The following is a 72,089-nucleotide window of genomic DNA, read 5'->3' on the forward strand; positions in this document are numbered from 1 at the left end:
GAATAACCTCCTGTATTTTATTGGACCACCATGGCTTAAAGTTAGACTTCAACAACAACAAAAGTTACAGAAAACCTACAACCACATGGAAACAGAATAATACTCAACTGAATCACCAATAGTTCAAGGAAGAAATAAAGAAAGAAATTAAAGACTTCCTAGAATTCAATGAAAATGGATGTACTACATACCCAAACCTATGGGACACTATGAAAGCAGTGCTAAGAGGAAAATTCATAGCACTGAATGCCCACATGAAGAAGTTGGAGAAATCTCACACTACTGACTTAACAGCATACCTGAATGCTCTAGAACAAAAAGAAGCAAACTCACTCAGGAAGAATAGACACCAGGAAATAATCAAATTGAGAGCTGGAATAGAAATAATAAAATAGAATAAAATAAAATAGAAACAATAAAATAGAAACAAAGAGAACAATACAAAGAATCAATGAAAAAAAGAGTTGACTCCTTGAGAAAATCAACAAGATAGACAAGCCCTTATCCAAACTAAACAAAAGGCAGAGAGAGAGAGAGAGAGAGAGAGAGAGAGAGAGAGAGAGAGAGAGGGGGGGGGGGGAGAGAATCCAAATTAACAAAATCAGAAATGAAAAGGGAGACATAACAGACAACAAAGAAATCCAGACAATCATCAGGTCATATTTCAAAAACCTGCACTCCACAAAATTGGAAAATATAAAAAAATGGAGAATTTTCTGGATAGGTACCACATGCCAAAGTTAAATCAAGACCAAACAAATAATTTAAATAGAACAATAACCCATAAGAAAATAGAAACAGTCATTAAAAGTCTCCCAACCAACAAAAGCCCAGGACCAGATGGTTTCAGCACAGAATTCTCCCAGATTTTCAAAGAAGAGCTAATACCAATAGTCTTCAAATTGTTCAGAAATGGAAGGAATATCACCAAACTCATTTTATGAGGCTACAGTTACTCTAATATCCAAACCACAAAAAGATGCAACAAAGAAAGAGAATTAGAGACCAATCTCCCTCATGAACATTGATGCAAAAATACTCAATAAAATATTGGCAAACTGAATCCAAGAACACATTAAAAAAATTATCCACCATGACCAAGTAGGCTTCATCCCAGAGATGCAAGACGGTTCAACATATGATAGTTTGTCAATGTAATATATCATGTAAACAAACTGAAGAAAAAAAAAACATGATTATCTCATTGGATGCTGAAAAACCCTTTGACAAAATCCAACACCCCTTCATGATAAAGTTCTTGGAGAGATGAGGAATACAAGGAACATACTAAAGGCAATTTACTGCAAGCTGACAGCCAACAACAAATTAAATGGAGAGAAATTCAAAGTGATTCTACTAAAATCAGGAACATGACAAGGCTGTCCACTCTTCCCATATTTATTCAATATAGTACTTGAAGTTCTAGCTAGAGCAATAAGACAACAAAAGGAGATCAAAGGGATACAGATTAGAAAGGAAGAAGTCAAACTTTCACTATTTGCAAATGATATTATAGTATACATAAGTGACCCCAAAAATTCTGTGAGGAAACTCCTACAGCTGATAAATGCATTCAGTAATGTGGCAGGATAAAAGATTAACTCAAAAAAAATCTGTAGCCTTCCTATATACAAATGATAAACAGGATGAGAAAGAAATCAGAGAAACATCACCCTTTACAATGACCACAAATAATATAAAATACCTTGGGTTCACTCTAAGTAAGTAAGTGAAAGACCTGTATGATAAGAACTTTAAGTCTCTGCAGAAATAAACTAAAGAAGATACCAGAAAATGGAAAGATCTTTCATGCTCATGGGTAGGTAGCATTAACATAGTAAAAATAGCAATCTTACCAAAAGCTATCTACAGATTCAATGCAATCCCCATCAAAATCTCAAGACAATTCTTCACAGACATGGAAAGAACAATAATCAACTTCATACGAAAAAAACAATAAACCCAGGATATCTAAAAACCATGTACAACAAAGCCACCCCTAGAGGCATCACCACACCTGACATCAAGCTCTACTATAGAGCTATAGTAATAAAACCAGCTTAGTATTGGCATAAAAACCAACATGTGGACCAATGGAATCAAATTGAAGACTCTGACATTAACCTACACACCTATGAACACCCGCTTTTTGACAAAGAAACCAAAATTGTACAATAGAAAAAAGAAAGAATCTTCAACAAATGGTGCTGGCATAATTGGATCTAACATGTGGAAGATTGCAAATAGATCCATATCTATCACCATGAACAAAACTCAAGTCCAAATGAATCAAAGACCTGAATATAAAAAAAGTTATACTGAATCTGATAGAGGAGAAAGTAGGAAGTAGTCTTGAATGCATTGGCACATGAGACTACTTCGTAAATATAACACCAGTTGCACAGACACTGAGAGCAAAAAATAATAAATGGGGCCTACTGAAACTGAGAAGCTTCTGTAAGGCAAAGGACACAGTCAACAAGACAAAGCTATAGCCTACAGAATGGGAAAAGATCTTCACCAACCTCATATGTGACAGAAGGCTGATCTCCAAAATATATAAAGAATTCAAGAAACTAGACATCAAAATAATGAACAATCCAATTAAAAAATGGGCTACAGAGCTAAACAGAATTATCAACAGAAGAAGCTCAAATGGCTGAAAGACATTTAAAGAATTGCTCAACATCTTTATTCATCAGGGAAACACAAATCAAAATGACTCTGGGATACCATCTTATACCTGTCAGAATGCCTAAGATCAAAAACACTGAAGGCAGCTTATGTTGGAGAGGATGTGGAGCAAGGGGAACACTCTTCCATTGTTGATGAGAGTGCAAACTTATACAGTCACTTTGGAAATCAGTATGGAGGTTTCTCAGAAAATTGGGAATCATCCTACCTTATACCCAGCTATACCACTCTTGGGCATATACCCAAGGAATGCTCAATCATACCACAAGGACACATGCTCAACTATGTTCATAGCAACATTATTTGTAATAGCCAGAATCTGGAAACAACCTAGATGCCCCTCAACCAAAGAATAGATTAAGAAAATGTGGTACATATACACATTGGACTACTACTCAGCAGTGAAAAAAATGACATTATGAAACTGGCAGGCAAATGGATGGAACTAGAAAATATCATCCTGAGTGAGGTAACCTAGACTCAGAAAGACAAACATAGTATGTACTCATTCGTAAGTGGATACTAAATGTAAAGCAAAGGATAACCAGACTACAACGCACAGATCCAGAGAAGCTAGATAACAAGGGGGACCCAAAAAGTGATGCATGGATCACCCTGGGAAGGGGAAATAGATGAGCTCTCCATGTGTAAACTGGGGATGAGGGGTGGGCAAGGGAGGGTAGGGGATGGGGGATGAGAACATAAGGGAATGGGATGGTTGAGCTGGAACAGGGTGGGAGTGGGAAAACAATGAAAGAGATACCATGATAGAGGGAGACATCATGGGGATAGAGAGAAATTGGCTGCTAGGGAAGTTCCCAGGAATCCACAAGGATGACCCCCACCTAAGACTACTAGAAATAGTAGAGAGGGTGCCTGAACTGAACTGGCTTACCCCAGTGATCAAGATTGATGAATACTCTAACTGTCATCATAGAGCCTTTCTACAGTAACTGATGGAAGCAGATGCAGAGATCCATAGTCAATCACCAGGCCAAGCTCCAGAAATATAGTGGAAGAGAGAGAAGAGGGTTTCTATGAGCAAGGGCTTCAAGATCATGATGGGGAACCCTACAGAGACAACCAAATGAAACTATTGGGAATTCATGAAGTTTAGATCAACAGCTGTGAAGTCTGAATGGGTCTGGACTAGGCCCTCTGCATAGGAAGACAGTTGTGTAGCTTGATCTGTTTAAGGGGCCCCCTGGCAGTATGATCAGAATCCATGGCTGGTGCATGAGCAGGCTTTTGGAGCCCACTACCTATGATGGAACACCTTGCACAGCCTTGAGGCAGTGGGGGGAGAGGGGGCTTGGACATGCCTCTACTAAATGTACCTACCTATGGGAGGCTGTAGATGTAACCAACCATCTTATTAAATAAGAAACACAGAACCAATGCAAAGAAGAAAGCCAAGAGATCAGAGCTAAGAGCCTTACCCACCTGCAGCAGCTAGCCTCTTAAGCCAAGAGACCTCTCCAAAAGAGACCTACTTCCTGTCTCTTTGTCTATATATAGACTTTCTGCTCTGCCTTCTCATTGGTTGTAAACCCAACCACATGACTGCCTCGTCACTGCCTGTATGTACAGCCCTCCAGGTCTTCTATGGTATTGAGATTAAAGGCGTGTGTCTCCAATGCTGGCTGTATCCTTGACCACACAGAGATCAACCTAGCTCTGCCTACCAAGTGCTGGGATTAAAGGCGTGCACCATGAACGCCCAGCTCTGCTACGGCTTGCTATTAGCCCTGACCCCCAGGCAACTTTATTTATTCACATACAAATAAAATCACATTTCAGTACAATTAAAATACCACCATAGGAGGCCTTACCTTCTTGTAGGAGGGAATGGAGGGTGGGTTGTGAGGGGGAGGCTGGAGGGGTAGGAGGAGGGATGAGGGGCATCTTTGATTAGTATGTAAAATTAATTAAAAAAATTCTTAAAAAATATTTATATCTGAAAATGGGATGGGAATAGGAAGTAGGAATGGGAAGACACTTTATGTTATGGATTTATCTTTCACATCTTAGTATGAAAACTGTAGTTAATAACAAAGGAATAGTCAACCATAAAATGCCATAATATATGGAACTTAAAAGACTGGAAATACAGGGTAATATAGTTACCAATTTCTCAGTCAGCCAGGCAAACAGAAAATTTAAAGAGTTTATTTAAAAAGGAAAGAAGTTGTTGAAATTCTAGAAGGGCCATGGGAGGCTGGCTACACCCACCAAGACTTTGCTGGTCACTGGGTAGATGTAGCAATCTCAGAAAATACTAGCACTTGCCACACAAAAGGAGAATGCCAGAACACCCCCGACGACTGGCCATCAGTGCTTTATTATGATCCCATATTTGTTTTCCAGAACATAAAGGGACATAGAAACTTCAGCTACTGTGAAAGGCTTTGCACTGGAGTGGAAACTGGCAAGGCTTCTAGGAAATTAGACACCTGGGCTCCCACTTCCTTTCATGTAAGAGAAAACATGCCGCCACCATTGCAATTATTTACTGTTAACACTTCCACTTTGAAATGTGTTTGGCTTGATACACTGCATGCTTTTCCCTCAGTTCTCTTTGCTCTGTGTTTATGGATTCTGTGTTGTTCATGATGCTGTTGTACAGCTTTTTGTACAATGCGTGGTTCTTCTTGAAGCACCACAGGCACCCAGAAGCTGTGTGAATGGAGAGGGTGTTTTCACCATGGGCCTCAGTTCTAGGAGGTCACTCAGCATGTACATTTAAGCAATATGAGCATATGCCCATCTCATCCTTTAAATTCGGTTTATCTGTACTGGAGTACTGAGGAATTCAAAACAAGAAAGGCAGCATGAAGAACAATGCAAAGGATGGAAGGAGAGGTACCTCTTCACTACATAGACACACATTAGAGTTTCAGTGTCTGAATCAGGCATCCTTCAAACCCTTATCCCTACTGATGTTGGAATCTTTCTGTCGAGCTGGCTTCATGCATTTACTTGCTTTGAAGTCACAAGAGCTGAGAGTCACAGACTTAGGGAGGCCTCAGATGTCATTTAATTCTCTGATGTAGCCATATTCATTGTTCAGTTTTCTTTCTAGAGTTTAGGTTTGTCTTTCTCCTTTGGCTTTTTGATGGTCCTGGAAATTAGATTTGGAGTGTCATAGGAATCTACAACTGAAATCTACAACATTTCAAGCCCTAGGTTTTACTTTTGAGAAAGCCTTTAAAAAAACCCTCTGAAAATGAGAAAGGCCTTCAACTTTGATCACCCTGCCTCAGACTCTGAAGTAGCTGGGACTACAGACCTGCACCAGTAGGGTTAAATTTCTGTTTCTTTTTAAGTTTACACAGGTTTTCACTTTTCACTACTCTGCCCCACAAATGATGCAGCTGTCCTTTGCTCTGCATAGTTTCTACAAAACCTGACTTCTGACCTCTATAGAACAGGAGGAAGGTGGCTACTGTTCTGCCTCAGAGATCATACATCAGAAGTAACGGTGGCAAGGCAGATGCTAACTATAACAAACAGAAGATATCCAAATAAGCAAATGTCTAAGACCTCTGTCTCTACACCAAGCATCTAGAATTCTAGTTTCCAATTCTACTCTCTAAAACCTGTCCGGTGGCCTTTCACTCAAATCCAAGTCTAACCTGTTCCATAAACCATAAACTTCCCTGGCTCACACACTATGTAGGTAGACTCAGACATCAAGAACACACACACACACACACACACACACACACATCACACATCACGCATCACACATGTGCATGCACACACATACACACAAATAAAAACTGAGTTTTTCTTCATTCTTTTTCATTGTCTTAGGGATGTTATTTGGATACAGAACAGAGTAGAAAATTCTTTCTGCATCCCAATTGAAACTACATACCCAAGTTTGTTTTTATAAACATAGATTGAAGAGGCTTCCTCAAGCTGATCCTCTCAAACTGAAACATATGGTTTGGAAATACAGAGCCAAAAAGGTGATGTCAATTATCATTTTATAAACATTTCAATTAAAAACATTCCTTGCTCAGTGTGTTGTCAGTATTACTTTCCAGACATCCTTACTTACTGATGTGAAACATATTTATGGAGAATTACTTCTCTGACTTCTTGATTATATCCTTATTTCAAAGCAATAGATTTAGTCATTAATGACATGTATTACTCTTTCCTAGATAGTCTACCTTATTAAAATAATTTAAATTAATCATGACAAACAAAAGTCAAATAATTTATTAAAAGTAAAATTTACAATCATGAGACTGTGATGTAGCAGACTTAATAACCATGGAAACTTATAGTTGCATGAAGATTTTGCAACAACATTTGCCCTTCCTGAGAATCATGGTCCTCACAAGTGTCAGTGACAGAAGATTGCTTGTTCCTTATTTAACAGACAACTCTACTTCTTTGATATCACACAGGCCCCAGATGTGAAGAACTACATGCACTCATGGAGGGTCATGCTCCTAGCACTATTACAAATCCTCCCAGCCAGGGGCAAGGCATTTTCAGTAGGAATTAGTCTAAACTTTAGTTTCTTTAATTTTTATTCCCTCCTCTCTCTTTCTCTCTATCTCTTCTCTCTCTCTCTCTCTCTCTCTCTCTCTCTCTCTCTCTCTCTCCAAATATATTTTTCACAGATTAAGTTATTTTATTAATTTCCTGTAACACTATAATAAATATTCATGAAGCATTATAACAATGGAGTTAACCTTACCAATAATTATCATCTTACCATGAAATCTAAAGCAACTTCTTCCAATTACACACCTACCTTGATTTTTTTACCTAAATCCTTTCATCTGTAATAACCTCTATTTTCTTTTAAGTTACTGAAATATTTCTCCTTAATATTATATTGAGAAGACTGATTCATATTATTTCATGAAATAGTAGTGTGTTTAGTTTTGATCATCATATAATATTCCACTGTGCAAATATTGTGGGAGCCCACAGTGACTCCAGCTTGTGGCTTGATCCCATCTTGACTTAAGATCAGAGAGTTCAAGCTTGTTTTTGCTCCTCAAGACTGAATAACAGGATGTTTGGCCAAAGGCCTGATTACTAGATGTTTTGTTTCTCAAGACCAAATAACAAGATGTTTGGCTAAAGGCGTGGTTACTAGATGTTTTGATAATTAAGGAAGTGTTTACACTTGTTTGATCCTTGAACCATGGTAAGGAAGTCTTTTGCCCGCCCCCTTGCTTTGGATATAAAAATGCTATGAGAAATAAATTTGGTGGTGCTGCAGCATTCATTGAGAGCCCTCCCAATTCTATCTTCTGTCTCTTGTTTCTGTCTTTTCTTAGTCCTCACTCCCCTACTCGGGTACTGTTCGACAGGTCAGCTGGTCCTGACAAAATAATTGCCCTGTGATTCATCCAGTCAATAGTAAGTATGCACATTCTATGTTCTCCAAAAACAATAGCAAAAAGAAATGCTTTTCCAGTATTGTAAATCTCAGTCATTTCACCAATGCTGTCATGCCTCTCATTTTTACTTATACTGAAATAAAATTGTCTACTGCACACTAACCAATTAGCATGTTCTAGTTCATGATTAAAAACCATTGATCCATCAAGAACAGAATGCTCATGCCTAGAACCAGGATGAAGGAAGGGCGACTGTGAAATAACTTTTACTGTCAACTTGATACAACCTGGAAACACCTGGTAAGGAAGTGTCAGTTGAGGAAGGGTCTGTGTCCAGTTGGCCTGTGGGCCTATTGATGAAGGTTGACTTGATTGCTGTAATTGATGTGGAAAACCTCAACCCAGTATTGTGGCCATTCTCCAGGCAGTGTCTGCACTATATAAGAACGAGGACAGCCAGTTAAGCAAAAGCAAGCAGGCAGTTAGAGTGCATTCGTTTCCCTCTGCTTCTGACTGTGGATGTGGTGTGACCAGCTGCTTCTGCGACACCCTACAATGACAACCTGCCACCTGGAACTGTGAGCTGAAATAAAGGCTTCTTCCTCTGGGTTGCCTTTTCTCTGGAGGTTTCATCACAGCCAGAGGAATGAAGCCAAGACAGTGTTGAAAGCAGGAGACTTGTTTCCCCAGTGTGTAACGTCTTATCTCTCATCTGACTGTCTACACGATGGGCTTCCTTTAATCCATGGTCCTATCCACAATAACACCTTTTCATTTATAAATAAACACCTCACATATGATTGTACATATGAGATACTGTAAATCATTGCAACTCAGTCAATGCTCAAAATGAACGAGACTTTGAATGCATCATCCTACTTACCAGAATCTTCTATGACACTTCAAGAATTCACATGGAATAAGAAAGTAGCACATTTCCTTGGGCTAAATGTGTCTTTGATTTTCACAGTGGTTGAGAACAACCTTCACCTCTGTTGTGGTGAACCCACAGAAGAACTGTAATTTCCCTAAAACCGGGCTTTCAACTATTTCACCAAACTGTCTCCATTTTCCTCTCCATCACTAACTGTGCCTTTACTTGTTTTCTGACTTGGACTTTCATATCTGTATGTTCAGGAATTCTCTCGTTCACCTACAGACATTATAACCCAGTGTCTCCTCACTCACTCCTGCCTCCACACAGCAGCACCTGCTACACTCTGAAAGTGCTCACAGCTACCTATCCCCCTTCCTCCATGATTGCAGCCAATGTTGGCTGTTCAACATATGTGTGTAGCAGGAATTTTAGAAGGTCTTATTAATAAAATCAAACCTGAGGCCAGTTTTTGGGGTGAATGCTGGAAGATCAGAGAAGCAGAATAAGCCACAGCTACCTCACCTCACCAGTTCCTCAGCTGGTCCTGTTTCCTCAGACTGGAAGCCTCTGAGTCCTCATCCAGAATGAATCTCAGCTGAACTGCTGCTCAAAAGCCTGAAAGTTTAACCAGCCAAATGCTGCTAGTTCCCGGTTTTCATGCCTTATATACCTTTCTGCTTTCTGCCATCACTTCCTGGGATTAAAGGCTCACTTCCTGGGATTAAAGGCGTGAGTCACCATGCTTGGCTGTTTCCAATGTGGCCTTAAACTCACAGAGATCCAGAACAGCCACTAGATACAAAGGCTAGAAAATGGTGGCACTCACACCTTTAATCCTAGCATTCCAGAGGTCACCATTTTCTAGCCTTTGTATCTAGTGGTTGTTCTGTCTCTGACCCCAGATAAGATTATTAGGGTGCACAATATTTTGGGGAACACAATACCACCACATATGTGCAAAGCCCTACCCAAAGAGAGAAAGCCTGCTAATTGCCAGAGTAAGAGTTAAAATGACACCAGACAAACCATGCCACACATTATCTCTCAGGCTTCTCTGTCCCTACAGTTTCTTTTCTTGCTGGCATTTCTTTACCAACACGTGCCAAGTCCTGATGTCTTCTATCAGGTTGTTTTGTTTCCTCCATCATTCAATTTTTATCTTCAATTGCTCTCATGCTTTTTCTTTCCTGAAAACAGCTATCTTCCTGTTGTTTCCTTTATCCAATATCTATGGTTGCCCCATTTACATAATACTGTTATATAAATATTATATATTTATCAAAATGTAAAACTACAGTGAATATATTCCTCTTAAGGAACACAAATCAACATAAAAATAAAAATAAAAACCATCAGAGAACTCTATCACATACTATATATGCCTCATTAAGGGACATCTTGAGTATTTCACTTAATGAAACCCTAATGGGGGGTTATTTTCTAATGAGAAAATAAAATGAAAATCACAGGTTTATCATTGTGTGTTTCAGGAACTGTGATTAAGACATGTATGTAGATGTAACCAACCGTCTTATTAAATTAGAAACACAGAACCAATGTAAAAGAGAAAGCCAAGAGGTCCAGAGCTCAGAGTTAAAATCTTACCCTTCCTCCTGCAGTGCTCCTAGCTTCCCGAAAGAGAGAGAGCTATTTCCTGTGTGTATGTCTTTAAATAGTCTTTCTGTTCTGCCTTCTCATTGGTTGTAAACCCAAATGACTGCCTTGTCACTGCCTGTAAGTACAGCTCTCTAGGTCTTAAAGGCATATGTCTCCAATGCTGGCTGTATCCCTGAACACACAGAGAGCTATGGGATTAAAGACACACTCTTTCTATGGCTCTAATAGCTCTGACCCCTGGGCAACTTTATTTATTAACATACAATTAAAATCACATTTCAGTACAAATAGAATACCACCATACATGTACACCATAGAAATTTGCAAATTATTTTAATATAACAACTTGAGCATACCAACAGAAACTGATTATCAAACATTTCTCACATTCAGGTAAGTATTGACCAGGCACAGTCCTGTTTAACAAGATAAGGTGTGTTTAGGGCATTGCAGCCTTAGAGCAACATCTGTAGCAGCTTTAATTAAAATAGCAAAAAGTACAATGTCCTTGTACTGATTTAGGTATGAGGTGTCCCCTGCATCCCACAAAGGACTCAGGAGTGAAAAGATTGGTGCCTAGCTGGTAGTGTTATTTCTGGATACTATCTAAGTGGAAGAGACAAATTACTGGAGCCCAGGTGTGTGTGGGGGCTGTCTCTGGCCCCCTTGCACAATCCTCTGCTCTCTGGCCTCTGATGTGAGCTGGTCTACCTAGCCACATGATGGACCAACCCACCATGATGGACCGACTGCCCTGAAACCACGAACTAAGCAAGTTCTCCTTCCTTTGCTTATGTTAGGTATTTTGTTGCAACAGGAAGGAAAATAACTAATACAGAAAATTTCCCCAACAGATGAATATTTTAAGAATTTGAGTTATTTGTTTACTGTGGGATACTTGGTAATAAAATAGAATAAATTGTTGTTCTGAATAACTTGCATGCATTTCAAATGATGCTGAGTTACAAAGGAAGCCTGTTTTGAAAGGTCACATATTGCATGATTCCACTCATGGGAATTCTTAAAATGATAAAATTGCAGAGATGGATTAATAGCATTGATCATTGTCTGGGGTTAGGAGACAGGTAGAGTGTAGAACTAAAAAAGTGTAATGCAGGAATTTTGTGATGGTATTGTTTGATCTTGGTTTAGTTACACAGAGCTACACAAGTAACAAAATTGAATACATACAATACCCACAAAAATGAATGCATACAAAACATTGAAAAACATAAGATCAGTACATTGTTTCAATATTAAATTTCTGGATGTAATGTTGTGCAATAGTGATGGGATATGATGCCATGAGGCTGGGTTATTAAACACTAGAGAGTTCCTTCAATGTTCTTTCTTATAGCTGCATATTATAAGCTCTGATAACTTCAAAATCAGGTTGAAAAGCAATAGTACTAGAGAAAGATAGAGAAACAGGATTTATGTTTTTAATATATTGGAATTTATTTTGTGTTATAATATGAATATCAATAATTGCATTTGCCTCTCTTCAACCTCCACTCACACAGAAAACTGTAAGCAATCAAGGAGCATGGGGGACATTTCTCATTCTTTTAAATATTTATCTATATATTTAATAACATTAATAATGATGTCTTACATGCACGTATGTCTGCCAACCATGTGTGGGCAGTACCTACAGAATCCAGAAGTGAACATCAGATTCTAATGCAAATTCCCATTTGTCTTAATAATAAAAATCCAGAGTCAGATATCGGGGTAAATGCTAAAAGATCAGAGAAGTAAAGGAGCAGCCAAAGTCACCTCCTACCTCCACAACTACTGAGACAGAAGAGGGCTGAGCTCTTGTCTCCACTCACCTTATGTTTATCTCTCTGTCCAGCCATATCTCTTCCTGTCTCACATCTGTACAGACCTCCAGACCACTATGGTTAACTAATGGCTAGCTCCACCTTCAAGAAAGCTTTATTTGTTAGAGTAAAACCAAAATATTGCCACATCAGATCCTCTGGAACTGGACTTCAAGACAATTATGAGCCAATTGTGGATACTTTAAAATGAACCCCTATACTCTAGAAGAGTATCCATTGCTCTTGACTGCTGAGCTTTCTTTCTAGACCCAGGAAGAAGGTTCTTAGCATAAAATACACTTTATAGAAAAATGTGTGGCTCTCAATATTGAATCATTCCATTCTATTTAAAAATAGAGACAAGATAATAAAGACAGCTGTTTAATTTCTGATTAAGTTAAAATCTAATTCAGGGAGAAAATACACAAAATTTCATTTTAAACTTCATACAAAATATTTATTGTAAGTGAATGTTCCTGTCCCTCCAGCAACTCTGAAATACCCAGCAGCTACTTCCCAAATAATTGACTCAGAGTCTTAATATTACTTATAAATGGTTGGCTGATGGCTCAGGCTTATTATTAACTAGTTCTTACAGTTAAATTAACCTATTCCTATTAATCTATTTATTGTCGTGTAGTCTGTGACTTATAGATCCTCCAGCATCTTGCTTCTTGGGTGGGTTAATAGAAATGGGTTAATTTAAATGTAAGAGCTAATTAATAATAAGCCTGAGTCATTAGCCAAACATTTATAAGTAATATTAATCCTCTGAAGCTTAAAAAAATTTCTAACTGCACAGAAACATAACCTCAATGTGAGATATTCTAGGCTTATAAGCCAAAGTTGGATGCCCCAACATCACAGAGAAATCTTAGGTGACTGTCTAGGCAGCTAGCTGTTTCTGCATTCCTTGGTATTTTTTTTTGAAGTCATTTGCTTGCACTTCCTGCTTACTCAGGTAATATTATTTTCCTTCTCAGGTCTTTTATGGGGTGGAAGACTGATAGTTACACTTATAAGCCTCCTGAATCTTGGCCAAGGATCTATGAGGTACAAAACTTAGATTCTTCAGGAAAGGACAGCTATCAGAATAATCTCTATTAAAATTGCCTATTACCAGTGGGCAGTGGTGGTGCAGGCCTTTAATCCCAGCACTCGGGAGGCAGAGGCAGGTGGATCTTTGTGAGTTCAAGGTCAGCCTGGTCTAGAGAGCAAGATCCAGGAAAGGCGCAAAGCTACACAGAGAAACCCTGTCTCGAAGAAAAAAAAAAATTGCCTTTTACCTATAGTCTGGACATCTAGGATTTCTTTCTTTCTTGGTAGTTGTTCTTGTTAGATATGTAGTTTCATTACTTTTTAAAATTGTTACCTTTTCCTTTCTTTTGACAATATTGGTAATTGTCCTTATTGTATATAGTTTTTATTATGTTAGGATTAGAGCCTTTTTATTTTAGACAAAAAGGGAAAATGTTGTGGAAATTCTGCCATTCAGTCTAATGACCAATGGAATGGAGTGGGTTGGCCCAATGGGAATGGTCTTCTTTGAGGATACATCACCCTTTAAGACTAGGAGGAGGGTCACATGCCAGTCTTCGGATGATGGAAGGCTTCCTGATGCCATAAATCAGTGACCTTGTCTGGACTTTCCCCATCTCTTCCTGGTGGATGAAGAAATGGAGGTGTAGCTTTGTTCTGTATTCATGAGTGTGCTGTGTTGATTTCATCCCTTAATAAACCTGTTCTGATCCAAAACTTCTATGTCCTGCCCCAATAATTTATCAATCTCTGTAAAAACTTGAATGTACTGTGAATCTAGGTACTGTGCTGTCTCATAACAACATTATACATACCATATAAAGACAGGAAAGAAATGCTAGGAAAATGAAAACTGTATTTTCAAAATTAGGGTATAACTATAATTATGTTATGTAATAAGCGAATGTGATTCCAGACAGTTACCATTTATAAGTGGATCCTTAAATTAGTATAGAGCACATGGAGTGAGCACAGTCAATATACACCCGAGGTTGAGGAGCAGCACACACTGGCTGCTGCTGCTGACACCAGAACTTGAACTTTATGTAAGATGTTCCTTCCGGGACCATGGTACTGCTGCTGGTAGGAAGAATCCTTTCTGGAACACATTTCTAGGGAGGCTAGAAACAGACTGATACAGCATGTGAAGAGGTGGCACAGGTTTGTGTGTGGCAGCGGTGGCACTATAAATCTCATGGAGGAGAAGAGCTGCTTTCAAAGCCTGGCAGTGGTGTTGCTTAGTAGCTATATGAATGAAAACAATCTCAGATTTCAACATTACACTCAGAAAAAGGTAAATTTCACTGCATTAAGTCAAATGTGGAAAGCCAACATCATGACTATGAGAAGTAATGAAAGAGAACATTTTATGACCTTTGAGCAGAAAAGTTCCTGAGATAAAGTATAAAGATTATAAATTCGACTAGAAAATGATGAATAAATGAAACTCACTTAGACGTCAATTCTAGAACAATTATCACAGAAAGGGAGAGCAGTTGAAGCCTTAGAGGAAATACTTATCACCAAGTAACTGTCAAAGTATTTGTACTCAAAATTTGTAAATGACTCCTGAGATAAATGACAGGACAGAGGAAAGCAACACATTAATAAAATCCAGAAATACTCAAGCATTAATACTCTAGTTTGATGAGACAACTCAAAGTGACCCCTAAAGAATCAGAAGCAGGAAGTACATTCCCAAACACAAATAACAGTTTTCACACACACGTTAGCAAAAAGTCTTTTAGACTGACAAAACAAGGTTTTAGATATGTTTTGGAATTAAAGATCTTGTCTACAAATTGGGATGGCACATAGACCACAGAGACAGAAATGAACTCAATGAATGTGCATAAATGAGTACATCTTTAGACAAAGCAACTCTGCTTCTGAGTGTGGAATGCAGATCATTCTACCATCTATAAAAAAAAAACCCACTCTAAGACGTCCATCACCACACTGCATCATAAGAAGACTCTTTCCAGCTATCCATGAGCAGAAGAATGGACAAGAAGACAGTGATCCAGCCATAGTTATTACAGAAAGTTAAATGAAACTACACGTCAACGTAGGTAAACCTCTAGAACATAATTCTAAAACATAAAAGCAAATTGTCCAGCACTCAATAAATATGGCATCTCATGGTATTTTAATTTATTCACAAAGTCAGAAGGAATCATGAACAGTCTTCTGTGAAGCTCTGTGGAATACAACAGGCCTGATGCCTTCCTTAGAATCCCTCATATAAATTTAACCTGAGGGCATATTGTGTCGAATAAGTTGCATAGAGGACATGCTGATGTCCACGAAGCAGCAGCTCATCCTGTCTTCCCAGAATGGCTTGTTTCTAGGTTCAGTTGTGCACAGAGATGGGAAAACCACCGAAGCTCTCACAGCGCTTCAACCTCCACAGCAGACAGCCATGATGCTGCCACAGAGGGTGTTGGCTAGGTCATTTTGCTCTTTAGGAAGTATTTTAGAAGAATATTTATAATCCGTTTGTTTTATAGCTTACAAAATAGAATACTGTAAACATATATTCAGTCATAAAGCTGTAAGACGAATTGCTAAATGGTCTTATTAAAAAAAAAAACCAACCTGGAGCCAGATATTGGGGTGAAAGCCGAGAGCTCAGAGGAATAGGACAAGTCACAGCCAACCTCACCTCACCAAACCCTCAGCCTCCAAAGAGATCTACTTCCTGTATACTCATGCCTATATGCCTTTCTGTCCCTGCCATCTCACTTCCTCTCTCCTCTCAGTTACATTACTTCCTCTTTCTGCCTGGCTCTGTCACTTCCCGTCTGTCTGTACAGACTTCCAGACCTTTATGGTTAACTAGTGTTGGAATTTAAGGCATGTACCACCACACCTGGCTCTGTTCTCAGTGTGGCCTTGAACTCACAGAAATCTGGATAAATCTCTGCCTCCTGAATGCTGGTATTAAAGGCATGTGCTACCATTTCTTGACTTCTATGTTTAATACAGTGGTTAGTTTTTTCCTCTGATCCTCAGATAAGCTTTATTAGGGTGTACAATACATTGGGGGGACACAATATATCACCATGTGAAGTGTTACTGCAATATTACTGAATATCCAATATACTTGTACAGTAAAGCTTCTTCCTATTTGTTCTTCTGTGTGTATTCTCTGTCTCACCATCAGTCTATGAAACTCCACCTTCTTTAAATAAAATCCTAACCTGATCTTAAAATTATACTTTCCTGGTAGAAGGCTCATCAATACTTTTAGCTGCTCAATTTTTTTTATCCTACAGTTGAGTGTCAATGGAGAGATTTAAACGTTTGTCCATTTTCCTTGTATAAAGAGGAAAACTTTCATGTTTAGAGTAAGAAAACTAATTAATCATTCTTATGAATATGACTCTCTAGTCATCATATCATATTACTGTTAATTGTTGAGGAGGGGCACATTTCATGAAATATCATTCATTTCTGCATACTTTACCCTGAATAGTAAATAAAGTGTCAGTAGTAAGATTGTGACTAGCTCTAGAATATCGGAGTTTAGTGTCCCCTTACACTCAGCTATGAGAGATGATGCCAAGCTCTACCTGGAGCAGCATCAAAGCAAAAGGTCTACTTTGGATTTAACGACATAATATAAGCATGCTAATTCTTAAATGACATGCTATTTTCTCTTCCCTGTCTAAACCACAAGATCAGGAACAAATTCTTCTGCTCCTCAGTCTACAATACCCACAAGCAGGGAAGCTTATTGCTGGAGATAATCAGTAGCTGGCTGAGGCAGGATTTAGTATTGAAGTCTTTAAGGATAGTTACACCAGAGGAGGTGAAGAATAAACTATTACTATCAGAATTCTTTAGTCAGAAATTATTATCATTAAGAAAATCTAGGAACATCTTAGCTCATAGCCATAGGAAATGCAAATCTTTACATCATCAAATTTTATGAATTTACTTTGTATTTTTAAAATGTACTTTACAATATATTGATTATTTGAACCGGTTATTAATTTATATGGGAGCAGAAAATACAATAATCTTTTATCAAATGTATCAAACACTGAAGAGGAGCCCACATCTTCACCTGAGGAGAAAGTCCATCAAACAACACAGGGGATAAAAGAATCATGATGGTCCTATGCACAAATGGGGGGAAATTGAAATTTCTCTTATATCTAGCAAGTGAATAGCTAAGTCGGTGCCATGAGAACATTAAATACACATTTAAAACTTTAGTTTTTAAAAACTTTAAGGTATCATTTGTCCTAGAATGCATGCCTTGATCACATTCTATGAAGACAGTATAACAGACATGTTGTTAGTATGCTAAAGTACACTCACAGTATGTGAAATTGGGCACCAGAGCAAAACTTGCACATACACACATAGTCACTCACACTTACCATTTTTTTTTTTTTTTTTTTGGCGTCTCCTCCAACCATGATACTTAAGTTGCTTTTTTCAGGTAGCTCATCAGTGCAACCAGAAATATAACTTACATAAGCTCCATTTAGGGTTTAATACCTTGGTACCCCATAAGTTCTCTTTACCCGTGCTGAATTGATTATAAGTGAATCAGCAGCAAATTTCACCCTTAGACCAACTCTCGTCTATCACCAATCTTCTAGGCCACAGGAGCAAGGTTCTACTCCTCAAATAGCGACAGTTTTAAAAGCCAGAAATCACTGGTGCTTCTCTTATGCCTGGTTTTCTATAAACAAAATTCTACCAATATCCATGCCTTACCATGGTCATGATCTCTTTCATTCATCTAAAAGGCTACAAACAGCTCACAAACAGTATGCTGTTCCCACTCTTGGAAGCAATGCTAAGCTGTCCTCTATGCCTTGCCCACTCATGTGACTGAGTCATTGCCAATACAGATCATGATTAGATGTGATTCGTGTTCCTGGCACATAAAAATCTTTCACAGGCTTCTCTGTTTCCCTTCTGGGCTTTCCAGTCAGATGTCGATGATGATAAAGTCTAAGGAACAGATACAATATGGCGGGTCTGGCAGCACACATGACTACTTTTAAAGATGTTAATGTCTGTGTTTGTCAAATTTGACCCTAAAAGCGTATTTGTGTTTCAACATGAAAATTAAAACTCATTTTGGCATGTCAGATATCAAAGACATTGAACCATTTAGGTTTATAAAAAATGGGAAAGACCATTCATTAGAAACTGTTACTTGGAACTAAACAACAAATTAAATAGGAGGAAACTGCACTAGATTATATAAAACACAACTTCAATTTTGGTTTATACATTAATTCACCTAATACTCATATTGTCACTAAAACAATTTTATCTTATCTTCATATGTCTTATACACAAAATTAGCAAGTATTTCCTAACAACTATCATTGTATGAAGGAAGGATTCTATCAAACACCAAACTGCCAAAACTGCAATACTTCTTTGGGGAGATGGCTCAGTGGATAAGAATGCTTACACAGGAACACTGAGAACCTGTGTTAGGACCCCCAAACACATGTAAATAGCTGATTGTAATCATATATTTCTTGAACCGAGCTATGGGGTATGGGTGGAAAGGAGCATCCATCCATGGGCTTGCCAAACAACCTTACTAGAAGAAAAGTAGTAATCTTCAGATTCAATGAGAAACCATTAAAAGGAATGAGGTACCAAGTCATAGAGGAAGATATTCTATGTCCTTTTCAGGGTCTCTATATGCACGTTCACATACATCCATATATCACAGAGAGAGCGAGAGGGGGGGAGCAAATATCTGTTGTGAACTTTGAAGTACTTTGAAAATTAGTGTGAAAATTGGACTAGTAGTTTAATATTCTAAGACAAATGCAGTCTCACTGCATTCCATTTATTTAGTCATTCACAAAAATGTATATCTTTTATTTCTGGTAAAACTTTACTTCTTTAGGGCCAAAATAAGAATCTTCAGATGTAGCTATTTTTTTCAAAGTCCTTGATACTTTACTACACTCCATCACAGTATTTCTAACAGATATAATTACTATAATTCTGTGGATTCTCATTCTTGTCTCTCTTCTACCTAGCTATTCTTTCAGTGATTTCCAGTCCTGGAGAACAGAAAATTGTTTCCAGGAATGCTTTGAGTACTGATGCTATGTACGAATAGCAACAAGAAAAATAATGGATGTTAGGTAAAGCTTCCACCTTTCAAAATAAGAAACCAACATTAAATTTATTTACAAAATATTTTAATTTTATTTATTTATTTTTATGAGTACTTTGATTTCATGTATTCTTGTGTTCCACATGTATGCCTGGTGATTTCAGATATAGAACATGGCATGAGATCTCCTAGGGCTAGAGCTACAGATGGTTATGAGCTGCTATGTGTGTGCTGGGAATCAAAATCCATGTCTATGTCTTCTGCAATAACAAAAAGTACTCTTAACTATTGAGTCAACTCTCCAACCCCACAAAGTATTCTTAAATTCCATTTCTTGCAAAAATAGACAAAAACTTCTTCAAGAGAAAAGAAATGAAATTCTCATATTTTTTTTTAAGTATAGTATACTCTACCTTTTTTATTATGGCATTCTAAATGTGAAATAGATAAACAATCCCAGTGCTGTACATAACTTCTGTATAAACCAACCAGCTAATCAAAATGGTCATTGTGGCAAGATTATATAACTATGTGGGAGGCTCTAACTGGTTTTGTGAAAGGCATGCCTAAATGTTCAAAATTACTAAGGTACAGAAATGTTTAAATTGCTGAACATTAACTAAGTGGAATATCAATGTTCATTACATCTATGTCTGGGGTTTTTTTGTGGGTTTAAAAGTTTTAGAAGTCTTAAAAAAGGGAATCAGAAAGAATATCAGACTATTAAGAATAAAGCAATAACTCTCCACTTTTTCTCCTACCTTTCATGAAAAAAATGTGGGCATAGACTCATCATAGTGATATTTCTCTCTGCTTCAGTCCAATCACCATGCAGTCTTCTCAGGCCTTAGTTTGTATCTTGAGACTTCTTATTAACAACATTTTGATAAATTCAGTCAATCAATTCAACATTGATTCTTTGCATATCTATCACTCTTTCCAGTGTGCTTATAGTATAAATTTTAATAAATACATAATAATTTTACATAATTATTGGGTTTAGATGATTTCATATATATTATATAAAATATATGATGACCAATTTGTATTACTGTATAGCAAAAAAATCTTCAAAATATTTAAATACACTTCTTTAAATGAGAACAAAGTAGAAAATGAACCATCTATTCATCATTAAAATTGAAAAAAAATTAAAATCTCAATGTGCAAATTGCTTATGACTGTTTTACTTCTCCCTAAATGTCCACTCATACATTCTTCATGTAGTTTTGTGGAACCTTCATGGCTAAAGAAACCACTATATTGGACAGAAATAGTATAGATGTTTAAGAAAATCAATATCAGAGATTAATAAATTAGCATACATAGTCAATGGAAAGTAAACAGCTTTGGCAACAAATGATCAAAATAATCCACTTGTCTATGTGTGAGGTCAACTGTAGTTCCTTCTCTGATATTGGCCGTTACTGTCCTAAACTCTATTCTGTTCCTGAAATAAGGGGGTATAAAAGCTTATGAAAATAATGAGAGATTGAAAGAATCTTGTGAATGAAGTAAGATTATAGATTGTTTATCAGGCGCAAGGAGGAGTGGGCATTTTCGATGATTTACTAAAAAAACTAAAGCCCATTTAATTAGACCTTGTGGGTTTAACAGTTCTACCCTGGCGTTCACTTCTCAGTTACAACCGACAATATACAAAAGCTACCTAGTGCCCTAGCTATTTCTTGAACCTGAGATTGTGAACCACCCAAGCAACTTATTTATTAGAAGTGACTTTGAGATTGTCGACTTACTTAGGCCACCAATCTAAGCTATTATGTCATAAACTTTGTCTAGTTCCCGACAGCTTCCCTGCTGGTAAGATTTGTCTGTGCAATGCACAGCCCGGGTCTTAAATCCCTGTAAATATCTTACCCTAGCCTTTCCACCTTGAGATCATCTCCCTTACAACAGACAAGGGCAGCTTCTCTATCAGATACCACCACAGCCTTTGAGATGCTGGCAGTCAATACCTTGAAGACAGAGATTATAAGGATAGAAAGTGCTTAGGGTTTATAAACAAAAAGCATGTGGATTGTTCTGATATAGAAAGAAAACAGCCAAGTCAGAGGAAAACTGGGAGTTTCTAAAAACATATATAAGCCTAAAACTGAAAGAAGCCTGAGACATGTTGTGTAGGGAATATCAAAATAAATATTTTGGATTTCTTTCTTTCTGTCAGAAGTTAAAAATATTATTATTTTAGATTCTATCTTATAATTTTGTTGAAATATCTTATGAGATCCAATTTTTGTTCTAATTTCTTTTGATATTTCATGAGAGCATAGGACTCAATGTCAGTTGTCACTTCTGACTTTATAAAAAAAACAAAGCGATATTTGTGTAAGTCATTGCTTCAAAGACACCTACTTCTACCTGCACCCAAGAGCATTGTATGCACAACTATAAGCTCTAGTTGCTTAATATTAAAACTTCACCAACAGTACTTCAGAAGACTGCAAATTTCAAATAGTGTACATCTACTATATATTAATAAAATATCTGCCCCAGTGTACAACTGTTGGGTTAAGTCTTGGTTTAAGTCTTTATTTGCCAACAATTGGAAACTTGACACACATAAAATAAAAAGTTATTGCCTTATTTTAAAAAGTATGTAATTTGTAGGTGAAACACTGAATCTTAGATAATTTAAGAATATAAATTATCTTAAAATGTCTAGGAAATATTTTTAACATTTGTAACAAGAAAAGTTAAAAATGAAAAGAAACAAGATAACTTCTAATTGAATATGAGAAATATTATAATTTTTATCAAACAGGGCAATTGGCAATCAAAAATTTTCTCTATATAAAGATACACTTCAAGGAAATTGGAAACTTGAAAATAAAAGCTGTTCTAAATCATTGTACTAGATGATAAAAAACATAAACATAGGCAATTCAGAACATCACATGCCCAAAATAATAAAGGCACCCAAAGTTGATCCCCAAGAAAAAATTAAAACATGTCTGCAATATTTTAAACAAATGGAGCCTGGGAATTGGGACATGGCTCAGTAAGTAGAAGTAGCTTCTGTAAAGCATGACTACATGCCCTCAATCCCTGAAACCCACATGGAGAAGACAACAGACATCCACAGGCTGTCTTCTGACCTCCATAGGAGTGCCTTAGCATCCATGCCTCACCTCCTCTACACACACACAATAAATCAAAATGAAAATTAATATTTGAATTACATCAAATAGGTGAATGCAAGAGCTAGTTCTTTTGAAGAGAGTGACACAACCTAATCAGTCACTACAATCAGTTCCCCCAGTCCTCCCCTCTCGGTTCAGAGTGGGAAAATAACTCCTAAGTCCCTACAGGATATTTTTCTTAGACTTCCTTTGAAATATAATATTTTATCCCAAAACTGAATTGACAATAAAAAGTAAAATGCAGGAAGGTGTGTTGTCTAACCTGATTAGGGTCAATAAAAATTCTCTTTATGGTTTTGAACATGTTGACTAAATATTTTGTTCATTTGGAAGTTCTATTTCTATCTTTAGATCTGTACTCGGAGTATAAGCTAAACATACCTTGGAGAATTAGTCACTCTCTTTTTGGGTTGCATAATTCTAGTCTGACAATGACCTACAGTTTACAACTTCAATTCTACTAATTTATTCTGCAAAATCATCAAAGTGTACAAAGTTCTATGTATATAGATTTCATAGTGTGCAAGAGTAGTACAAAACACACAGCATGTTCTAACTAAATAAATGTTCACCATTGTAATATGAAAAATGGAAAATGCTTCAAGGTCTCAGAAAACACACATGAGATGGAACAACATGCTCTCATATTCCTCTTATGACTTCAAAATATATAGTAGCTTTGAATTAGGTTACTGTTAATCATTAAGCAGCAAAAAACAAAAATGGGAGCATTAAGGTTTGACAGCAGTATGATCACAGTCATCGTCATATAGTATGTATATTAAAATGCAACTCGTGTATTTCTATGTAAGCTATCAATAATAATTGTGAATTATATAGTTATTATATATATATATATATTTCATCTTCTTGTATTTCCTATATGGCCAATTAAGCTAGTATAATTAATAAATATTAAGACTAAATAAAAACATATCCAATGGTTATAATCATGAAAAAAATCACTCTTACTATATTTTACAATATGTAATACTATAGCATCTGCTTATCTATGATCTTAACTGCTCGTTTATTTTAAGTATTTACTAATTTTGATGTTATATTATGTGCAAACATAAATTATATCCATGTATTTCCGTTTTATTAATTCTCTATTTGCATCTCAAACTGAATGTATCTGTATATGTAGCTCTAACATCCTAAGATCTCACTGTGTGATTACTTTCATACAGGTCAGACTTAGTACACAATAAATAAAGCCTAAATCCCACAGCTTTCATACTTGCAACAAACCTTCCAGATGTACAGAACGGGTCTCTAGGCATGTTTCCATGGTGAACCACATGACCAAGGTTTTCCAAAGGAAGATATTCTATTATCAACTGAAGACATTATCTTTTTTTATTATTTTATTTCTTTATTAAGAAATTTTCTACTCCTCATGCTAGCCACAGACCCCCCCCACCTCCCTCCTCCCACCCCCCAGGCCTCTTTCCCAAGCCACCTGCATCCCCACATCCCCCATATCAAGGTCTCCCATGGGGAGTCAGCAGAGCCCAGCTCACTGAGCCTAGGCAGGCCCAAGCTCCTTCCCACTGCACCAAGACTGTGTAAGGTGTCATACCACCTGCACCAGATTTGCAGAAGCCTGCCCATGCACCAGGGACAGATCCCGATGCCCCTGCCTGGGTGCCCCCCAAACAGTTTGAGCCAAACAACCAGCTTCTGTGTCCAGAGGGCCTAGTCCAGTCCCATGGGGGATCCACAGCCACCAGTCCACATTTCACAGGTTTCCACTAGTGTGGTCCATCATCTCTGCACATCCTCCCATCATGATCTCAACATCCCTCTCCTGCAGTATCTCTCCTCTCTCTCATTAATTGGATTCCCGGAACTCAGCCTGGTGCCTGGTCCTGGATCTCTGTACCTGCCTCCATCTGTCACTGGACAAAGGCTCTATGATGACAGCTAGGTTGTTTGCTAGGCTGGTCACCAGAGTAGACCTGTCCAGGCACCCTCTGAACCACTGCCAGCAGAACAAGGTGGGGTTGACCTTGTGGATTCCTAAGCGCCTCCCCAGCACCCTGCCTCTTCCTATTCCCATGATGTCCTCATCTATCATGGTATCTTCCTCCCTGTTCCCTCCTACTCTGTCCCTGTTCCAGCTTGACCCTCCCATTTCCCTATGTTCTCATCCCCCATTCCTTGCCCTCTGCCACCTCCCCCACACCCAGTCCACTCATGTAGATCTCATCTACTTCTCCTTCACAGGGCCATCCATGTGTCCCTCCTAGTGTCTGTTCCTGTTAGCTAGCCTCTCTGGAGTTGTGGGTTGTAGTCTGGCCATCCCTTCCCTCCCATTTAGTATCCACTTATGAGTGAATACATACTATGTTGGTCCTTCTGAGTCTGGGTTACCTCACTCAAGATGACATTTTCTAGATCCATACATTTGCCTGAAATTTTCATGATAGCATTTTTTTTTACCACTGAGCAGTACTCCATTGTGTATATGTGCCACATTTTCTTTATCCATTCTTCAGTTGAGGGGCATCTAGGTTGTTTCCAGGTTCATGCTATTACGAATAATGCTGATATGAACATAGTTGAGCATGTGTCCTTGTGGTGAGATTGAGCATTCATTGGGTATATGCCCAAGAGTGGTATAACTGGGTCTTGAGGAAGAATTATTCCCAACTTTCTGAGAAACAACCATACTGATTTCCAGAGTGGCTGTACAAGCTTGCATTCCCACCAACACTGGAGGAGTGTTCCCCTTGCTCCACATCCTCTCCAACATAAGCTGTCTTCAGTGTTTTTGATCTTAGTCATTCTGACAGGTGTAAGATGGTATCTCAGAGTTGTTTTGATTTGCATTTCCCTGATAACTAAGAATGTTGAGCAATTCCTTAAGTTTCCTTCAGCAGTTTGAGATTCTTCTGTTGAGAATTCACTGTTAAGCTCTGTGGCCCATTTTTTAATTGGATTGTTCAGTATTTTGAAGTCTAGCTTTTTGAGTTGTTTATATATTTTGGAGATCAGTCCTCTGTCAGATGTGGGGTTGGTGAAGATCTTTTCCCATTCTGTAGGCTATTTGGTCTTATTGACCATGTTCTTTGCCTTACAGAAGCTTCTCAGTTTCAAGAGGTCCCATTTATTGTTACTCTCAGTGTCTGTGCTACTGGTGTTATATTCAGGAAGTGGTCTCCTGTGACAATTCGTTCCAGACTATTTCATACTTTCTCTTCTTTTTCTACTCACATGTTCCTATATCTCATAAAAACATTTAAAGTGGGTTTAGACATTTTGAAGACTTGGAAATTTATAATTTAGTTAGAGATTTATTTGTTTTTTTCATAGCAGAGGGTATATATGATAATTGACTATTGCTTTCATATATTACTTAGCTACCAAGAGCAAATCTGATATGTGGGAAGTCTTTGGAGTTGAGTCTCAGTAATGTAAAGTTAGAAGTAACCCAATAATATGAATTGTTTTATAAGTCCTGGTACTAAGTGTGTGTGATAAGAAAGAAAGGAAATGCACGATTCATAAAACTAAGACCTAGCACTGGAAAAAATCATGTACACTGTACAGTGGATCAGTAATAGATATAATAGTTTACTCCTTTTTTGTCAATACTACTAATATTTCAGATAATACTGCTTAACAAGTTATGAAGCTGAAACAAACTTTTATCAACTATCAATCAGAAATTTCAAAATTTTAGTCAATCATTTAAGAGAAAAAATGCACTATATTTCTACCATCTCTGTAGACACTGTTAATAATTATTGTCACAAGAATACCAAATCATCAGAAGTTCTGTAAAGTATAAAAAATAAATATCAGAGACATGTCAAAAGTGAATAAAAACAGCACATTCCCTTTCCTACATTAATGTGTTTGTGGTATTATTGCATCCACTATTAGTAAGATTACCGTGAGTTCTTTCTGTATTTATACATGCGAAAACAAAAATTTTATCATATATCTAAAAATTGATACAAGCTTCAAATCTGAATCTGTAGCCAATTGATTAATATTTGTACTTATGATAGCATGTTTGTGCATATCTCTCTCTCTCTGTGTACACGTGTGTGTGTGTGTGTGTGTGTGTGTGTGTGTGTGTGTGTGGATGTGTAAAAGAAGAAGAAAGACATGGAATGAAACATTCAGTAAGATGAGATTCTAAAAAATGAGATGAAATTAATTATATTTCATGTGACTTTCTAAATCAAGTCCACATATCATTCATTCCTAATTGTAAGTTTAAATTTCACACACTAAAAATAACAAGTGATTCTGTAGCTGAATTTATTTCCTATTCCCTACTATTTCATTCTAAGTATTATTGCTATTCTTACGTTTTCACTGGTGTGGTTCTCATAAGACAGTGCATGTACATGCCACTTATTTTGCTATGATTTACTCCTTATATCCCACTAGATTGTTTCTTAGTTCAAATACAGAATTTTAGCTTTAAAAACCTTTCAATCCTTTTATGTTCATTCTTACAACAAGAAGGAATTTGGAATTTGTTAGAATAAACAGTAAATAGGACATTGATATAATACACTGCTAAATTTTTTTCAAAGGAAAGAAAAGGAAGGGAGGGAGGAAAGAAGGAAGAACCAAAATGGCAATACAAATAAAAGCCCACTTCTGAAAGCTATAGAGAAAAAACCGCAGGATCTTGATTGCCACAGAATAGATGTATTGGAGACTTGGTCTCTGCACTTCAATTCTTAGACAAATCCAGTTTAGGGATGGGATTCTGCTTTATTACAGGACCTGCTAAGAGAAAGCATTGGGTAATACATGTTGGATCTACAAAAATATGAAGACATTGGCTGCAGCACTATCTACAATGAAACACAATGCATAAGAAAACCCTGGGGATTCTGCCAATTCTTCTCAAACTCATATCCCTATTAGACAGACTTCTGTCACTTATAGAGAGAGCTTGGTTTCACCGCACAGTGCTTCCCAACCTTTAAAATTCAAGGAGCATTTCCAGGCTTCGGAAAGCCTGCTGTCCTGGAGTACAGGCTAATTCAGGAACAGAATCTTATGACTGGGCAAATGAATTTGTCCACATCCAAGTATTCAGATACCAAGTTAAAAAATATCCTCAATAGATTAAGATACTGACCCTGCCTCTAAAAGTAAAGGAAATTATGCTAAGTGGAAAGCTTTGATACTGAGGTACCCTTCTCACACCTCTCATTTTAGTGTATTAAGCTTTGTAGACATATGTAGGTAATAAATACCTGGAATGATGAATCTCTTCCTTCTTATCACTTTTGCTCATGCCTGCAGCTGTTTCAGCCCTTGCTGGCCTGCTTTATTCTGTTGCCAAGGACTTATTGAAATAGCATTTACAGAGACGCACGAAGTCCCTGGTAACAGATTCTAGCAAGTACAGACTGTAGGTCAGACTCATTCACTAATTTGTTTACTCATTTGACAAACATTGAGTACATAGTGGTTTTTATACTCTGTATAAATGCTGAGAAAATGGACCAGCTTCATCTGTGGATATAACTTGTGTCCTTAGAGACATACTTTCAAATGATTAGGAAAATTTCAAACAGAGATAATGATGATAAATTACCCCAAATTCTCTAATACAGAAATAAACAGAATCATCTAACATCACAAAAGGAAACAAAATTGAAGAAGCAGTTACTAGAGGCAGTAATACTGGAGCAGCCACATCGAAGAGTTTCTTTGCTCATTTATGCCAAGGAAGGAGTGTAAGAAATGAGTGAGTTAGAACCTGACTCCTTTGTCTGCTCTTGGGACCTTTTTCCTCCTACTGGGTTGCTTTGTCCAGTCTTGATATGAGGGGTTTATGCCTAGTCTTATTGTAATTTGTTATGCCATATTCAGTTGATACGCCTGTGAGGGCTGCTCTTTTCTGAAGAGAAACAGAAGAGGAGGGGATATTGTGGAGAGGGGAAGTGGGGGAGATTGAGAGGAGTGGAGGAAGAGGAAACTGTGATCAAGATGTATTAAATGAAATAAGAAACAATTCTTTTAAAAAATTAGATTAAATAACACCTATATAGTTCATTACTTTGTGGTATATATAATTTGTTAATTGTGTGGTAAATATGATTAATATAATAAAAATTATAATTCTATAGTACAACAAATAAAACTACCTATCAAGGACAAGATAGCTGTTTGAGGCACAAAATACATACTTCGTTACAATATATAAGCATTGGTTTTGATACCAAGAGCTCCAAATTTAGATGTTGATTTTTTTCCTAAGCTAAGTTTCCTTCTATGTGGCAATTGCACTTAAGGATGAAATGAACTATCCTTAGATAAACAACTTAAGTTTTACACCCTGTTTTATCTTCTGAAATACCTTAGCAGAATCTAGTACACAAAAGGGCTCAGCGCTACTGCTGAAGTGAATAGTTAACATACAAGACTAAGCTGGCATTCATCAATATCTTTGATTGTCTTTTCCTCTAAGAACTGAGGCATGACTGGAGAAGTCACGACAAGGTGACAAACGAGACAATCGGGAAGTGGGGTAAAGAACAGATGGTAGCTGAGATGTGAGACGGCCATGCTAACAATGTTGACAGTCAAGGGAAGGATAATCTCATTTCATTTCCATGACTCTCTTGGAGTAACTCCAAGATCACCAAGATTTCATATTGAATCTCATTCAAAATTTATTGTGTATGTTTGGATGTGCAATTTCTTGCAAGGATCTTTGGAGAGCGGGCTCATTTGTCACTAATCCCCAGGCACTGTGACAAAGAAATATGAAAAGACTCAGCTGGCCAAGATCCAAGAGGGAGTAAACAGACTGAAAAGATAATGCAGGTGGTTAATCTCCTAAAAGTAAAGACAGGTTTGTTCCCCAGTTCCCAGACTAAAATCTACTTCTATCTGATTTGTTATCTGACCCAATGGGAAATCTATGACTCGACATTGAATCACAAAATAAGGAAGTCTCGGGTCACTAAATAAGGTAAAGCCAGTGAAAAGAAAACCATTTAGTCATATTGTATGGCAGAACTGAAATCTGGAGAAAAATTGGCCCCAGGCATAAATGACTCTGAGTACATTTATTATGACTTGAGGAAAAGAGAAACCAATGAATTGGCAACGTGCCTTATTATTACAAAGCAATCTCTTTTATCATCATTCAATAATGACTCTAGATGGCTATCTCAGCCAGAAAACTGCACTTACTGCAGAAAATTATATTATATGTATTATCATAAAGATGACATCTCAATTGTCAAAAACATTAAGTGCTGTCTAGGTAGACAGTGTAGGTTCCATAGATTCTCAATGGACTGAACGTTTCTATTCATTCTCTAATGTGCTATTACTTACTGTGAGATAAGCAAATGTATTTCAGAAAATTTAATATTGTATCAGCTTGCAGAATAAACTCAAATACTGTTGTCATCTTTAAAATGTAGCTTACATGATTGGCATGATACCACAGTTTCCTCCAAATAAATATGAGAAAAATTTGCATGTTTATTTGCAATGTCAAATCAATTTCCATACTAATAAAACATTATGTGACTTCTTACTGAGTCTTGGGTAGAATTTGGGGCTTTGTACATGCTGACGTTCACTTTGTGACTGAGCTGGATCCCCAGTTGTCATTCGACTGTAAATCTCACTTTCTAAATAATCCATAAAGTTTTCCAGAAATAAAATGACATGTGATATCAGGTTAAAAGCTTAAGTGCAGGCATAAGAAGATAGCTATTTCTTGTTCATCTAGATAACAATAGTTTGAATATATAAAATACATATGCATGCATGCATGCATGCATTTATGTATATATGTATACTTAGGAACAGTCTTCTTGTAAGTGTTGAAGCTCGCCTTTAATCCCAGCAATCGGGAGGCAAGAGGTGGGCAGTGAGTTTGAGGCCAGCCTGGTCTACAGGGTGAGAGGCACAAAGCTACATAGAGAAAGCCTGCTCTGCTCCCAGGAAATGTTTCCCCATTTCAAGTGTAACAAGTCTACTCCAGGCGGGGAGAGTTTCCCCAGCAAAAGTGTTACAGTTCTGCTGCATTCTCACAAAAGTCGTCACACCTGGGCTCCTCTCTGGAGAAAGTGTCACACCACACAACAAACCTCACAGAACAGATTTATTAATAAGAAAAACTCCAGGAGGGCGGCTGCCTCTAGGGTGAGAAGCAGCAGCAAACTGAACAGAAGACAAAGCATGTAAAGGGTTTCTTGAGGGTGGAGGGTGGAGCTTTCCAGGGTGGCTTGGGATTGGTGGGTTTTATGGCCTGATTCTGGAGCAAGCTCAGGGATTGGTGTGATTTCAAGTCTCAGCCATGGTCTTGGGGTCAGGTCACAGTCAAGCAGTTTTTCCTTGGCTGTGGTCTTAGTGTCAAGTCAGGGCCTGGAAATTTTTCCTGGCCCTTTTACCCTACAGTTCCAATCTCTCATTTTAGTGCTCAAACCTGGAGGGAAGAAATCACAGTGACTCCCGTGAAGAACTGTTTGGTGGTTTTATCCTTTTTCCTTTAGATAAAAATTTGATGATAGAAAACGAAGGAAAACTGTCAAAATCTAAACTGCCGGTTGTAGGACTTATATTTCATACCCCACATAAAACTAAAAGGATAAGCTTTTGCATTTAAAGTGAGAATTAAAACGATATAAATATTAACGATGTGAGAGGGAAGGAGAGATGCAATGCAAATGTAATAAATCCTTTAGGTTTAGTTTTCACATGTAAACAAGACAGGTATAAATGTTATAGAACAAGACAGAATTATTTGGAATCAGGAACTTAACCTTCAAACACTGGAGATGAAAACATGAAGCAGTGGTTTACATGAGTGTGTAATGAAAAATGTTTGTATTACCTTAAAGACCTTATAAGGAAGAGCTACGTCCACTGTGCTATTATCAGAGGATAGGGTCACTGGCAGGTGACTGTGTCTTGAAGGTGAGGACTTCTTAAACAGGCATAATACTGTGAAGGCCTAGACTTAACTTTACAGGCTCAGGAATATGCCATGATAACTCCAACTGATACAGAGCAGTATCCTGCAGACATCCTGTCTGCTCTTTAAAGGAAAGCCTAACAAGATCCAGATACTTCTGCAGACATCCTGTCTGCTGTTTATACAGGAAAGGAAAGCTTAACAGGATCCTGTCTGTGGTTTATGGCCCTTGGAGATATCTAGATAATCCTGCTGAGCAGTCCAGATAATCCTGTTCAGCGGGTTGTGGTTCCCCACCAAAAGTGTAGACCAATAGTTTCAAAAAATCACCTTGCCCCTTCTACCCAATCCCAAGGTGCCAATTTCTGGCTTGTGTTTTTCCTTATAAAAACCCTCTACACCTGGGCTCATGGTCGTCACCACATTTCCTTCCATCTGCTGTGGGGCAGCCCAGGTTGAACCTGAATAAAAGGACCCTCATGTGCTTGCATCGGAAACTGGCTCCTTGGTGGTCTCTGGGGGTTTCACAAAATGGGTACAAGAATACCTGTATGAAAAGGACCCTGCAGTGATCTGAATAAGAAATGTATTTGTGTCTAGCATTTGAACACTTGGTCCACAGTTGGTGGTGCTGTGTGTGGAGTTTAGGAGGTATGGCATTAGTGGAGAAAATATGTCACTTGGGGGCAGAATTTAAGAGCCTAAGATCCTGCCCTACTTCCAGTTCGCCCTCTCTGAGTACGTGACTGGGATTTGGGGTCTCAGCTTCCTGCTCCCGCCGTGCCTACTGGCATGGCTCCTACCGGTTTACTGGTTTTTTCATGCTATGATGGATTCTGATTACTAGTCCTGGCCAAGGAGGCCATCCAGCCTAGGCCACCAAAGTGGTTATGGCATCACCTGTCACCAGGTGTCTTTCCAGTGTTATCTCTCCAACATACACACCCCTTAAAAGTGCCTATTCCTCTTAATCCTCTCTCTTGCCCCTCTTGCTCCTTTTGACCCTCTTGCTGTCTGTCTGTCTCTCTCAAGTCACTCATTCACTCTTCGCCTCCCCTAGTAAACCTCTTAATGCTAGATCTGTTTGTGCATGGCTTGTTCTTGTAGGGGAATACATTGTCAGGGCTTGCCAAAGGTGCTCCCTTTCTTTTTTTCCTCCTTTCACCCATCCCTCTGCAACTATAAGCTCAAATAACACCCCCTTCGTGTGTGTGTGTGTGTGTGTGTGTGTGTGTGTGTGATATAAGGAACAGTAAGATTGCAGCCTAGAACTCTGACAAACCCTGCAAGAATCCACCCATGCTGGTATGCTGATCTCAGATCTCTAGCACCCCAAACCATCAAAAATGCATTTCTGTTGTATTTAAGCTGTACAGACTGTATTTTGCTGATACACTGTATAGTTCTTTCTCAGAGTTTTCCAAGTGTTCCTATCACTTACTCCTATACTAAAAATGTTTTAAATTAATTTTTTCTCATCTTTCATAATAAAATTTAACTGGCTACAGGAAATATGTATCCCCTGGGTTTCTGAATTTGCATTTGTAAAACTCTAACTGTGTTTCCAAACTGATGCTGTAGTCATAGTTTTTATATCCTTCCCTGTATAACAAATCAATATAGTTTTTCAATTTTAAGTAAAGTGTTGTCTTTTTTAATGGTTGGAGAGAATATATTCTTATTAAAAGATAGTTGTATAAATATCTTTTTTTAAATAAAAATAGATGTGCAAGTAACTCTCACAAATATTAAAATTCAAATTTTATGATATAAATTGTCCAATTTAGCACCCTGCAAAAGTCACAAATTTATGTTTATTTTATTTTTTCATTTCTACTAACAAATAATCATTTGATTTATTAAATTATCTATTCATTCTTAGTGATGGTATAAAGACTTGAGAATATTTTGTTTTCCCAAACTTTATAAGTAAATAAGCTTTATTATTAGAGCAGTTTTAGCTAAAAAGAAAACCTATATCACAAATACATTATTATCCTATTATTTAACATCTAGCATTAGGGTGATATATTTGTTAGGATTGATCAGCCAATATTAAGATGTTACTAAGTAAAATTCCTAGTTTATGTAAAAGCTGATCCTTTGACCTATATGGTCATGTAGTCATGAGTATTGTCATAAAGTTGTCAAAACACAGTTATTATTTATTCCAGTATCATACAGAAGTTTTACTACCTAGAAAATCCCCTGAATGGGAGCTGAGGAGAAGACATGCAAATGTAAGGATCTGAGTCCAGATTCCCAGAGACCACAGCAATATATTCCCATAACCCAATTTATGGGAAGCACAGAGAGCAGATTCCAGGGTCATTATCTCTAAGCAGACCACTATCCTTGCTTTCAACCTCCTCTAAACAGATGGTTCTGGGTCAATAACACACACACACATACACACACACACACACACAGGAAAAAAAGATGGAGAAGTGATTGGATTGAAGAGGACCTCCTGACATCAGTCTCTGGTTTCCACCTAGGCCTAGTGCACATGAGAACACCACACAGGAAAGAGAGGAAGAAAGAGGTAAAGGGAGGGAGGAGGTCCTGGAAGGAAGGAAGCAAAGAGGGGCGAAGGAGAGAGAGAGAGAGGAGGGAAAGACAGAGGGAAGGAAGGAGGGGAAAAAATCTCCTGGGATCTACCAGTTTTCCTTCTTCCTTTATTCTTCCCTGTAAACTTGACAAACTTCTAGTTTTGATGTTTCTAGATTCATCTTCTCTGTCACATGGTTGTGATCATATCTGCAGCCTTTTGTATTTGGACTCTCTCATTTAGTAATAGGCTGTAGCACGAATCTTAAATGGTCTTATTAATAAAAACAAACCTGGAGCCAGGTTTTGGGGTGAATTCTGAAAGATCAGAGAAGCGGAACAAGCCACAGCTAACCTCACCTTGCCAACTCCTCAGCTGATCTTGCTTCCTCAGACTGAAAGCCTCTGAGTCCTCACCCAAATTGATCTTAGCTGAACTGCTGCTAAAAGCCTAAAAGTTTAAAAAGACCTCTAGTTCCTGGTCCTCATACCTTATATATCTTTCTGCTTCCTGCCATCACTTCCTGGGATTAAAGGCATGTGTCTTTCCCAAGCAAGACGTGAGATCTCAAGTGCTGGGATTAAAGGTTTGTACCACCACACCTGGCTCTGTTCTCAGTGTGACCCTGAACTCACAGATATCCAGAGGGATCTCTGCCTATGAATGCTAGGATTAAAGGCGTGTGCTACCACTACCTAAACCTATGTTTAATATAGCGGCTGTTCTGTTCTCTGATCCCCAGGTAAGTTTATTGGGGTACACAATATATTGGGGAACACAATATCACCACAATAGGCTCTTCAGGCACCCTCAGCCCCATTTCTTTTCATGATTTAACAGATCACTTCTTAATTGCTGAATAATATTTTGTTGTCTACATGCACCATAGATGTTTTAGCCACTCATCTATAGAGCAACATTTCAATTGCTTCTGACTTTTGGAAGTTATGAAACTCTAAACCCAGGTACATTTTCAACTCACTTGAAGAAAAATGTCTTTCACAAAACTTTCATGGAATATTACTACTTAGATTTAGGTAATAAATGGAAAATAAATATACACCTGTAATGTTACTTGTGGCTCAAAGGCTCAAACCCTAGTAAATGTATTCTTGTGTGTGCAAAGTAAATTATAGCATCTGAGTCTAAATTTATTCCTCAGTAAAATACAGATTAATATATTTCATGTTTTTTTATCAATGAGATAGCTAAACTCATGTAAATTAATTATATGCAAGAGCTAACTTCTCTTCATATTTCTATATATAAATCTAATAGTATTTAAAACTAAGGGTCACTTTGCCTAGTATCCAACTGTTTTTTTCCCCAGACATCTAGTGCTCTAAATTTTAAATTATTTAAGCATTTCTTTGGATTATTCAAATTATCTAGATATTTATAATTTTAACAAAATTAAATACTGGAAAAAGAACTAACCCTTAGCATGTTTATTAGGAAGCCTGTGGAGTTGAAATTTGAATAAATAGCATCTATGACTTGCTAATTTGCTGTATCTTTATAATCGATATCATTTAGTCAATATACCATTAAATTTAAATGCATTCTACCCATGTCCCAGTTGTTATTGTTTACCTCTTTATAATACACATTTTTATAGAATAAAAAGTATTAGAGATGCACATTTTTTTGTGTTCACAAGGTAAAAATATGCATAAAAGTAATAAACAGAATCAACATGCACAAAATTAGTAAGTAATGTTTAGTGACTTCTTTTAACATTTATTAATTTTTAACATGTATAAGCATTGTGCTTGCATGTAAAGCATGTGCACCACATACATACCTGGTACCTAAGAGATCAGAGGAGGCCATCAGATCCTCTGGAAGTGGATTTACGAGTAGTTGTGAGCTGCCAAGTGGATGCTGGGAACTAAATCCAGGTCCTATGCAAGAGCAGCAAGTGCCCTTAAGCACTGAGGAATGTCTTTTGCCCAAGTTTAGTGATACAGTAATGAGAAACTCCAGTAGCCTTTAAAAAAATAATATTTCTATTTATATGTGACCCTCGTTGCCTTTTGTAATAAAAATATTTAATTTTTAATAGTTTATCTCATTAAAGTTCTTTTTATGATTTTATCAGCTAAAATAATTTGTGTTAATATCTCCATATTCAAGGACCCTGGCTCAAAGATGTCTCATTATCTTGCAAATGTGCCCTCTCAATGGTTTACAAGACTCATACAATAAAGGATCACTATGAATGAGGCCCAACACAAAAATGTAAACTTACTTTAAACGTTATATGATTTTTCTATTTTGTTTTCTGTTTTTGTAACTCAACTCCATGATTCTCCATTTTGCAATGTCAAAGGTTGGACAGGTATGCAAGGGTTTTCTTTTAGATCTTATGTTTCAAAGTGTGAGTTGCAGAGCATTACTGACAATCTCAGGATGTTTGCTGGACTCTTGTCTTTGAGCCTCTCTTAGGTCAAGTCAAAATCTGCAGGTTTGACAGTTTTAGTTGATAATTAACTGTCTAATGACTGTTGGCAAAACCTTTCAGTACTCTGAGTAGCAAAGCTGTTCACTTTTACATAACTATTACAAATTTATCCTTTTCTATTTGTTAATATAAATAAATGATGTAACTGTTTCACAGCAAATGATGCAGTAAATTTGATTAATCCATATAGTTGATTCAGATGTTCTAGGAAAAATTCCAATTCTACTTAGCCCTTTTATCATCATAAATATTGATGTTCAGAATCAAAATTGATATATATGTGACACAATATTTACATATTCCAAGATGTTCCTGGATCATTTATATGCTTCATCTCCATTGAACAAACTGTCATAAAATCAATTATAGTCCTCAGGAAGTAAACTTGACAGTCATTTTTATTCAAAGAAAGTATATTCAAGGCTTAGTATATTTTCCCAAGGTTAACAGAGTCCCTGTGTGCCATAAATTGACTACTACACAGTTCCATAAGTGAGAAGGTAAATCATAAATAATACTCAGAGGCAAAGGAATAATCTAGAAGAAAAGAGAGGTCAGTCACTCATTGGAGAGCACACAAAGCTGAGGACTTCAAAGGCAATGTCATAGTCAGAAACAAAAGTGAGGGGAAGCCGATGACATATGACCCGAGGATTCAAGTAAAACTGCAGGTCTATACCATCATTATATAAGACATACCATCATTATATAAGACATCATTAGAATAAGTCAAGCATATTTTTAAAGAAGTGACATAAAACACCAAATTTACTGAAACCCGACATCATTGAACCAAGAGAGAACTTGGAAGCACTGCCTTATTTTGTTTCCTTCATCTTATGATCTTATCAAACTTTGTGTCTTTTAAAATAATGAAAGTTAATACTGACTTTGCTAAAAGTACTGAATATTTAAATTCTTGTAATAGATAAGTAATTAACATACCTTATCCTAGACTCAATCATATTTGTTTATCAAGAATGAATTCATTCAAAAAGTTAGATCAATTACTTAGAGCACGTAAAATGACTTTTATTTAAACTATAGATACTCTAGGACAGTTGTAGCCTACTGATATGGAATCCAGTCCCAGCTCTGACACTTCTGAGTTATTCAACCTCTCTAAACCTCATTTTCCTTACCTATTTACTGAGGATAAAGCATCCATCCCCTAGGTAGAAAATTGTATTAAAAATTGTTGTATGGGCCAGTGAACAGGTTAACAGTCAATAAATAATAATGTTATTTTAGAAATAACTGTTTTTACATCAACATTCTAAGCAGCATAGATGCCATTGGCATAAGATTTCAGAATGAGTTTCCCTGCTTCCATTAGAAAAGTTCCACTGCTAGCAAGCTCACCAGCTTTCAAAGTTTGCCAATCCATTCTTGGACAATTCAAATTTTTGAAATATTTTTACTTAGTATTTACATGGATCTATCATTTTATTGCCTATATACTTTATTCTAGCAGTGACTTCCAAGGTATTCCTATTTAAATGCCCTTATTTTATTTTGATGTCAAAGAAAGGGTATCAGGACAATTTTTATGAAAAGTTGCCATCTCCTCTATTACATATAACCCACATTACAAAGTCTTCCCATAGACTGCATTTCCTAGACTTGCCGTTTGTCATGGTAAAACAAGTGTTTAGAGAATTGATTGCTGCATAGAGAAGCAGCTGATGATCATGTACACAAGTTTTCGTAGTACCTACTAAGGAAAGGAAAATGACGCTCTTCTGAGATACATTCATTTGTTCACTCAACCCAGCTTCATGCAGAACAGACTTTTCTTGAACAATCTCATTTCTACAAAGCTGAGCAGTAAAAGCAACAAGGTTTGCAGAGAAATAGAATCGGGTCTATCTTCGAATTTGTGACCAAGCAGTAACATAAACAGAACAGCTCAGATGAAGGATCCTGGTGAATTTAATGCTCTTTTAACATTATCAGAAAATCTACTGCAGTATTGTACACCCGGTCCTTCCTCTATTCGAATATAGGTTCTGAAGCCATGTACTGTTTATAGAGACTTCATTAGAAATCTCTAATACATTACTTTAATTGAAGGAGAAATTCATCCAGTCTGCCTATCTGCTCTCTCTCAACCAGCTGAGCTTAAAGGAACGCCATGCTGTTGTTAAAGCAATCAGCCATTTCTTACTCTATAGAATGTCACTTCCAAGGCTTTCTACCTCTAGCATTTCATTTATTGTCAGAGTTGCCAGGCTGTTTAAATTAAGAAAACTGATCCTGTTAGTAATCACCAGTGATAGGCCAGGGATGACTATGCAAGAGTCACCCATCCCCCACATGTTACCATTGCACCATGACTCAAATTACTAGCAATGTGTGAGACATTTCAAGAAAATATAGACATTCAGACTATAGTAACAGTATATAAGAAGCTCAGAGATGGGTTTCTACATGTGGCTTTCAATGACCGCAATACAGAGATTAACAAAGCCACAAGGTATTTTGATCCAGGAGCCCAAGAATCATGGCCTGGCAGCACCAACTTGCTCCTCCAGAAAAGAAAATGTAGTTAAGAAGTCTTTGAAGTGATCAAGGGCATCTGAATATGTTTATTTAAAATTTACACAGGACTTACTTCCAAAAACGACTATAGGTAACTGCCAGAGAGGGAGGGCTGTGTGCCAAAGAGAATTTCATGCTCTTTTTTTCTGTCATAACATATAAATCAGACATAATTTTGACTTAAACTTTAGTGGTTCCAAATGGAAAGAGAGCTTAGTGATGATTGTAGATGTTGAACTTAAGCAAGACTGGGTTTGAATGTTGGCTTCTCACTCACTGTCTGTGACATTGACTTCTCTTCCTCAAGCTTTGTTTCTCTCTGCTGTGAAGAAAAAAAGCTAATAAATAGATATCCAAACAAAGTTTTCTTGAATCAAATACCATGTGAGAAACACCACAACAAATTGTAACTAAGAAATGTATATATTTTACATTATTATTTTGTCTTTTGCCAAGAGTGGATCTCATTCAGTATAATCATACAGCCATTAAACATCTATCTATATGCTAAATGGTTTCAAAATTTCTTGTTATAATAGCATTTTTTTTTAGCTTCTAGAAGTCTCATTTTGTTTCAAAAACGCTAGCTTCCACTTGCAGCACATGCTGGTGTCCTTGAAGGTCACTGAGATCTCATCATAGTTATTGTGAAGCCAGATAAGTAAAAGTGAAATGTCAAGAAGTAAAAGAAGAGCAGAAGCCTACTTTGTTTAGTCAATAAAAGTGATTGGACTTGGTTATCTTTCCTGCCTCCTTCATTAGCCCTGGAGACACTTGAAGGTTATAAGTGATTGGACTTGGTTACCTTCTCTGCCTCCTCCATTAGCCCTGGAGACATTTGGAGACTATAATGTAAGCTGTTCTTAATACAAGATCAAAGAAAGAATTTCTTTCTGCATGTAAGCATTTTACCAACAAGTTGGTAAATCAGACTTCCTAAGTGCACATGTAAGAAAAATAAGAGGAATGTGGACACTGGCCAAGCTTTTTATTTCTTTTTGATTAGTTTCAAATTGAAGCATTTAATGCTGCCCCTGGTCTGTTTGTGAATTAGGAATTGCACACCTCAGCCGAAAACAATATATTCTGTGCTGGCCAGTTCTAGACTGTGACTTTTCCCAACCTGTAAAACCTGTGGTTTTATACTTATTGTTGGAATGTCATCCCAGGAACAGCATGTAGGCATCACCTTTAGTCTAACAGAGCTACTGAATGGGAAGCTGCATTTGAATAGAATTTCAGGATGATGCCCATAAACTCAACAGTTTGAACACTGTGTCATGCTGTGGGATGTTCTGTATGCAGTGAATGTGTTGCTCTGATTGATTGATAAATAAAATGCTGGTTGTCCATTAGCCAGGCAGGAAGTATAGTATAGGTGGGGTAAGCAGAGAGGAGATTTCTGGGAAGTGGAAGGCTGAATCAGGAGATGCTGCCAGCCGCCACCATGAGAAGCATGATGTGAAAGTACCAGTAAGCCACAAGTCACATGGCAACTTATAGATTAATAGAAATGAGTTAATTTAAGAGATAAGAACTAGATAGCAAGAAGCCTAAGCCATTAAGCCAAACAGTTTAAATAATAGAAGTGTCTGTGTGTTTATTTGGGTCTGAGTGCTGCGGGCCCAGGCAGGACTGGAGATAACTCCAGCTACAGTGTCTGTATTTAGCTCCCCAAGATTTCCTCTTCCCTTTATACTCTTCCAAAACTCCCATATCCCCACACTGATGTCTTGGTACTGTTTTGTATAATTTCACTCTAATTGAATATGTTCATTCAAATTCTGTATTTTTCACACCAACAGAACTAGGTTCATAGGAAAAATGAAGGTTGGCATGGTCAGTCAAATCCTAAATTGTTTGATAACTAGAGGCACTAATCCAAAACATAATTGGTATCTCCAGAGAGAATATGCACATCCAGGCAGATGTCTAGCATGCCCAGAGACATCTTCAAAGGCAGCACAACACACAGTGAACAACAGCATGGATGTGGTTGCCTGAAACACATACAGGTAGTGTGTTGTGGAACATTTGTTAAGTATGCAAAGATGTGTTGCATTTGTTTAACTATGTGAAGATGTGTTATATTTGTTTAATTATGTAAAGATACATTGATGTTTTACCTTGCCTGCCTAAGGATCTGATTGGTCTAATAAAAAGGTGATGTCCAATAGCAAGGGAGAAGGTATAGGTGTAACTTCCAGGCAGAGAGGGTAAGTAGGAGGATGAATTTAGGCTCCTGGGGGAAGAAAGAAAAGTAGATGACAGAGAGACACCAGGGGCCAGACAGAGAGACACAGAGGAAGCAGGAAAATAGAACTTACAGAATGAAAGAAAGGTAAAAGGCCATAAGGCAAAACACAGATGAATTGCAACAGGTTAAATTAAGTTAAAAGAAGGTAAAAGGAACCATGTACAGGACAATGGTCACAGAAGGTAATACCCTTGGAAAATGGAGACTAATGAAGAACTCTGCTCTGATTAGGTCTCCATTGTATGCCAGCTTGTATTATTATTATTATTATTATTATTATTATTATTATTATTATTATTTAACTTTATTTTATGTGCATTGGTATGAAGGTATCAGATCCACTGGAACTGGAGTTACTGACAGTTGTGAGCTGTCATGTGGGTGCTAGGAATTGAACCAGAGTCCTCTGGAAGGGCAGCCAGTGCTCTTGACTGCTGAGCCATCTCTATAGCCCCTGGCAGTGGGATCAGGATCTATCCCTGGTGCATGAGCTGGCTTTCAGGAGCTCATTACCTATGGTGGGATGCCTTGCTCACACTTTATGCAAGGGTGAGGAGCTTGGTCCTTTCTCAACTGAATATACTAGGCTTTACTGACCCCCAATGGGAGGCCTTACCTTTTTTGTAGGAGGAGATGGGGGGCACCTGGGGGGAGCAGGAGGAGGGATGAGAAGGGGATCTGTGGTTGCTATATAAAATTAATTTAAAATTTTTAATAAATAAATAAACAAATAGAATACAAAAGAAAACAAAAGAATAAGTTAAAAGAGGTAGTGGGATAAGCCTAAGTAAAGGCCAATCATTCAGAATTAATAATAATTCTCTGTCTATATTTGGGATCTGATCGGCAGCCCAAAGAAAATTCCAACTACAGCAAGCATGTGGAAGTTATTCTAGATATATAAAAGTGAATATTCCATCAGATGTGGAAATCTGGGATTAAGATTTCTAGAGATGTATGCCCAGGTGCAACAACTCATTTTTCATTTCCTTTAAATTTAAGCCAGAAGACTATGTTCATTATAGACTTACACTAATAGATCTTTCCTACCATACAGGATTTCCTACTCTTGCTAAACCATTTCTTTACCAATAATGGGTCACACATTGACTAACATAACTTTACCTTTAAGTTAGTATCATGCTCATATAAATAATATCAAATACATGGTTGTTATAACAAGAGTTAATCTGGCATTATTTTAGTCGTTCCTATAAGCCAAAAATCAAAATGTCTCCATTAGTGAATTCTCACCTAGGTATTAATCTAAAAGCATTGGACCACAAGAATAATGTATAAAATTCAGAAATCAGTTTCTATTATGAGTTATCTATTATTGAGAGGGAAGATGTATTTCAGTAGAGTTCTCTCTCAAAAACCTTCATATCAGACAACACAGGCAAACACATATACCCTGCTGTCACCTTTTTTCCCTTCCTCCCTTTATTCTTTTATGCCTACTCTCATTCAACTATTATGTATGGTACATACTATGTGTATGGCATTCTGCTGGATGCTATACATGAAATGCGCCTTATAATAGGAACACCATTTTAAGAAAACTATTTAGAGATCAAGAGAGGAGCCACAGAAAATGGTCAGAGTATATATATAATCTATACAGAGACATTACAGGAAAGCAGGTGACTTGTCCTAAAGACATTGTCAAGGGGTCACCTCATGAGTGACTGCGGATATTGGAAATGCTATTTGATCAAGTAGGCTGTATAGCAGTTCTTAGCACTTCAGGGGAAATCAAGTGACTAGAAATGGAGGAAAAGCTTTTTCAATAGATGTTTAAAGGACTGTTCTAAAACGACTGACAGTTGATCCCATAATGGGATATAATGCTTGAAATGCAGAAAGACCAAAGACAGTGGACTTCCAAAAGAGTTTTACCCAATAGAAAGTCTTAAAACCTTCTCACATAAATACATTTAATATTGTCTTTTCAAGCATCTTACTAATGATTTACTTGAATTGATGTCAGTAGGGTAGCACAGACATTGTCCTTGTTTGCAGAACCTCTCCATGTGCTTGACATCCATGAGCATTATTATTTTTATCATCACTTTATCACCACCAATCCATAGTAAACATCTACTTTGGTATGTAGAATGATTGACATTTGCCATACTTAAGATCTTTAAATGCATTCTCCTATGTAAAACTCAGAAGTAAATATTTCTCAACTCAATAGCCATGTGAGTAGGAAATGTGTTATAGGCTGTTGTGCAGCAAGAAATTACATTATTTCATGTTTTGTGAAAATCAGCCTGGACTCTTCCTCCCTTCAAAAAGTCTAGGTTCTGGCATTTTGCTAGTTAATCTAGATATTCAGAAACCAATTCACATAAAGACAATTTTTTAAAATGCTACTAAAACAATGGGTAAGATATCTTTTTAGCTCTTACAGAGTAACAATGCTTAGGAAGAGCCTATATTTGCCTCAAGCCCCAAATTGTTTTCAAACTTCCATGTGTATTGCATAACACAACAGATTCTCTTCCTTGCAGGGAATTTGTTCTCAGGACTTTAGGTAATCCAATGTCTTTGTTACTTTGCACATTGCTGTGATAAAATACTCTGACAAAATTGCCCTTAGAAAAAAAGAGATTTACTCTGGTTCACAGCTCAAGGTTATCCTCAATCATGGTTGGAAAGCCACAGCAGCAGGAGCTTAGGGTATCTGGTCCCATTGTGTCCACGGTGAAGGGCAGACATCTAACATTGCTTATGCTCAGTTTTCTTTCTTCATTTTATACAGTCTGGGAACCTCACACAGGAAATGGTGCCACTTACTAAACCTTTTAATCTAATCAATAACATCCCTCACAGACATGCCCAGAGGCCAATCTCCCTGGAGGTCTTAGATTCTGCCAAGTTAACAATGAACACAAATGGTCATATTAAGTATTTCCTTTTCCTGCAGTACTGATGTGCCTCTTACTTCCTAATCAGCACAATTTCACTAGAGTTCCACTGGCGTCTCTTCTGTTGAAGCTGAGAAGTTTAAGAAAATGTGTATCTAGTGCCCCTTTACACAGTTGTGTGTTACTTGTGCATGCACATTTTCCTATGTACATTTGTATTATAGATATTTCAAAAAGCAATGTAATGAGAAAGAATTTGCAAAGATAAAAAGAACAAAGGAAAACATTAATTAAAATATGGCTACATAACTTTCCCCTCCTTTTCTCTCCAATTCTCCCATTGTCCCCCAAACTTCCTCTCAAGTTCATGACCTCTTATTACTTCATTATTGTTACATGCACTTGCACATGTGCACACACACACACACACACACACACACAAATATATAAATACATGTGCTGAGTCTGTTCAGCATTACATGTATATGTTTTTAGGTCTAAACAGTTGGTATTAGATAATCAATTAGGAAACTCAATTAGTCATCCCTGGGGAAGACTAATTCTCCCTCTCTCAGCAGTCCTTAATTATTTGCAGCTCTTTATCTATGCGTAGAGTTCATAAGAGTTCTCCTGTCCACATTGGCAAGTCAATTGGTGTTATCATTGTTCAGGTCTTGTTCAGGCAGACATATTGTGGAGATTTTTAAGAGCTATATCAAATGTATTATGTAACTGTAACTTGAATAATGTTTAATAGCTTTGCAAATAAAAGTACATGATTTCACTATTTTAATTATTAGCATGGACATCATTTTAAATTTTAATCCCAATATCTTTGTTGTCCATCATCAAACAATGATGACTTCTACAAGTTTTCAAATGGTGCCTGGTCCATCTGTAGTCAGAGAAAATTTTAACAAATGTTTTCATCTTTTATTAACAACTCTATTTTTAGATTTTTCCAAAGATACATGTTCTTTGACAACTTTAATTCTTGTAGTGATTTTGTTTCTCCTAAGAATGGAGAAATGATAGAGATTACATTCATAAAAATATCTAAACTTATGATTGTGTAATAAGTACCTTTATAATAAAGGAAATTACACTATACAGATCCTATGAAATTAAGAAGTTTGGCTACAGAAGTAACAAGTTTTATTTTCAAAGTTTCATAGCACATGTAGACAATACTACTTAAATAATGTCTTTTTTTCATTACCCCTAGTTTTCAGTAGGCTACTATACTATTTAGGAATTGCTTCTTTAATAGAATCAACTGGGAAAAGCTTTACAAGCAAAATTCATCATGAAAAAATAGAACAAAGTACATAGTTACATTTTCTCTATCACTGTTTGTGAAGTAACAGTATGAAACTAGGTCATTGCCTATTCATTTTTAATATGCAAAAGTTTTAATACAAGATAAAGAGTAAAGCAATTTCTCCTTTTACTGTCTTTTATCTACTATTTTCACAGAAATGCAGAACTAAAATAAGAAGAACTTAAGAGGTAAATTAATAGCATTTATTGTTAGAGCTCACTTGATAAATGCATTCCCAGCATGCCTTAAAGAAGTAAGTTCTGCTTGAAAATATTCAGCACAAAAAACAATTCAATTCCTCTAAAAGCTTTCTTGGGTGAAAAATTCCTATAAGTCCTTCTTTCTAAAAGGTAGCATTTATATTCTGTTAGAACCTATCCCAAGAGCTCCCATGGGATAAAACTGCCTCAAAGAACCAATGCCTGGACATGCAGTTAAGAGTCCTTGCCTAGTAGGTGCATGGGCCTGGATTAGGCTCACAACATCACAAAATGAAAGGAGAGTGTAGGCAGACTTTTCTGTCCTTCCAGCCTACTCCCAAATAACCACACAGAGACTTATTATTAATTATAAATGTTTGGCCAATAGCTTAGGCTTATTTTTAGATAGCTCTTATAACTTAAATTAACCCATTTCTATTGTTCTATGTACCACACCAAGGCTCATTTAACTCATGTACATACTTCCCATCCTGCTCGCTTTGCATCTCATGGTGTCTACCAAGACTCCAACCTTCTTCTTCCCAGTGTCCTCCTAGTCTTGCTCTCCCACTCAGTCTCTTCCTGCCCAGCTATAGGCCATTTAGCTCTTTATTAACCAATGAGAGTAATACATATTTACAGTGTACAAGGATTGTTCCTCAGTATTTCCCTTTTTGTCTAATTAAAAGAAAGGTTTGAACTTTACAAAGAGTTATCAAATATGAATTACAGTTACAATATCCAGTCTAATTGTATTTGTCAAATTTAGAAAAAATACTACCTATCTTTGTGAGTCTAAATTTTGCACCTAATTTATCTTTTTTATCATAACTAAGAAAAACTGTAACTTTGACTATTTAGTCTTTAACTCCATTAAAGACACTGAAAGCATATAATATTACCTAATGACAGGAATGTTTGGCTGCCTGGACAGTCACCCAAAGTTCTTCTGTAACACTGAGGCATTGAACTTTGGCCTACAGGCCTAGTATATCTGAGAGACATTTTGAGAAGCAGGGGATTTTAAAGAACTACCTTGTCTTAGTAAAGTTTGGCAGCTGCCTTTTCTTGCATCCTGTAGTCCAGTTTGAACAGTATACTGTCAGCAATTGAGCCAGGGGCATTTTTCCAAATGTGTGTAGCTTTTGCCATCAAGAAAGTAAACTCCACAAGGAATTTCTTTTATGTCTATCATCTTCTTTGAAGTAAATTAGTGCTGTCAGGAGCAGACATGTCTCACTATCATAAAAAGCTTTAGGTTATTAAACATATTAAATGCCATATTCTGTAGGTCTTTGAAGTGTTTGAAGACCATCTATCTAAATATACCTGTTTAACCTTGGAAACATATTTAATATGACTGCAAGTTTGATTACTATAGATGACTAACTTGTACTAATATGTATTTTATAATTATATATTACATTTCTAATGAGTTGTATAAGCATAATACCCCATTAAAGAATAGAAACATACATATAATGTAGCCAAAATAACTTTAAATTTGTATCAATAAACCAAAATCCACACCAATGTAAAATATTTTAAGATTAATAGTTGGGTTTTTTTGGATTAAAGTAGATACAATAATCAACCCTTTGATCCTATCATTCTTATACTGTATCCCCCTTTTTTTCCTTTAAAAAGAGATCTCTGAATTTAACTCTTTGTTCAGCTTTTTTTCTGACTGTGATGAATAAAGACTTGTAACCAAACTCCCTAAATAATGACAAACATTTATATTCCATTGAATAATCAAAACCCACCCATACCCCATTTCTTGGGAATGTGAGCATCACTCTCTAGACTACTTCCTGTTGTCTGTTGGCACTGATATCTTTGGGAGACCCCTGAAAAATCAGGATAATCGTTAGGTCTTGACTGGAGTATTTTGTAAGGCTGGACAATTTCTGCCCATAGTCTTGAAACTGTTTTAGCTACAAAATTCTAAGGAGACTGTAACAGGGGCATTTTGAGATATTGGATCTCCTGGGTCATCTGTTTTTATTGGTATTTGGTCTCCTTGTTCTGAAAATACATAAACTTTTAAAAATTTCTGTATTAATTTCTGTATTAATACAAGTATAGACTGTGTGTTGTACACAAGTTAGCCAAAGATTTTTTTTTTATGTTTCAGTAGATAAAATATGTTACATGTTTTGTAGTTTTTCTAAGTTTGTTTGTTTTTTTTTATGTCTGTAGTTAGGATTTTCAGGGGGTCTTCCCCAATCAAATCTGATCCATATCAACCTGGAATGAATCCACAATCTCTAATTTTCCTATGGAAATAAAAGCATAACCTCTTCCCCAAAGCAACATACCTTTTGACTTCCAATTTGAAGTCAGGACATTTTTTAAATATATTGGCTACTTTAATCCAGTTTATTTTCATAATCCAGTGTGATTTAGCAGCAGCTGTTTCTTCATTAACAACCAGAAAAATCAAAAGACAACACAATAGCATACATAATACAGACTCTCTATTTCCCATCTTTACATGTTTACTATATTTTTATTACTTTATTTTACTTTACTCCTTTTCTAAGGACTTTTTTATTTTTAAACTATTTTTAATCTATGACTGTACATATAATTTCTCTTCTCTCTCCCAAGGCTATGTATATTTTTAAACACACTGTAACCCATTTAGAGGTTTTTGTTTTTGCTTTCTATCTTGATGTTTTTAATAAGCATCTGTATTGTTTTTTGATCACGTGAGATGAATCTTCAACTACTTGTTAGTCACTGGCATGGCTTTACTTAGTACATGCATTGGAACATGGCAATGTTGGCTGGCTCTTCCTGCCTTGTTTCCCTGAGAGCTTAGCCTCATAGTGAGGTACTGACCAGATCCATGTCTACCACCCCAGTTCTGGGAAGTTGTTGGGTCCATGCTGTCACTGAGTAGCATGCCACCCACTGCTTATAAACTCCATTTATGTGTGTGGTAGCAGGGCCTCTTAAAAGAACAGTGCCCATGTTTGCTGCTAGCACAGAGCCAGGAAGCTGCCTCTTAAAGGAGTTGTGCCCCTCTTTGCTGCTAGCAAAGAGAGCCTATCTGGGAAAAAAAAGTTGTTAAGAAGCTGAATTTAACTCTGCATTGGTGTATTTGGGACTCTTTTGTTTTTAAGCTTTCTTGGGTTTTATGTGGATCTGCTGCCAGAGAGTGAGTACCAGATGTAGGCAGACACCAGCCTGCTCCCACAGGGACTTATTTTTAATTATAAAATCTCGATCAATAGTTTTGGCTAATTTTTATCAGACTATGTGCTTCACAGAGGCTCATTTACCTCATGTACATATTTTCCATCCTGCTCACTTTGCATCTCATAGTATCTCCTATATACTCTGCCCTTCTTCTTCCCAGTGTCCTCCAAGTCTGGTCTTCTGCCCAGTCTATTCATGCCCAGCTATAGGCCAGTCAGCTCTTTACTAATCAATGAGAGTAATCTATATTTAAGTGTACAAAGATTGTTCCTCAGCAGGAGGAGGAGGATTAGTTTAGATGGTTGGGTTTTAATTTTAAATTATACTATTTATATTTGAATAAAAACATGTCCAAGCCATATAAATTAGAAAGATACCAAAACTGACTGAGAATTTGATTGCATTGGCCACATGCATGATGAGTCTCTTATCTATCTGATCTATACTAAAATTCTTTAATCTCCCAATAGTTCAAATGTTATTTTTGCATCATATGGACAAGGATATCAGCTTCTTATAAACTTCATTGGGGATTTAATCTCCATTTCCTTTAATGTGGGATTCTAAACACCCTAGAGTTGTTTATCTTTCTGTTGTTTTCTTGGAACTCCCTAGCTCATCAAATTCCATGCCAGCAAGAGCTGCCTCCTTCCCATAGGTGACACTCCTATGAATTCTCTCACGGTGACTATTCCAAGTGCAAGGCGTCAGCATTCTCACTGGTTTCCTTCTTCCATAGTCTATATCACAGGCTTGACCAGTTGACCAGTCATACCAAATGGCTACCATTCTTTCTCCTTTCTGAGATCTATTCTTCTTTAGGAGTGTATCCTTTAATTTATGATGAATATGATGTATGTTCAGAAACCCTGAAACCTTTCCTTGGAGTCTACAGACACATACTAATAATCTTCCATTTCCACATTTTCTCTTTAAATATGTTGGGAAAGAGAATCTGATTGAACAGTGACTAGTCAGGATATCAGTCCCTTGTGAGGGATATTTCCTATCTTACAACCTTATGACCATCTCCGCCCCAGTACCAAGAGCCATCATGTTAATGTGCCAGCCTACTAATGTAACCTATGAATGAAATGCATGTCTTAGATGGGGGGCTGTGTAATTGAGCAGTTCTTACTGTATCCCATAAAATAGAAACATATATTCTAAGGTCCCATGCCCAGGGCCTATTTACTTCACGTAGTTCAGATAAAGAAGAAAATAAGTTTTATATTTTATTTCCAAGTAATTCTTTCATAGAAGAGAAAATATAGGAAGGAGTGGAAGGAAACAAAAAATTATATAAAAGCATGAGTTAGTATAGCAAGGGTGGGTGCTAGAGGGTGCTCTAGGACCCAGAACTTTAGCTGAGACAGATTTCACAGTTCAGGGCTTCAAATTGCATGGTATATGCTCATTGAGTGTGGTCTTCCCTAAACAACCATTATAAAGAGAAATCACATGTTGTAGACTCTACTACTTTTATGTTTTTTTAATTTTTTCCTCTTATAGCCCCTACTCCTGATGAAGATCCACAGTTTCTCTATTCCCACTCAGAAAACAACACATCTCAAAGGAATATCAACTGAACATGGTATACCAAGTTAAAAAAGACTAAGCACAAATCCTCATGTCAAGGCTGGATAATGCAATCCAACAGGCAGAAAAGGATCCCAAGGTCAGGAAAAAGAGTCAGACACTACCACTCCACTCTTAGGAGTTATGCAAAACCCCAAGCTAAACAACCATAACACATCTACAGAGGACCCACTGCAGAACCATGGAGAGTCTATGATTGCCACTTCAGTCTCTAAGCCCTATGAGTCCTGCTTAGTTGATTCTGTGGACCATGTTCTCCTGCTGTTCTCAACCCCTCCAGTTCCTACAATTCTTCCTCCCTGTCTTCTGGAGAGTTCCTGAGCTCTACCTAAGGTTTGGCTTTGAGTCTCTGTAACTGTTCCCATCAGCTGCTAGAGGAAGCCTCTCTAAAGATGATTGGGCTAAGCATCTGTGAGAATAGCAGAATATCATTAGCAATCATTTCTTTGGCTTTTTTTTTCTTTTTTGCCAGTTGTATTTGGTTCTACCCTAGGACTGTAAGCCATCCAGCTTCTGGCTCCTGGCTATCCAGGCAGTGTTGAGCATAGGCTCCCTCTCTTGGTGTAGATGTTCAGTTAGACCAAGCATTGGTTGACCACTTCCACAACCTCTGAACTACCATTGCCCCAGCACATCTTGCATATAGGACAGGTTGTAGGTGGAAGGTTTTGTGGCTGGGTTGGTGTCCCAGTCTTAACACTGGGTGCCTTGCCTGGTTACAGAAGATGGCTGGTTCAGGCTCTGTATGCTCCATTACTAAGAGTCCTCACTATGGTTACCCTCATTGATTCTAGGAAGTTTCCACTCTGCTAGGTTTCCAGATTCTCCAAATGGCACCTAACCACAGTAGTCTCTCCCCTCATATTCTCTCCCCCATCTCTCTCTCTCTTGATATGATCTCTCCAATTCCAATCTCCACCTGCCCCCAATCTACTTATATAATCTATTCTATTTCCCCTTCCCAGGGACATCCATGGGTCCCCCCTAGAGCCCTCCTTATTATCTTGCCTCTCTGGGTCTGTGGATTAGAACATGATAATATTTTACTTAACAGCTAATATCTCCTTTTAAGTGAGTATATATGTTGGTCTTTATGGGGTGTATAGCATTAATCACATAATGTATTCATTTTTCATTTATCTTTGCATTTATTGTTTTGGAATAGTGCTTAGAAAGTATACAGCTGTTGAGTAAAATTGTCTCAATTCAAATCCTGCTGCTTCCATTTATTAGGTTATCTAGTTTTTTTTATCAGTATAAAAAAGTAGTGTTTGTTTTGTCTTCACAATTGTATAGTCAGTGTTCCCACAACCTGATTAACTCCCAGTGCATGGTGCTGCTGTTTGTCCTCTAGTGGGGACAAAGTAATATGCACTGTCTTCATCAGGCTACAGATATGAACCTCACATCCTTTGAAGTATTACATACAGACTTGGCTCTGGAAATTTGAATATATTGTGTTGAGGACAATTTATAAGAACTTCAGGTTGTGACCATCACAGATGATCCAATCATGTAAATAATTTCTCCTATTGCAAGGTACTCAAATTACCACTGTATTGCTTTATTAGAAGGGTCTTGGTAGAGTCCAGGTCATGTCACCCAGAACATTTTAAACTATATTAATTTAAGAAAAACAACAAAGCGAGAAGGTGCTTCTCTAATTTTTCCCACTCATATCCCCCAAGGAATTTCATCATTCCTTATTTGAAAGGTGGTTTCCTTGACACCTACATTAAAAGAATATACTGGTTTGAAAGATACAAGAAAATGGAAAGAATCTGAAGAAACAAGCCCCAAATTCATCTCCCCTAGGTCACAAGCTTTCACCCAATGGCACATCTAAACAAGTATCCATTTCTCTATCAAAACTAACAAAAATAAATAAATAAACAGGTCCCCACATTCCTTTGGAACGTCATTTTATTATGAAAGATCCTTTGTTACAGATAATGTCTTTCTCTTATTGATATCTTATTATGGTGCCTCAGTTACACTATGATGGCATTGGATGATACTTCTTTTCCCCAACAGTATCATACAATGAGATTCTTCCAGGAACTAAAGCAAAACACAATGGGAAGGTCACATCACCTAAAAGCTTGTCTTGCTTAAAGAGCAACATGAAACTCAGCGATTGTCCAGTAATTATATTTACCACAGATGCTGATCAACAATGGCACACTCTAAGTGGTTGGTAAGCAGAATTTTAGGGGAATAACAAGTATCAACATGTCATTCTGGTCTTTTTCCATGCACAAACTAATGTTTTCTAGTAGATGCAGTATTTACTTGGTCTATCTTTTAAGTTATGAATTCTCAGTATTTTAAATCAAAAACATAGGAAAATTACCGTAAGTTCTAACCACAAACCACAAAATTATGGTCAAAATCACATTTCTAGTTTATAACAATTAGGAATGGTAAAATTAGAAATTATTATGAAAACGATACTGTTATCATTTTAGTGATAACACTACTGTTCTTCCATAAGATCCAAATTTGGTTCCCAGCACCCATGTCAGGTAGCTCACCTGCAGTTTTAACTCCAAGGCAATCCAATACCACTGACTGCAGGTGGTGCATGCTTGACATTTGTCTATGGATCTCTGTAGCTGCTCCCATCAGCTGCCTGATGAAGCCTCCCTGATGACAATTGGGCTAGGCACTCATCTATGAGCATAGCAGAATAGTATTAGAAGAGGAATCCTTTAGTTGACTTTTCTTTTCAGTTGTGTTTGGTTCTACCCTAGGTCTCTGAGCCAGTTTGACACTGCATGTTAGAATATACAAAGAACTAAAAAATCAACGTATCATAAAACAACCATTTCAAGAAATGGACCTGAGACCTAAATAGAGTACTCAAAAGAAGAAGAAAATATCTCTAATAAATATCTTTCAGAAATATTAATTCAGTGACAGTTTTTCAGTCCTGCAACATACATGCAAGTGCCATTAAATGGATTCTACAGGTTATATTTAGGAATATATATGTATATACAAATACTTATATACAGTATACAGTAACAATTAATTAAAAAAGAGGTCATGAATTTGAAATAGAGCATGAGGGGGCATATGGGATGGTTTGGGGGTAAAGACAAGGGAAAAATTTTGTAATTTTTGTAAAAATTGTGTTCCTGATAAATATAAAAATGCAAGTCAAAACAACTTTACCGTTCTATCTTACCAGTCAGAATGGCAAAGACCAGTGGAACAACCCACACCAAATACTGAAAGGGATGCAGGGAAGAGGGAAACCTCATTTACTGTTGGCAGGACTGCAAACTGATGCAATTATTATGAAAATCGGTATGGAGAATTCTCAAAAGTCTAAAAAGAAATCCAGCCTAAAAGGGATTTCAAAGTGGGTGAGAGTTACTGACACTCCTGAGCCAGTCAGGGGTGAGCAGGAATCGTGGTTGCCGTTGACTGAGAAAGCCTCAAAGCTCCCTCGGTTTCACTAAACACAAACAGCCCTCCTTTTGACTCTAGTAACAAATTTGTCGTGTATTTTTCTGCTCACTGAAATATCCTTTGTGCCGGGCAGAGTGGTGGATAATCCTAGCACTCGGAGAGGCAGAGCCAGGTGGATCTGTGATGTGAGTTCAAGGTCAGCTTGGTCTACAGAGCAAGATCCAGGACAGGCACCAAACCTACACAGAGAAACCCTGTCTCAAAAAAAGAAAGAAAGAAAGAAAGGAAGGAAGGAAGGAAGGAAGGAAGGAAGGAAGGAAGGAAGGAAGGAAGGAAGGAAGGAAGGAAGGAAGGAAGAAATATCCTTTGTTATGTTCCTAATCAATTTCCCAGTCCTAGAATCACTTTCCAAGAATGACCTCCTCAAAAATGTGTTCATCTATGAAGATAGTGTCTTATCTTCTGCCTCTATATGGGTGTTGGAGCCTAAATTTCTTGAGCACCAATTAGCAAGCATAGTTGGCCTAATTACAAAGAAAGTATTTACAAATTCACAAGTATTTCTATGTACTGGACACATTATACCTATCACTTTCAACCCAACACTAATCAGTACTCTACCAGAGGCTTATCTGATTCTTAAAACCCTCCTAACTTCTGTGTCTGCAGAGCTGAGCTCTACCTCCCTTTCCTACTACAACAGACCAAAGAAAGTTTTTCCTGCTTATTTTGCTTTGTCCTTTACAATTTATATTTTCCATTATGAAAGAAAGGCAGACTTTGAATATAACAAAAGCATATTATCTAAACTTGTGTGCTAGAATTGTGTGTGGTAAACAGCTGGAGCTTACCTAGACTATTCAACTGTCCCTGCCAGGCTTCTTTCAGTGAAAGCTTATTTAAGTAGACCACCTTCAATTTGCCTTCTCAAAGGTCAGAGGCTTGGCTGAGTCTCAGTATGGATTCTTCCAGGGAGGGTCAGAAGCAGCTCTCCAGTGTGAAGAGCACAGCATACAAGGGAAGCCTAGATCACAGACCACAACTGTCGGCTTTCATCCAACACATCCCCATGTGAATGAAATCCCACAGAATGGCAAGTTCAAACTACTTCCTGCAGGACAAAAAGCAGAATCCTCACGATACAGGAAATAACAAATCCTCACATAAGACTCGCATCTTCAAACGTAAGCATTATTATGCAGAACTATATTTCTAAGCAAAAAGCCATTTGCAGCTACCCTTCCTTTGTATGTGAGCAATAATTTACTGAAATTTAATGAATAAAAGAACATCAAGAGAAAATTGGACTGTGTGTGCTGATAACAAAAGGCTATTATGCCTTTTATACTTTTTTATTCTATACAAGACCATTAATTTAGTAAAGCTACAGAATAGCCCTTGTTCTAGGAATTCAGTGCAGAACGGTTGTAAATGTATATAAAGATAATGATCTATACAAGAACATAGAGTTGCAGTATCTATTCCAAGAGTAACTATTGCTGTTTAAAGCTACAAGAGTAAAAGAAATGATTATTTTGTTAAAAATCATAACTATTACTCTCCTCAAGTTAGAAAACATCAAAGGTGAATAGGGAAACACAAAAAAACTAGTCTAGAAAATTAATGTTCAACAATTTGATATAAAAACAAAGATGGCATGATTCAGCCGAAAGTATGGAATCATAGCTAAAACTTTCAGGATAGCTGGAGGCAAAATTGGAGGAAGAAACAATTTACCTCCCTCCTGTCTTCCTCCTGGTCCATTTCTCTCCTTCTTCTGGGAATAGGAATGACACAAGCCTGGCCCTACTGCCTTGGTGCCTGCCCTTTCCTCAGCTTCTTATTGGCTGAATTCACAAAAGAAAGGGCAAACATAATGCTGTTTGATTTACAGGACACACTTCCTGTGCCCCTTATTTTTCAACAACCAGTTCATTGCTGACTTTACCTGTTTGTCAATAAATGTCTCATACAAACTACTTCTATGATTGATCTTACAGTTTTAATCAATAAAAAACCCATAGTGGTTACCACGAATTTTCTCCAGAACTGGTGCAGGTTTCACAAGACCACTGGGGGTGGGGTGCGGGTGTTAAACATAAACCTTTAATATCATGTCAACATTTTAATATGCTGAAAATTAATCATAATGGGTCTAATTATCCCCTATGCTTTATCTATCTGCAAAACTAACATCTATGTATAACAAGAGAGGAATTTTCCTAGCACTGTGATAACTTCATAAAGATCTGAAGGGAGAAGTACAGACCAAGGTAGGAATTTAGCCATGTTGAGCATAGCATGAAGGACCATGGTAAATTGTGCACTATTCACAGATGGGTGTGAGGTGATAGTTGTCCTTTCTTCTGAAAAGATGTAAGATACTTAAAATAAAATATTATGCATCAGTTAGTTCATTTCTTCTTATTATAATCCAAATTTATGGCTAAGAAATGTTTCAGGGAAGTGTTTTTTTTTTCTTTTTTTTTTTTTTTTTTTTTTACAAGAAAATGTATGGAAGGTATATATGCTATCAAAACCATTTATTCATTAGCCTGGTAGAAAATTCAAAGCAAACATCTGTAAATGTGTACATAGAATTACCTGAGCAGTTATTTGTTAACAGCATGCAAAACACCACAGGAAAGGCTTTTAAACAGTAATTCGTTGCTCCAGAATTGGCTGTCAGTGAATACAATAATCTCTTTCAGGAGAACAATGCACTTATTAAAAAGTATAATTTGCTGTTTCATCATACCTTTCTTTCTACCTTGCATTTGCAATGCTAATCATTCATGGTTTGCTGCTGTTGTTTTAACATCTTTAAAATTCATTGCAAATTATACCAAGATTATAAACACCTGTATATTTTTGCATACATATGTATAGAAAAATCAATATTGCCATCTAAAGTGTTTGGAAAAAATATTACAACTATCTAGGCAGTTCCGCCGATCCATTACCACATTGATTTCCCTTTATGGTTTTTTTATGATTTTATAATATAGAAAAATATATAGTCCCATTTATTTAACCTTATTTTTGAAAGAAAGTTCACCAAGTCAATTAAAGTTTCTTCTGCAGATGGATCTTCTAAAGTGTGAAACAGTCTTTATCCAGATGCTAAAGTGAGCAGATGAATACTTAACATAATTTAACAGGTCCTTTCACAGAATCCCTCCTACACAGTAATTCACAGGCAAAAGAAGAAGGAAAAAAGAAAGAAAGAAAAGAGAGTCTCCTTGGAGACAATACTGAGTAAAGCAATCGACATCTTTTATTTGGGTATTTTTCAAATGTTTTAGAAAATCACTGTGTACCTCTATATAGTTTCCTAAATGAGAACAAAACACTAGTCAGCCCACAAATAACTGCAAATGTTTGACAGCCTGAGGGGGCATTAATTTATTCATTCATTCATTTTCTAATGTTGGCCCAAGAAGTATGAAAGTAAAGAGTGGGCAAGTAGGTAGAAATAGTTCTGTGGTAAACCATACTATTCTAAAGTTCTCATTTTGTAGGTGACTGACTAGAGATGCATGCATGACAATCTTCAATAAAATAAATCACAAGTCACACCATAGTGCTTCCTACTTTCTTAAGAAAAGTAAAAATAGCACCTTATATCACATGACTTCATTTTTTTCTCCAGGTATTTCTTGTTACCAACATGACCTTGGGTCAGCCACTTACCTTATGTTAGTTTTTCATCTTTAATGAAAGGGTATTTTCTCCTACTTTGGATAATTTTTTGGTACATTGTTGGCCTCATTAGTATGACTTAAATATAAATTGAGGGGAAAAATGTCTATACATAACTATGATTTCCACTTAAACCTTGCAGCCTCCTGGAAGTCAGGCAGAACATTGATTCTACTCAGTCTAGTTAAGAGAAAGCTTGGGTACCAGGGATAGCTTACACATTATCATAAATGGAGTATGGTAAATTGTGGGAGCCCACAGAGGTTTCCTAGTAAGATCTTAGCTTGCATTACCCAGCACGGCTGCATAAGAGGATGGATTGACCACGTACATGGTTACCAAATGTTTGGAAGGGTCTGCACTTGGCTGTGCTAGGGGGAGGTCTTTTGCTACACACCTTGGCATTCATTTAAAAAGCCCTTTAGAAGAGACAGCAGGGGCTGGTGGATAAGCATCCAGACCCTCCCAAGGCTATCTTGTATTTCTCTCTCTCTCTCTCTCTCTCTCTCTCTCTCTCTCTCTCTCTCTCTCTCTCTCTCTCCTCTCTCTCTCCCTCTATATTTCTATCTAAATCTCTTATTCCTCACTCCTCAAGAGTACCTGGGTGGGGGGTGGGGGTGAGTCTCCCACAGTAAATGTCGAAGCTTACATTTGAACTCATGTTTCCTGAGATTAATTAAAAATTATTTCTGCACCTATAGATCCTAGTTAAATTGGCCATATACTATTTCCACAAGCTTTTACAAATCAATCAAAATCTAAATTACTTGACTAATTCTCTATTTTCATCCATAAAAAGTAAGTTACATATTCATCATTTTGGTATAGAGCAGTCTTCTCAACCCAAAAGACACTACCATAGTGACTTGGTTTCATCAGTAACAGAGTATCCACAAGTTCAGGAAAAATCACACCAAGCCACCCAAAGGCAACACTACTAACTTGGAATAATGGAGAGTCTTCTGGAAGAGAAGAGTTCATTATAACAAACAAAAGTGCTAGACAATGGGGAATAGCCTGGCTGGCCAGAATGAGTTGGAACCTATGTCAGGACACGGCCTGCATATTGGACATAAATGAGAGTCTGAGGAGTCCAGCATGTTAAGTCCAGATTGTAGAGAGCAGTTTTGCCGAGAATCTTTTATACTGTCCTCACAGTTTCGTCCAGTGAATACATAGCCCTTTCATTTAGGTTAACACAGTCATTTCCCAGATATCCACTTTACACAACTCCAGAAAGGCCCAGATTTCAACAACCTGTCTACAGTTTTTACCACTGGTTCACCAATACCTGTTTGCGACAGAAGAAATACAAGAATACATAATTATTGAAAAATGGAATAATCCCCAGAGCAATTCTCAGAGAAACATGTGACAGGCAGGAGAGCATAGCTAAAGGGTCAACAGGCAAGTACCATCTGCTGAATCAGAGAGGGATTTCTTCATTGTACTGGTGGAGAACACAAACCCAGTAACAGCCAAAAGAAATTGGTTACATCATAGCAACTGTCCCTTGTTTCCAAGTTTCTGCAACCTAACTATGTAGAAGAGATATGTACCATAATATAATCTTAACTATTACATGCCTTTTCCTTCATGATGTATAACTTGACACATGCAAAACCATACTTTCTATATCATCAGGCAGTTCCTAGTTATCTTTATCTGGAAGCTAGGTGACTGGAAGGCCTGAGGAAACTTATATTAAGTAAGAGATGATCATCTCTGTTTATCAGGTATTGCATCAACAAATAATTTTTGCAGTGCATGTAAAAATACTTGTGATATTAAAAAAATCTATTACTGTTATCCAAACCATAAGAAATACTATTGATCGAGACCATTTTCACTGGCTGAAAATCTAAAATGGCTATGTTGTACATTTTTAAGAAAGCCTACTAACCACCAGAGCCCATGCTGTCCTGTTTGGTCATAAGTGAATGAGCGAGACTAGACAATTACAAGGGTAAAAGCCAATAAAGAAAACATTCTACCTCATCATTTTAATTTGGCTCTATCCTTTTAAAATATTTAGTTAGCAAAGTATTTTCCTCACCCAAAGGCAGACCCTGGCAGCAAGCCCAACTTTTAGTTAAGTTAATGGGCTCTTAGGGGATAAAAAAGAGAATTAGGGAATTTGATGGTGCTTCATGGGCCTGAGAGCAGTAAAAGCTACGTATGAGAGAGGATAAGATTGCTACTTCATTTGAATTATACAGCAATTGGGTTTCCCCTTTGGGAATATTTCCACATATGTGTTTAGAAATAGTCATTTCAATAAAGAGGCCAGACTGTTATTTGAAGGCTCTCACTGGCACTCAGACCTAGATTTTCATGGTGAGTGCCTACTGTGCACCAACTCACACGTGGGGCTGACGTCACACATCTGAAAATAAACTCAAAGTTTATGGCCACAAGATTCTTAATGTCTGGTGAAGAACAAGAGAAATCAATAAGCATCATGGGATGCATGGCTTGGCAAGTAGGAGATGAGGCATACCCAGGGACAATGAGTAGAAGTGGGGAGCATGAGGAATTACTTTCATGACAAGCAGATATAATGGCTGAATCTGGAAGATGGGGTACATAAGATTCAGGCAAAAAGAAAAATATCTTAATGCCCAGGCAGCATGTCCAAACATGTGAGTAAGGAGCTCAGCTTCTGCCTGGCTAGAAAAGAATGAGGATACTGATGCATCTTTCAGACATGTGAGAGAAGACACTAACATTACATGACAAATATGCCCAACTGGAAAGACACAACTACTAAATGCAAAAGCTTTCTTTAAGACTAGTGACTCCAAAGCCCAAATTTCTTTTAGCTTTCCTACTTTTGTACTGTAGAATGAGTTTAAAACAAGTAGGGAGTGAGACATATCCAGACTCTGATCCAGATCGGTGATTCCCTCTCAGAGGCTGAAGGAGAGCCTTTGTTGCTCTCTATATATTTACGACACAGGACTCAAATGACTTAAGTTGGATCTAATCTAAAAGCTTCCTTCCTGTGGGCTAGGCTCCGTGATACCAGAAAATTCTATTCATGTTGCCAAAGAAGAAGAAAATTAATAGTTCTAAACTGCTGCAATATCTATGAACCACAACAATAACCACCATGACAAAACACACTTAAAGGTGCAAAAACTGCCATTCAACAGCTGTGCAATGTTTTAAGGTCCGTGTAATCAGAGGGAAAGCATGTCTGGTGTGAAATACCTAGCTAGATTCCTTGAGCTACTCAGATCACAGATCCTAGAAAAAGTCTGCTACCTCGACTTGCTAGCCCAGCATAATTCCTTACTGCATTCTGAATTTCATACACGCATGTGAGAGTAGCTACCATGCCCCATTAAAGAAGGTTTTCTTAACAGCAAATGGAGACGATAAGAGAGAACCACAATTGGACATAATGCAGAGATCAGGGAACTGTAGGTAGGTAAGCCTCAGTGGCTCCATGAACAGCACAGCTACAGCATCCTTGGTTCAGGGGCCGTCAAGGAAGATGAGGTAGAAAGATTGTTAGATGAGTCAGTATACCAGGAAGTCTGGTGTGAAACAGTCTCTCCTGCAAATGACTGCATAAAGAATGGGGAAATAACAATATCTACACATGTGCTAACACAGAAGGGGGAAAGTTTATGGGGTCCCACCCCTATGCAAAGAACTTCAGGTAACTAATGACTGTTAAGGAGGCAATGATCCTTCCTAATGGATAAGCCCATTACTGGTTATCCAGTACAAAGGGGTCAAGTGAAACTATGTACACACAAACAACAAAAACAGACCCAGGGGGTTGTATTATATATTTGTTCATGAGTACACACACACACACACACACACACACACACACACACACACACATATGACAATAGTAATTAAAGAAAAAGAGGCTATCGGTTTAAGAGTTGGGATATTGAAGTATCTGGAGGAAGAAAAGGAAAAAAGTGAAACAATTCTATTTTAACTAGAAATGTATGAGAAAATTAAAATAAAAAAATCACAAATTAATTATTCCATCATAAAGAGAAATTTTAAAGCTGAATTACAATTTAAATAGGACTAATTATCTTATTTATGGGTACTCTAATATTCAAGATATAGATTCTTTAACAAAAATGATCAAACTTTGTTTTCATTTTCTTCAATGTATCTTAATTCTACTCATCTTCAGAATTGAGTAACACTTACTAGAGAGACATTTGTCTTCTGAGCTCATCAAGGGAAAATTCTGGTCAATTTTTAGTTGTAACTGTACTATAAATTTCAAGAGTTGAGGCAACTGAGAAACAGCAGTGTATGCCACTGGTGACCAAACACATGATTAGTTAATTCTGCATCATGCTCGGCTCTATCTCCCCAGTATGTGATTACATCAGAGGCTTTGCTTCATCTTGTATACTTAGTGGTTTATTGTTTTCTTAACTAATTTCATTTTTTATCCTATTAGAAGCAAAATGCTAAGTATGTTAAAGTGAGGAAGTAAAAGCCTGAATTACAGGAGGGTCCTCACAGGTTTGTCCAGTCAAAGATCAATAGGTAGGAAACAGTAGCAGAAGGAATGTGGAGATGATGGACTAGAACAACTTGAGAGGATGTGGTTTTCTGTACTGGGTTCATTTGTCTTTCATGACAGGTCATTGAGCACAAATAAATGACTAATATCACATTTTAAGAACCAATTCAAAGTGTGGGGATCATGTTTGACATATATGGGCTTGAGAAACAAAAGCCATACGGAATTATTTCAGTCATCACCTGTAACAAGCTTGTGTGAACTGGAGATGCTATGATTACTTAGAAGTGGAAGACTTACTGATTATCTAATCATTATGATTACTTGATTCATTGTTTTAAGTCTGTCTTAATTTTTCTTCTGTAAGTGGGCAATTTACAGAAGTGTAAAGTGATTATATATATAAATCAACGGGCCGGTGTCAAATTGAAATAATTTGAGAGTAGTCAGTTGGTTTTCTGAACTCTATCCTTAAAATAATGCCCCTCTGGATTCTGTGGTTAAGAACACTTGCAGCTCTCATAAAAGGACAAGGGTTCTCTTCCCAGTATCCACATGGTGGCTCACAACTGTCTGTTACACTAGCTCCAGGGGATATATTCTCTCTTTGGGGCCGTGTGCACCAGGCATGCGTTTGGTGACCTGCTTCCATGAATGGAAACGTGTGTACACATAAATCATTTTATATACCCCTCTAACTGTACTTCTTCTGTGCACTAGCGCTCCCCCGTCCACATGACCTTGGCTTCCTTTGAGCAGCACTTTCCTATCACCCTGCCTCCCTGAACCCTGATAGCCACCATTGTACTTTCTGCTTCTTTAAGTTCAACCATTTAGTGCCCACTTACAAATGGGATTGCTGTCCACTCCAATCATACATAAGAGAATAGATCCAAAGCCACAGAGCCCTCAGGAGTAGTCTCAAGTTCCCACAGGTGACTCTGAATTGTCACTAATAAAATAGAGAGCTAAAGGTTTTGCTGTATCAGATTAAAGAAAATCAAGACAGCTGTGACTTTGTGAGAAAAATTCATTGAAAACTAAGGTTTCTGTTAAAAGATATGGATTCACATCTGGTTACTGGGAGAGGTGAAGAAGGAGGCAGTCTCCAGAGGGACCACTTATAAAAGCCAAGGAATGGTAGGAGTGGTAAAAGTTGATCTACCGAGCAACTTTAACACCATGAAGGATGTTCACATTCACTCTGATCAGCGAGGAAGCTTAGATTCAGACACTAAACAGTCATTTCATTTTTCTAGTGAATTAAGGAAGATAATGGAACATAAGCACTTAAAATAGTCTAAATTCCATGCGCAGTTATTCTGTATACAGATACATAGCACGGTTTCAAAGCTAGAAAGATAGTGTGTGGATCATTTTTACTTAGAAAAAAATGATGAGTCAATAAAACATTTTCAACATAATGTAAAGCTGTATTCTTAAAGTTATAGGTAAGTCATAGCATGATACAAATATTTACCATGTTAAACACTTGGGAAATAAAAGGTATGTTAAGATAAATACTACTCCATAATTAGTTTTGACTTGCATTAATCTAAAACAATGAAAATACATGAAGTTATAAGTTTTAGGACCTTGGTAGGCACTAGGTTCATCCATTTACTTTTAGTGCTGAAGAAATATACCTCCAATTGACCAAAATTAGAAAAGCCATCAATAATATCTTTGGATTGCTTAAATGCTTGTAATTGTAAACATATGAATTAAATGTTTACAGTAATGAGCCAAATTTCTCAATCCTTTGTCTTCCTTTCTCTTATATCATAGTTCTAATATGATTATATTTTTTAAATTTCCTAGACACCTTAAATAATTTTCTGGTCAAATGTAAGGGTGAGATATACAAATGGAGGAAGAAAAAAGAGAAAAATTATGAAAGGAAAGAATCAAGAGATACAGGATCCCCATTTCACTTCTTAGCTAATGAGAATTCCCCAGACCATCCTTTCTCCTCAAGCACAGTAGTCTAGGAATTCTCTCTTGCCATCATCTCTGCAGAATCAATATGTTATTTTCTTCTAAAGCATTGGTCATAGTTGTTATATATACAATTAATCTTTTTTTTTAAAGGGAAAGAAAGAGAACTTTACTGGCAATATCACGTATAGAAGATCAACCCGCGCTTTCGGTTTCCATCCAGTTTCCTGGACGAGGGCTCCCTATATCCAAGCTGCAAAGATGGTGGGATATAGGGAACGGGGAGGAGTTTGGTACCTGGGAATGGAATTTTTCAAGCAGGATGTGGAAACACAGATTTATCAATGCTCCATAAAATGTAGAAAATACTACTATCCTTTAGCAATTTGCTGTGAATAGATTTGTTCACATCCCCAGATAAGAGACAATGTCAAAGAAATAGTGATTAATAGGCATGTGTCCCAATTTGAGGTATTGCTGGCCAAGAGCCTGCCTTCTTCCTGGGACACTTACCATGCCAACACAGAGGCTGTAATCGCTGTGGAGAGTACAGCTATGGAGAGGTTTTCTGCAACTTTACAAAATATCAGTGTAGGTGAGTGTAAGGAGACCTGGATTCCTGGATTTGGGAAATAAACAAGATACTGAAGACTGCATGTCTGTAGCTGAAATCTCCCTGTTTATTAAGATAAATTCTATTAAAGGTCATCAGCAGCATATCCAGGACTGCTGAACTCTTTTAGGGGATGAATTATGTGGAGAACTTGAATGAATTATGTCACAATTTAAGATTTGATATCTATTTATCATTTCTCCATACTTTTAAAAAATAACAAAGTCCTGGATTTTACTTAAAATACTGAAAAATTAATGCATTGAATACATTTATAATAAACCAGTTTAAACATTTTTAAACACTTTTATATGAAGAAAACCAAAGTGACATTTTGGAAAAAGAAAGATGACATCTCATTTTCTAATTTGTTCTTTCATTAGTTCTTAGCAAAGTATGTTATTAAAGATGTGATTGACATTTTTCTAATGAATCTACTAAGAAGTTTTATAGCCTATGGTAACTACAAAGGGGTTGGGGGACATTTTCAACCTCAAGAGCTTATTTTCATTTATATAAATAAACACCAGATATATGGTGATGAATCCCAAACTAGTTTAATCTTATTCCTCTTACGTTCTCTTAAATCAAAACACAAATGAACACACATACTGCTTCTAATTTTTAGTGTAATATTACATGTGAAAAGTATTTTGCTTAAGGTAGTATTCAATGTGTGTAGCTCAAGTTTTGATTAATGACTTGGGTATGTTCCATAGAAAAAGCAAATGCAGAAACTAATAAAACCGTTTGTTACTGACTAATGAGGTAAGTAACAGCACTGGGGTCGAGGGCCAGTGTGTAGATTTGCCCTGTGTCCCTGTATTCCTCTCTAACCAGTCCCTCATCCTAATCATTCAATTGCTCTTAAAAGAGAGAAACCAGAAAATACTTGCCATCACATACCTACGCTCTCCTGATCAATAACATACATGGAAATCCAAATGAGGGGAGTGTCTGTCAGATACTTGGCTTTAATTACTCAAGGACAAAAGTCCACAGGGAACAATTGTCACATTATCCTTTGTTGGTACTTACCCAAACTAAGCACTGAATAAATTGTTAACTAATCAATAATAAATTATGATTAAAAACATCAACTCATTTCTTAATTGAAAACTATGGTGTGAAATCTGTCTATGCAAAGAGGTGCCATTCAATAAATGTTATTTTAAAAAATCACTAGTCTTTTACTTATTAAATTATATGTGAAACAATGAAAGTGACTTTGAGAGAACAATTAAGTCTTATCTTCCAAGCAACAGTGATAATGTCTTAATTTGATTATTTTACAAGCTGGATATGTGAGGCTCTTTCACAAGCTGATTTATTAGTTTCATATGTTTTTTTTTCCCCAAATTTTCTGGCATCCTAAGCCTACTGGGTTTCCTCTACATTTCTACACTCAGTGTTTTTTCTTGTATTTTCTTAGCTTTCTAACCTCAAAAGTCAATTTAGCAGCCCTGGTCTCAACCTGTGGATGACTCATTTATATAAATAAACACTAGGTATATACCCACACTAACATTTCTGACCACACCCTTGAAATTAAGTGCATGCATCTGACTATACATGCACACTAAGTAACTACATGGAATAAAAAAAAAAAATGTCATAAAACACATTTCCAGCCCCCAGCCTCACACCCGTTATCCTCTCCTGCTTTCTGCCATCTCACTGAGACGGTAACTCTAGTCTTCCTGTTCTATGTGCCAGAAAACTTGAAGTTGTCCTTGGTTCTCTTATCTCATATTCCACTTAAAGCATCAGCCAGGGCCCGGGCAGTGGTGGCACACGCCTTTAATACCAGCACTCGGGAGGCAGAGCCAGGCTGATCTCTGTGAATTTGAGGCCAGCCTGGAATATCAAGTGAGTCCCAGGAAACTTCAGCCAGGGTCACCTTGTATATTTTCAAAGTACTTCTGGCTTAACTTTAGCACCCCTGTAGCCAGCCTTAACATCCACTCTCATCTCTAATTATCACTATGCCTTTCCAATTGCAGTAGCCACGTACAATACTCTCTGCCTTTGTTCTTGCCTCCTGCTTGCCCCAATTCCTCTTTTAAGCATGGTGGGAAGAGTATTCCTTTTTAAAAATTTTTATTAATTTGAATTTTTTATTTTTGAGATTAAAATGTAATTATACCACTCCCCCCTTCCCTTTCTTCCTTCTAAACACTCCCACATGTCCCCCCACCCAACATACTTTAATGTACATGTATTTTATTTGTGTTTTACACATATGAGGGTTTTGTCTTCATGTATGTATGTATGTGTACTACTAATGTACAGTATCCTCAGCAGTCAGAAGAAGGTGGTGGATGTCCTGGAACTGGAGTTACAGGGGGTTGTGAACAGCCATCTCTTCATCCTCATGAATATTTCTTCTGAAATGTGACTCTGCTCCTATTACTTCTCTGGTTTCAGAAGTCCCTATCTGTCTAATCTCTAGACACAAGGATTTCCAAGTTGTTCCTCAAACACATTAACTACATTTTAGCCTAAATTTTTTCATCTCTCTCTCTGCTTCTTCCCACTCTCCTTAGTAGATAGCCAATCCCCTTTCCTCCTGCACATCTTTCTTCAAAGGTCCCTTCAGACGTACTTCTCTAATTATCCTGTTTGCATGTGTTTGCAGCTGCATCTCCAACCCAGGACCATTTGTTCCCACAAGCTTGCTTTATCTTCAACCATAGCACTTATGATCAATCAGCATAAATTGTGCTTACTTATTTTATGAATTATCTACATGCTGCCATAAAAGCAAGTGCTTTCCACCTATTTTTGTAAGCAACTGTGACCCTAGCACTGAGAACCAGGCCAAGCATACCGTGTGTCCTCACTATCCCTATGTGACCTTGCATTTGATGCCTTCTCCATATTAAAAAAAAAGAAAAAGAAAAAGAAATGAGTATCTTAAGACAAAGTACCAGATGACAACTGGAGATGTCCTGTTTGGAAGTTCATCTGACCTTGTTTTATTTTGAAATCTCTTGAGTTTTACCCACCACTGATTAAAGTTAATAAAGAACTAAAAAGTGCTACCAGTTAATGTAGTGACATTATTCATTTATGCATAGTCTCTTTTACTTTATTTAATGCTAGAAGAGATTAAAAACACATAAATAAAAAGGGTAAGCTGACATTTGTTCCTCATAGTGGCCAGTCTAGGTCAAGGCCTAGTAAAGGCAGCAAATGTAAAATTAAGAAATGTGTCTTCTATTCTGGGTTTGTACATATTTTAAATTTTTTATATCTCAATAAATTTAGAAAGCCAAACAAAATTCTGTATTTTCCAGTTACTAATAACTTTATTTTTAAAATCTCAAATGTATTGTTTTTTTTTTAAAAAAAAAGCCAATATCTATGTTTTCTCCTCTCATTTTTTAATCAGCCCATTTCAACCATAAGTAAAGTCCCACTAAATGAGAATGTAATTATTAATTCCAGCAATTTTAAGAGCACTGGGTGAATTTGGAAAGCAGAGACTTTTTAAATGAGAAATATGAGAGACAAAATCTGCCTCCTCTCATCTTCACACTCTAGATAACATGCAACCCGGCTCTAAGTACCAGCTCCACACCAGTGACTCCCAAGTCCTCTTTCTCTCTTGTGCATCTCCCTTGAGCTTTGGGGCAATACAGTTATGCATTACTGTACATCTCAGTCAACAATGTATCCCAGCCATGATGATGATCCCTTAAGATTAGCAACAGCTGAAAGATTCCTGTCAACTAATGATGGTTTAGCTGTTTAGTGATGCTTTCTTCCCGTGTTTGTGATGAACTGATTTAAGCAAACTTTAGCAGTTTGTTGTATAAAAGTGTAACATGATTATATACAATATATAATATTTAATAATGTTAATAGTGACAACAATGACATGGTTACTTTGTCTATGCATTTTATATATATAAATGTTGTACATGCATTTAACATATATGTATATATTATATATACTTTGTTTATACATTTACTATGTATAACACATATGTATACACACATACACACATATGCGTCAGAGTACATTTCTTCTATTTACAAAATTTACTGTAAAATAATGGTATGATTAATGTGTACCATATAGGTTTGTGTAAAGACTCAGCCACACATTTATCAAGCCATAACCCATAACCTCACTGTTAAGTGATTGGGCACTTTATATGCAATTACCTAGGCCAGATACCACTTGGCAAACACTTATTCAGCATGGATGTCTTTATGAAACTTCCAAACATGTTCCTTTGCTCAGGATTTTAAAATTATTGGTGCTACCATCACTTACTTATTTATTCAAACCATAATTTTCAGTCTTTTCACTTCTATTTTCATCATAATATTCATTCTTTAATGATGTATACATGACTTTTTATACATAAAATATTATGATAAGATTATCCAATTGGCTTCCATAATATTCCCTCTGCTTCTGTTCTCCAAATCACAAACTCATTTCTCAACACAATATTCCAAAAATTCCTTTGGAATGTACATTGTTTGAATTCTGTTGATTAAACCCAAGACTCTCAGAATAAGGTGCAATTGTCTTCCCTGGGGTCTTCCTTAGCCTCACCTTTTCCAAACTCAGAGGCCTCACCTCCAACACAGCCCCTCTTTGGTCACTTCCCTGGAGCCCTACTGGTGTTTTCTACCTGCTGCTCCAAGTGCAACCCTGTCATTCTGAAGTGATCTCACAGTGAGTCTGCTGAGAAGCTGTTCTTAACTCTCATTTCAATTCCTGCCTTCTTTGATGAAGATCCTCTTAACTCCCCATCAGATCAGTTTGACCAAACTTCAGAACAGCCTCTTTATTGTTATAGGTCCATGACTTTCCTCCTTTAGAGAATTTACTATGGAAAAACTGCTACTAGGTATTTTTTTCTTCACCCCGTTTTAGACTTAAATATGACAGTCTTCTTTAAGTTTCAAGATCCAGGAATGTGTTTCTCAAGGACTTCAAGAAAGTCATTACTGTCTCAAGTGAAAGAGAGAAGCCTGACATTGATAAGAGGTAATCAATAAGCATAAATGACCCAATCACTTGTCCACCTATATCTTCCATCTTCCCAGACAGTTCTAGTGGATCTCCATACTACTAAATATTTTCAAGCTCTTATTTAAAGAAAATTGAGTTAGGACTCATCCCCTTCTTTTTATAGTCTCAGTCCTACAACCACAGTCAGAGAGAATCTTCTTTGGCCTTTTAGTTCACTCAGGTGAAATTTTTCTTTGTCACCGTCTCATGGGGTATAGTCTCACAACTTCGTGTGATTTACTTATCTTTGTAGAACTAGCTACTACCTAACATGTCACCCTCTTTTTTAACATGAGCTCCATGGACACAGTGATCATCTTTGTACTTCATCACCATTGGACCCTGAGCATATAGAACTTCTTTCTGTATATAGTAAGCTCACAATAATTGTGTGCTCCAGAGATGGAGGGAAGGATTGGAAAGGATTTCAAAATAAATTCATGTAGGAGCGAAAATATTTCAATATTCTATATTTTCAGTTATGCTTGTTCAAAATCCTTGTGATATTCCTGAAAATGTAAGGCCCATGCCAGCATTTTGAATTGCTTCTATAACATGATTCTACAGAGATCTCTTGCTTTCAGCAAATTGCAATTCAATTTCCTACCCCACAGAGGCTGCCTCATTTAAAGCACTGAGAGCAAAGCCAGGAGGAGATAGCTCCTAAATTGGCAGGCTCAGTCTTCTCTGTGTGTACAGCCCCCTCTGTACTTCTCTGTGAGGTGGGTATGCAGAGACATTCACTCAGCTCTTTCCCCTTGCTAATAACTCTCTCAGTTTCCAGGTAGAATAACAGAGGTGAATCCATTTTTCAGGCATCCATTCATGGCCTGATTCTCAGAGGCTGCAGGAAAGAAAATCCATCCTATTATTCATCAAGTATCACATCACAGTAATATGAGCATAACTCAGCTAAAGGTAAAGTAAAGGTCACTTGGCAACCTCTGCTCTGGTGAAGTCATATCAACAGAGAAACAACCCCGTAAAATGAGGGTTATGACAGGAATCAAAGCCGGATCATGTCCAAGGATGGGATGAAACTGACACCTGAAAGATAAATAGGAGGAAATCAGGAAGGCAAGAGCAGGCTACAGGAAGAGGAGAGTATGGATCAGTAAGTGGGGGGAGAGGTAAGGAAATCTGAGACTTAGTTCTGGAAAGAGATGGGAGAGTGGTTGGTGAAAGACACGAGTGGGGAAATAACCAGAGGACATGTACAAGATGCATTGTAAACTGACGGAAAGGAGCTTGTGCCTTTGAAGACAGAAACAGCACTGAGCATTATAAATAATTCTACCTTTCAGAAGGGTATTCAGCCTGCAGTGTAAACAGCAAGTTAGAAAGGATCAAAACTTGAGCTGAAAACATTTTTTGTTTCTTTTTCTTATTTTAGACAAGATCTCACCAAGTTTCTCAGGCTGACCTCAAGTCTAAGATCCTGCTAGTTTAACTTTTTAAGCAACTGGGATTAGAGTAAGATCATTTTCAGGGCATTTTTGTTTTTGTAATTCCAGTGAGATATGCTGATGTCACAGTGCCAATCCATCTTCTTAAACTGCAGGTTGTGATCCTGTATCTGGTCAGCTGATTGTCTCTGTTGAAAAACACTGGGCAAATAACAGTTTCAGTGTACACAACAAGTGATCATTAATTCAAAATCAAATTGTTGTGTCAACTGCCATTGTCATCATTCTGATCTTATTCAGACAAGCCCATTGTTTCATGAGTACATTTTCCCTGCCATGTTCAGTGGACACTATCTAGCAACAGGTATGATGGTTGTTTAACCAATATGATATTTTCACCTCTTCTGTAATTTTCCCTGAGCCTTGAGTGTAGACGTTGCACTGCAGATGTATGAACTGGGGCTGGGCATCCCATAATTACTTAACAGCTGCATTGTGGCCAGTCGTGAATCTGTGCAGTAGTCTCCATCTGTTGCAAAAGTGAGCTTCTCTGATGAAGGGTGAGTACCCCACTTTTCTGCATATATAAGAATAACTGTTTAGATTACAGTTAGAAAATATATTAGGTCAGGAAAATGGCAGTAGCAAGTTCTCCTCTAGGGTCCAAATCTCTCCACTAGTAATTGGTTAGGTATATAGTACCAGGCAGGAATTCCCTCACATTAAGTGGGCCTTAAGTCCAATTATACATATGTCATTTATTCCTAATATAAAGTGCCACTCTTGTACCATTGGGGATATCTTGGCATCCTGATCTTTGTTGTGGTTCATAGGC

This window comes from Peromyscus maniculatus, chromosome 14 (assembly GCF_049852395.1).
Source record: "Peromyscus maniculatus bairdii isolate BWxNUB_F1_BW_parent chromosome 14, HU_Pman_BW_mat_3.1, whole genome shotgun sequence".
NCBI classification, from domain to species: domain Eukaryota; kingdom Metazoa; phylum Chordata; class Mammalia; order Rodentia; family Cricetidae; genus Peromyscus; species Peromyscus maniculatus.